At 46.4% G+C, this 71,683-nt stretch overlaps 1 protein-coding gene and 1 pseudogene across 1 annotated transcript; both read right to left on the reverse strand.

Annotated features, from left to right (window-relative positions):
• Positions 1–2,606: 2,606 nt before the first annotated feature.
• Positions 2,607–8,486, reverse strand: IL36B (interleukin 36 beta). Its single transcript, XM_019716501.2, has 5 exons — positions 8,375–8,486; positions 7,506–7,593; positions 6,405–6,512; positions 3,842–3,981; positions 2,607–3,212 (listed from the first exon to the last, which is right to left on the reverse strand). Exons 2-5 carry the CDS (start codon positions 7,519–7,521, stop codon positions 2,985–2,987), a joined length of 492 nt encoding a protein of 163 aa, XP_019572060.1. The 5' UTR covers positions 7,522–7,593; positions 8,375–8,486; the 3' UTR covers positions 2,607–2,984.
• Positions 8,487–36,638: 28,152 nt separating this feature from the next.
• LOC109437332 (mitotic spindle assembly checkpoint protein MAD2A) lies at positions 36,639–37,346 on the reverse strand (annotated as a pseudogene).
• Positions 37,347–71,683: the final 34,337 nt, after the last annotated feature.

The raw sequence follows: 71,683 nt of genomic DNA on the forward strand, positions 1-71,683 counted from the left end.
AAGAGTGGCACTCAGGTATGGAGAGACAAAACCACGCAGGTGGTGTCTACTCTTGGCCTGTTATCGCCTGGTGGGGACAGGCTATGTTCACTGTCACATCCAAGGGGAGTGTGGACAGGCATCATTGGGCTGGGATCTAGGAGTTGGCCAACTTTCTCTGTAAAGGGCCAAATAGTAAACATTTTAGGTTTTGTCAGCCATATGGTCTCTGTGACAACTATTCATGCTTTTTGTTTGATTTATTCTTTTCTTTGTTACATTGAATTTTCTTCTAATGTGTTAGAGCCATACAATCCTATTTTTATTGTTCTATTAGTTAACTTAAATTTTTGATACACATATTCAAACTCATTCTTTTCTCTGAAAATTCATGATTATTTGTTATTCAGCATGCTATATTCTATAAGACAACTATTAATTTTATGTGCTTTAAATAAATTAGATTTTTATTTCTTAGAAGAAGTGAGGGATTAAGATATCCAGATCAGGGCAGGGACCCAAGTCTCCCCTTGTCTCCTCTGCTTACATGGGAGCACCCCATCTTGGAGGAGTTTTGGGGACGAGGATTGCATGCTGTGACATTACAATAAGTGTTAACACCCACTGCAAAGGTGTTGATCTGGGGGTCATCCAAGTCAGGTCTCCTTCCTTACACTGAATAATCTAGGATTGCACAAATGTTACTTTCATTCGGTAGTATACCCAATGAAATAAAACGTCCATGTCCCAGCACTTCTCTCCTTAGCTGCACAACCACTCACCTTAAGCTGCAAAGTCGGATGGCCCTGAATTTCCGCACAGAAGAGGCAGAGGTCGACACCCTTGAGTCCCAGGTATATCAGGCTGCCCTTTTGTTCATCGTGGGACTCTGTGTCTGTGCACGGTACTGAGCAAATAGTGACTGGAACAGAGACAAGAACAGGTGTTCTGCTCCAAGCAACGGGACACCTGCCAGTCCTGCCTGACACATGGCTGCTCCTCCCACCGGGGTGCTGACCAGCTAGGCTCCCCAGTGAGCCACGGAGCACAAACCCTGTTTCATGAGCTGACACTAATCTCTTTTCCCTCCTTAGTTTAGACCTGGGGTCAGCACACTCTGCCTCATAGGCTTATTCTGACCCACCAACTGGTTCTGTACTGTCTTTGAGCTAAGAATGTTTTTTTACATTTTTAAATGGATGAAACAAATTTTAAAAAGGAATAATATTTCATAGAAGTGAAATGTATATGAAATTTAAATTTTAGTGTTTATGAGTAAGGTTTATTATAACACAGCTTGGCTCACTGACTTCTGTCACAGGAGAAGTAAAGTGTCACGGACCTCAAAGAAGACGAGGTGTGGCATCTGGTTGGGGAGATGATGAGAGGTCGCTACACACTTCAGACAGGTGTGGGGTGGTTGGCGACATGGGCAGGTGACATAGCAAGGGTGAGAATGTTTGACATGTTTGCAAAAGTACGAGAGCAGATGTGGAGGGAAGAAGCTCACTTTAATTGAGTCGTCTCAGCCTAGGTTTACACCAGAAAGCAGAGCCTGACACAAGGTTTAGCATGAAGGATGGTGAGACATGACCCCAGAGAACAGGAGTGGGGCCTGGGGAAACTGAGGCAGGGAGAAGAAGAAGGCCAATGCAAGAATGTGCTCTTGGGCTCAGTGCTGCCATGGGTGATGATGACTCAGTCTTGCTGGGACCATCTGACGGCCATGTAGATGGAACACACATCAGCATTGCCCATGGAATGCTGGAAGAGGTAGCACTGCCCCACCCACGGCCCTCTCCAACCAGTGAAGGGTTCCCCACAGAGCAGCCCCCTCCTTACTTCCAGGTTTGTGCATGTGTGACTGCAAGCATCCTTCCCCAGGTGTCCCAGGAGCCCCAGAGCAGGGAAAGGGAGATGGCTGGTGCAGAGGACACAGCGTGCTGTTGGGTTAAAGCTACTTGAAGCACCACAGTGAACAGAGGAAAGAAAAGGCAGACTAACAGGCTGTCAGGTGAGGTCCAAGTGTTACCCGTGGAGCAGCAGGAGGCAATGCCAGGAGAACAGGCCTTGGAACAGATTATGCTGGGACCCCTTACAACACCTGATACTCCTGCTTGTCATGTGCAAAGAAAGGCAAATTCTCCTGAAGGAAAAGCTCACGTGCTCACAGTCATGTCCAGGATGTCACAGTAAGTTGCAGCCAACCTGTGATAGGTGAAGTCAGTTTGTAGATTGTATCACAGGCTTCAACTAAAGTAACCTCACAAAATGGACAAGGGACTTAAAAGCATCCCAAGAAAGAAACTGTTGATTGGAGCTTCAAAAATCTCATAGTTGGTGTTTTAGATAGTAGAAATAAGGACAATACAAAAGTTCTGAGAAGTTGCCAGAAAAAATATCCAAACTGATATAAGTGATTCTTTGAAATAAGAATTGATTTGCTTTCACTATTGTTAACAAGCTTAAGCAAAGAATATATTATGGGTAAAATGATTAACGAATGATTTAAAAATCTGTCAGGATTACTGACGTGGAATTTTAATTTCACATTCCTCTGATTCCTCACACTTATCTCTGGGACACATATTACAATATTTATAATGCACATGCTTAGAATTAATAAATAACATTTTTATTGAAAGGGCTGCATGAACAAATGTTTGGCATTCATATCTCTAGGCGGTGGGTTGGCAAGAGGAATAGGACAAAAGGGTACGTACAAGGGAGCAGCACTTGGGATCCTGACGTCACTGGACTTGGCAGGTACGTGGATGGTGGGACAAGACCAGGAAAGAATAAAAAATGACTCTCAAGTTTCACATGGGGACAACATTCAAGGGGGGAGCATGGCGCACAAGTGCACATCTCGAGGAGGTGGTTAGGGCAGTAAGCACAAGATGGGCGGCGGACGGGCACTAGGGCTGTGTGGTCTCAAGATGACCTACTGTTTTCAGACAGAAGGTTCTCTGGCTGCTTGACACTTTTCCTGGAACCAGCACCCACTACCTGGGCCTGATTAACTCCTCAGGGCTGAAATAGAAATTGGTGTTGTAGGTTTTGCCCCTCTCGTTGGTGAGGATGACAGGCTGTCCCACCGTGGAGGAAGTGGCTATGAACCAGCCAGGGTAGGCCACTGACTGGAAGGTGGAAGTGGAGCCCTCGATGCCTCGTAGAAACAGAAAGGGCTTTTGTGCACTCTTTTCCTCATGCAGGTCTATGATCTTCTTCTCCTAGGAGCAGGAGAGAGGCCTGTTGCAGCAGGTTATTGAAAGGAGGGTGCTAAGCTAACTCAGCCCTCAAGTGACCACTCTCTCCAGGCAAGGGCCAGGCAGAGGGCAGGAGGACGAAGGTGTCAGAACAGCCTCCCTCTGGTTCCCAACAGCTTGCCACCCCCCAGAATCCCATGATACCAGGGGGTTCTGATCCTTCCAGGGGACACTTGATGCCCTGAGAACAGAGGGGTTCACTGCCTCACTGGAGCCCCTGCTGTGCATGTCTGCAGCTCAGGCCGGTGGGCTTGTCCTTTGCAGCTTCTGTCACAGCAGAAGGATGGGCTTCATGATGACAAAAGCTGCTGTCAAGGCAGGGACCCAGATTAAGTCTCCCCTTGTCTCCTCTGCTTACATGGGAGCACCCCATCTTGGAGGAGTTTTGGGGACGAGGATTGCATGCCGTGACATTACAATAAGTGTTAACACCCACTGCAAAGGTGTTGATCTGGGGGTCATCCAAGTCAGGTCTCCTTCCTTACACTGAATAATCTAGGATTGCACAAATGTTACTTTCATTCGGTAGTATACCCAATGAAATAAAATGTCCATGTCCCAGCACTTCTCTCCTTAGCTGCACAACCACTCACCTTAAGCTGCAAAGTCGGATGGCCCTGAATTTCCGCACAGAAGAGGCAGAGGTCGACACCCTTGAGTCCCAGGTATATCAGGCTGCCCTTTTGTTCATCGTGGGACTCTGTGTCTGTGCACGGTACTGAGCAAATAGTGACTGGAACAGAGACAAGAACAGGTGTTCTGCTCCAAGCAACGGGACACCTGCCAGTCCTGCCTGACACATGGCTGCTCCTCCCACCGGGGTGCTGACCAGCCAGGCTCCCCAGTGAGCCATGGAGCACAAACCCTGTGTCATGAGCTGACACCCATTCTCCTTTCCCTCCTAGTGTAGAAGCCAGATGTCACCAGGGCACATTGCTTCCCAAAAATAAAAACAGAATTGCCCACTACACTTACAGCTAATTTTGACCTCATGCTTAAGTTGTAGCCGATGGGCTGTCTGTGGAAGTACTGGGTGGGATTTCTAAGGAGCTCCTTCAAGGGGAGCTGACTCAGCTGGAAGGACCATCCCTGTGCCCATGTCTTCCTGCTGGACACCGGGCTGGGGTTGAGGTGACCTCGGGGTTGCTAAGGCATCAGGGCCGCAGCACACTGCCCTCAGTCCACTCTCAGGCTTCCTTCACATGAGAAAGAACAAAACTTTATCCTGTGGCAGTTCCAGTTACGCAGCTGTCTGTCGCCATCAGCTGAAGTTAATTCCCACTAAGTGAGCCCAGGAACCCAGGCGGGGTGGGCAGCAGGGAACTCATACACCCCGCATTGAGGATGAGGCTCTGTGTAGGCGTGGATGGTCAGCTGAGGACATGGGAGATGCTGTCAGTGCCCCACAGAAAATGAGGAGAAAGAAGTAAGCAGAGAAACAGCAGAGCCACAGTCAATTACAACGCCTTCTTTGGGGGAAGTGATCAGAGCCTGGGACAGTGGGACAGAGACCAAATTTAGGTAGAAAAATCCAGAAAGACCTTTCTGTTCAGGTGAAGTCCACCCAGAGTCTTAAAGCTAAGAGGAAGCTAATAAATGAGGAGATGGGAGCAGGGGACTGGAGCGGGTTAGGGGGAGAGTGTTAGAGGTAAAGGCCGAGGTGGGAAAGAGCATGTTAAGTTCAAGGCTGCAAAGACTGGCGAGCCTGAGACCATCTCCTACCCCCAATTCACCAGCACATGGGAATGACACTCATTAACACATTAAGGTCACTTGTGATACTCTGCCTGCGGACGACGGAAGGCTGCACAAATGGGGGTGTCAGTGAGGACATGGTGGCTGTGGTCCAGGTCATCTTAGAAATGAGGCCTACTTTGCACAGACTCATCAGTCTTTGTGATGGCCTGGATGGAGACTGAGGAGAAGGAGGAATCGAGTCTGTGCCTGCATTTCTGGCTCAGGCACAGGGTGACGGTAATGCCAGTCCCTGGGGCAGGGAAGAGTGGGTCCAGCAGCAGTTCTGAGAAGTCAGATCCACAGTCCTACTTGGGACAAAATTAGAGGTGCCTGAGAGGACATGAAAGGGACATGGCTAAAATGTTTGGAGGAGACATCAGGCTGGCAGAGGTCACAGAGGTGGTGCATCAATCCTGGAAACTGGCTCGTAGTCCCTCAGGGGGTTATAGTGTGATTGCAGACGGAGCTCTGAGGGTCCCCAGCACTGAGGCATTTTACAGAGAAAGTGGAGTCAGAAAGGAGGGTGCGGGGGAGGACCAGCGAGCCACAGACAATGTTCTTACAGAGAGAAAATGGGGAGTGTTCAGAACAGAAAGTGTTGTCAACCGTGCTGACTGCCCATGAGGAAGCACATATGAGTACACAGGGCGTGTGTGCTGACCTTGGAAAGCTCAGCTTGAGGGTGTAGCCAAAAACCAGTTCAGAAGCTGAATGGTTTCGTGCAAGCATAAAGAGGGGCAAATGGGAGGCGGAGAATGTGGCCCGCTCCTCTGTGGACCTTGGCTGTGGCTGGTACGCAGAACGGTATTCAGGTCAGTGTGTAGGAACACACAGTGACAATAGGCATCAATCATGGGCATCGAGACAAGCTTTTTAGCATTGAGCTTGGACATGTCACATCAGAGCATGTCTGCCAGTGAGAGAAAGGAACAAGTGGACAGACAAAGGTGGGGTAATGCAGGGACCAGAGAAATGGGATCAAACACTGAAGTCCCAGGAAGGGAGAGGGCTCAGTTGGACTGACTTTTCCCCAGCTCTATTGAGGCATAATTGACATGAGATAGATTGACTTTTGATGGATGAAAGAATATGCTCTTATTACTAGAAGAGAGGACCCCAGGCAAGACAGTGTGTAGGTAGCAAAGGTTGAAATTTAAGAGAGAAGCTCCAAGGACATGGTCAGCTGCTGATTGAATGGACGGTTCCTTTAGTTAATGACAGCTGTCTGTCCCTCACACCTCAATTCTAGGGTTCCCTTTGTGGGAGGGAACTACTGTGAGCTTTCTTGTACTTTCTGTGGACACTGAGCTGGTGCCCAAAAGTAGGAGAGGCCACAGCCAAGCCTGTGCAAGCTCAGCCCCAACCCCAGTGGAGCTGGCATCCCTTTCAGAGGCAACACTGGCTTTGATTGTAACTCACCAGGTTTGACATTGCTGCTAAAAGGAACTGAGAATAAAGCGTTTCCCTTCAGGACCCACACCATCTGTAGAGAATCACGAATTCTGTGGGATTCTGGAATTTCCACCTCTGCCAGGTGACAGACAAGCACAAAACATACATGAGGTTATTATAAACTTCAGGACTCTGGCTGCATCCTGGTAATACAGTGGTCACCCCCCCCAATCCATGGTTTTGCTTCCCACAGCTTCAGTTACCATTGGTCAACTGTGATCCGAAAATATTAAATGGAAAGTTACAGAAATAAAGAAGTCATAAGTTTTAAATTGCACACCATTCTAAGTAGTGTGATGAAATCTTGCACTATCCTGTTCCATCCCTCCTGGGATGTGACTCATCCCTTTACCCAGTGTCTCCACTCCTTGCCCCTTAGTCACTTGGTAGCTGCTCGGGTTATCAGCTGGACTGTAGCAGTATCATAGTGCTTGTGGGCAAGTCACCCTTCATAATGGCCCCAAAGTGCAAAAGCAGTGACACTGGCCATTCGGATATGCCAAAGAGAAGCCATAAAGTGCTTCCTTTCAGTGACAAGGTGACTATGTACAGAAAAAAATATAGTATATATAGGGTTTGGTATTATCTGCGGTCTCGGGCATCCCCCGCGGATAAAGCTTTTGAACTCCTGGGGTAGGTTTACTGCTCTAAGAAGGTCTATAATGGGAACGGCAAGGCTGGTTTCTGGACACAAGTGTCTGAAAGGATTTATACGCATTCATGGTCCTCAGAGATTTTTCAAAACTTGCCTTTTTTTCTAGGGTATCAGTGACCTGTCTTTTCTGGTTGATAGTTTCTGGGTACAAGCAAACCCAACAATATTTAAATTGGTCATCAAAATGTTTGTTTTTTTCCTTTACCCTCTTAATCAAAATAAAGAAACAATTCTAAATGCACATAGTAAGACAAGAGCTAAACACACTGAGATTTTCAAGTGCAGGCTTCATGATCTGAGTAGTTTAGCAAATACATCTGTAGCTGAGCACATGGCAGGGAGCTGTGTGCCCTATTGTCCTTAGTGAGGCAGGATGGAGACATTTCCAAGCTGCTTTGTTACTCATCACTTACTTTGTGGGGTGGCCATGCTGGCTTCAGGGCTCTCTGTAAAGAGGACAAGGTAGATCAAATGGTGGCAAGGAGGTTGTCAGCAGTGGGTCTTGTGAAGAAAAGAGGGAAGAAAAATATGTTATTCGTTGCTCCCCCCACCTCTGGGAATTTTATGCAAAAATTCTTTTGAGGGAGGTGCCAGATGCACACTTGAGACTAAGGATGGGACAGCATGTTCCAAAGTCCAGACAACCCCAAACAGGAGATGCCATTTCCTCCCTGGCTTCTGGTGGTACTGGCTGGGCAAGAGGTGATGACCTTGAAGTGCCCTCTAGCCATCACACCTGGGATTGCAGGAGGCTCTGCAGCACCCTCCCCAGGTACTTCCCCAGCACCCTCCTCTGCATTTAGACAGAGGAAGGGACAATTTGTGTCCATCTCCATTCAGCCTGCCACACAGCTGGTAAGCCACCAGTTACCCTGCCTTCAAGCTTGAGCACCTGAAATAACTGGCAGCAAACCTGCATATACCTTACCTCCCCCATTCCCCACCCAAAAAGGCATTTCTGAGGGTTCTGCCCATGGGCATCCATAGGCCCCATTAGGTATCTCACTGCCAGGGGACATCTGTCTCTGGGCTTCTGCTTACGGCACCAGGATAGTTCCCTGAGGAGACCACAGACCCCCATGTCAAGCACCAGTTGTTGACCTCCTTCCCTGCCTCAGGGCCTTTGGGGCCTGACTCTGTGGTCATCCCTAGTGAGACAGCCTGCAGACCCACACCGTGAAGCAACCCCAGCTGCTCTTATGCCCTGTGCCTTAGACGCCAGATCCTGGGCCCAGCGGCTCCTCAGGGCTGGACACCATGCAGTCAAAGAAGTGGAAGTTACCTTTGTCTAGAGAGGTTCTGATCCCTGGGCCAGCATTAGGCTCCACCTGCATGTAAGGGCTCTGGAAAGCTGTCCAGGACTTTGGGCCTTTTAATGAGCAAGGAAAGAGGAAGATTGTTTCCTGTTTCTGGGTGTGCCCACATTGTCAAGGAAGCTGTGTAGTACAGATTCCTGTGAGGTGTCAACAAGTGATTGGAGGCAACACAGGTGTGGTCAGTGTCAGGTCCTGGAGAAACCAGGGCAGATCAATTGTGAAGAAATACAGACGAGGTCAGATGCCTCCTTAGGGCGGTCTTCCTTCTGGACTGCCCTGGGACACAAGAGACTCCTGATGAAAGCAAACTTGCACTTTAGGGAAATTGACCTGGGAGCTGGGAGGTCTATGGCTGGAGCTGGGCTTCCTGTTACTCTCTAGTCCTGACTTCCTGTTAAACTTTATGGTTATAACTTCCTGCAGGGTGGGGACTGTGTGTGTGTGTGTGTGTGTGTGTGTGTGTGTGTGTGTGTGTGTGTGTAAGGAAGCCATTTTGAGAGATTGTTCTTTTTTGTTCTCTTCTGCATGTGGATGGCAGGCCAGAAGGTGTGTGTTCCCACACTGCTGTTGTGGTTTTGTTTTCTTTTCCCAAATAAACCCCCCTTTTCTTTTTTTTTTCTTTTTCTAAACAATTTAAAAGGTTATTTTTGTCCAATTAACATTTTTGGGGGCTTGTCGGAGATCCAGAAAGAACAAACTCTGGCGGCTTCTGAACTGTGAGCAAACCAACTTTGAGGCCTCAGTGATCCATTTGGGCTCAATGCTTTGTTCCCTGGCTTAGAAACCTTGGATGAGTTCTCTCCTGGAGTTGGGCCAATGTTTTACATCTGACACTCCCCAGGCTTTATTTGGGAATTGTTTTTTTTTTTGTTTTGCTGTGTGTGTGTGTGTGTGTTTGTGTGTGTGAATGCGTTAGAGACCCATTTGTTTGTCTATGTTGTCTGAGTACTTGTGGCATATCAGCTTGAATTCTTCAGAAAAGAAGCTGTCCTTTCAGACAAAGACTGGTCTTTGTCTAACATCCATTTGGGGATAGAGGTTATTTCTATTGAAATTGGTCAGTCTTGGCCAATGTTAGACTGTGCCATCTCATTGAGAAAGTGAAAAGAATGCCACCCAGCTCAGCCTATAGCTTAACTCCTTGAGATTTGGTTATTTTCCTGGAACTGGCTTTTAGCCTTCGACTTAATGCTTGGTGATCAGACTGTTCCAGAGTGAGGCAAGCTGAAGACCTATGGGTTCCTTGAGTTGTGACTTTGGCCCAGTGCCAGCTCAGCCTGTAACTTGACTCCCTAAGAGTTGTTATTTCCCTGGAACTGGCTTTCAGCCTTAGGTCTGGTTCTCAGTGATCAGACTGTTCCAGAGTGAGGTGAGCTGAAGACCTGCAGGTTGCTCGAGTTGTGAGCTGTTTCAGGCCCAGTATTAAAAATGGGATCCCTGCTGTCTAAGCCTTCTGAAACTGTCCCTCCAATGGGACACCAGCCGAGTATATGTTTAAAAGCCACAGGGATTATTCATGCACATATTTAACTAAATGGACAGATCCGACTAAGAGTAACTTAGAAAACCAGTGGCCACTTTGGGGAACTTCTAAGATTATGAAACTTGATTTTCTTAAAACTAAATTGGATAATAACAGCACTGTAATTAATAAAAAGGAATGGAATGCCTATTTTGAGTATTATACTGAGGCTTCCAAACAAGACCATGAATTTGAAATTGCCCATTTATAAAATAAAATCTCAAAGTTAACAAGGGTTGCTAAAAATTCAAAAAGAGACAAAATGGCCCCTGAAACCTTGTGCTCTTCCTCCACAGCATGGCCTTGCCCTCCCCCCACTCCTCCTTTGTCTCAAGCTCCGCCCTCAACACCATCTTGTCTTTCTCTGCTGCCTCCTCCATCTTCAGCTCTGTCCCCAGCGTCCCCAGCGGCACATTGTCTTGAATCTTTTTTTTCTCCTTCCTCAGAACTTATCAGTACTTTCCCATTTAAGATTAACCCCCCTGGAGATCCTAATAAACCCTAACATCTCTTATGTCCCCTGACTAAAGCTGAGTTACGAGCCATTGTAAAGGAATTCCCTAAAGTAACCAAGGACCTATCACCCTGGGTTTTCTGATTCATATCAGCTAATTAATATGTTAGTTGGTGAAGACCAAACTAGAAATTGGATGAAGATTGCCAGAGGAGAGCATCCTTCCAATTATTGGGAGGAAGCCAGGGAACTTGCTTGACAACCACATCAAGCAATTCCTAAGGCCTTCCCAAGGTCTACTGAGCACAGCAAGTCACACTTGCTCACAAAGGCCTAACAAATCTGTTCATGACTACTATAATAGGTTTCAGGTATTTTTTTAAGGAAAATTCTGATCTTCCTCCAGATGTTGACATCACACAGGTATTCTTTAATTCTTTGCTTGTCAAGGGGCTAAATAAAGACCTTTCCCTCCTGATTAGGAGATCCAGGATGGGATGAAGAACTATGGCTACCCTAAACTTGGTAAATTTGGCCAATGAGCTTGCCAGTACCCTAGATGAGCCACCTAAAAGTAAGATTGCCAAGACTTTTGACTTTCAGCCATGGTAGATGAGAGGCCCCAAGGGAAAGCAAAAAAACCTCCAATTTTTTGCCACTTCTGCAAGTAGAAAAGACACTGGAAAAGGGATTTCCATCTGTTCCTTATGCCCACCAATCCTGGACACCAGCTGTTCTTGATCCATGCACTCCCCCCCTTGATGTAAGAGATGACACCCAGAGAAAGTCCTTCCTGACATTGAGGGACAAAAAGACTGAGGACTGGAAAACCTGAGACCTGAAGACCTGACTGTTGATCAATGATGCTTTTGGAGAAAAGATATTGATCGAAAGGGGGGGATGATAGAAGCAAACTGGCATTTTAAGGAAATTGACCAGGGAGCTGGGAGATCTATGGCTGGAGCTGGGCTTCCTATTACTCTCTAGACCTGACTTCCTGTTAAACTTTATGATTCTAACTTTCTGGGACAGGGTGTGTCGGGGGAGCTGTTATATAAGGGAGCCATCTTCAGAGGGAGCTCTCTTTTGCATGTGGACAGCCAGCTGGAAGGTACATGTTCCTACACTGCTATTGTGGTTTTGTTTTGTTTTCCCGAATAAACCCTTTTATTATGAACTATTTAAAAGGTTATTTTTGTCCAAATAACACACCTGAATCACTGATGACAGGGGCCACACCTTGTTCACATCTGATACGGGACCGTTCCCCACACCCTTTACATAACCAACATTGAGAGCTTATTGTGTGTCGATAAAGTTGTAAGAGATGGACTGATTAGTCTTTTCATCCTCATGACAATCCTTTAGGGCCCACCAATCTTTATTTCTTATGTAGGAAAATAGAGGTCCTGAGAGATGACAAATCTTACCCACAGTCACATCCCGAGTTACAGGCCAGCTCTCTCTGTTCTTGAGAGAACTGTTGTGTGTGGTGTGTCCTCGGAGACATGGTTCCCCATGTCCCACTCCAGCTGAGACCCACAGGTGGGTGCTGCAACCTGCAGTGTGTCTAGCACAGAAAGCTCATGGGATGGGACGGACCTTGGAGACCTTGTGGCTTCCTAGTACTGAACTAGGCATCAGACTTTGCCTCAGTGTTGGCTTGAAAAGCAGTCCTTATCCTTGAAGCCCAATAGTGTCAGTGAGTCCTAAATGTTAGAAATTCCTCCTAATTCTATGCCAAAGTCTGCTCAGAGCCCCTACCCAGAATGGGATGATCCCACCTTCCCAACAATGCTACTGGATCCTTCTTAGAAATGACAGCCTTTATGAGAACCTGCTTCACATATTCTGAGATTCCTTTTAAATCCAAAGAATCAGTGTTATGGCCATGACTCTCCATTTCCATCATCCTGTCTATCACAGAGCAATGGAGATGGTGAAGTGTGTATCGCACAGGCTTCCCTCTTTGTGAGGCTCAGGGAGATGACTGCAGGTGCTTCATTCAAACCAGTGGAACTGGCAGCTTCATGGACATGAGCTGAACCCATAAGGGGTCAGCTTTCTGTCTGTTCTCTTCTTGCTGATGGGATTATCTGCTTCTTCCTGTTGTGAGCCACAAGGTCCTGACACAACACCATGGAGCAACAAGTCTAAAAACAGCAGACCTGGGTGGCAAACGACAGAATCACCACACTTGTCTCTTATTTCAGGCACTTTTAGAAAGTATGTTTAGAGTTTTTGTAAAGGTGCCATATTGTAGCCATGTGGCCCCTGGGAGAGGACACATAGGTTGGCCAACACCTAGGTCTCCACGTGGATATATTGGGTAGGGGGTGCAGCTAGATGGCCTTGTGTGCAAAGCCCGACCACAGATCCTACCTTCCTATTGCAGGCTAGGATTTGCCTGCTTACCCCAGTTAGCCTGGCTCTCTCTTCTGAAAAATGACATAACCGTGGCCACTCGTCTCCCTTGCTGAACAGGCTGGTATGACAATGTTCACTTTACAAGCACTTCACAGCCAGAATGGAGGCTGCTGGCTCAGAGCACAATCTCCAAATGCACAGTGACGATAAGTCATCCCTCGTATCCTGGGGGACTGTTCCAAGACCCCCGCAGGCACCAAAATATGCAGGTGTTCAAGTCCCTTCCATGAAATGGTGTGGAACTTGTATTTGCACACAGGCAACAGTAGTGTGTGCCTGCACATCCCCTTACACACGTAGATTCAGGGTTCGGCGTGTGGCAAGTTCAAGCTTTGCTTTTTGGAACTTTCTGGGATTTTTTTCAAATTTTGTCTATCTGGTTGACTCTATGGATGTGAATCTCTCAGTTACAGAGGACTGAAGGCTGAGTAAACCCAAAGCCCGTGGTGTGGTTCTCCCCAGTTCCTGGGTAATAATGAGGGGACACTCTTCTTTGGAGCAGGTGGTTGTAATGGAACAGAAAGGGCTGCACAGCTTGGTTTGGTGGCACAGACCGATGTGTCCCATCCTGAAAGACGAGAAGGAGGCCTGGGATTAAATATAACTGCCTGACAGCCCACATTCTTTACAACCTGGCAGAGCTGCTGTCCAAGACAGCCACCCCACTCCTGAGCACAGGCCCTAAGACCTCTATTTCCTATGGGATTAAACATTAGAGCCCAAGATACTTTGTATGTTCAGGTCAGGCTTGGAACCTCAGGCTACAAAATTCAATGGTTCTTAACATAAGGCTTTGAAAGAAGGTGTTGTTGACATAAATGCTTCTGAGAACACTGGTGTAGTCATGACCTGTGGCCTGGAAATGGAGAAACCCAAAGAATATTTACATAACAGTTGCCATGAATTTTCATTAAAACATAGTTGTTTTATGTCAGGTCTCTTCAGCTGAAGGCCTACCAGCATCTAGGTATGATGACCCTCTGGCATAGGGGCCGTCCTGTGTATGGTGGGATGTTGAGCAGCTCCCCTGACCTCTACCCACTAGATGCCAGTGGCACAGCCCTGCCCCTCATTGTGACAACCAAAAATATCTCCAGACCCTGACAAAGGTCTGGGGATCAGAACTGCACCTGGTTTTATATCTTGTCATCAAATTGAGTATCTACATTACTCTTGTTGGATTTAGGTGAAGAGATTTTCTCTAACACACAAGACTTGGTTTCTGATCCTCCTATAACTTCAAACATTTCTTAAACATTGAGAGCAGCCATTATGAAAATGTTCATTATGTTTTATCCACATAGGGAAGGAAGGAGATTCTGCCTCATGGGGGCCAGGCTGCTCGACATGCTGGTGGCAGAGGTTTTCACGTGAATATAGGTGACTGCAGCATGGGTGTGACATGTCTGGGCACCCGGAGAAAAGAGGAAACACCTAGCCTTTGGGAACACCCAGAAAATTAGTCATCAGCCTTGAGTTTGAAGAAAGAAATATTATGGGACTGCCCCAGGGCTGATGACTAGATCCTGATGCTGCAAAAATGTTGTCCCAGAGAGTGGAAACCTTCACTAGGCACAAGGTGGACTGAGGAAGGGATGGGCCTCCTGAGACCTGTGTGGCTTCTGCCACTCCTGATACAGAGTTGCTGTATTCTCTGCCAATCTCACCGAAAACAAACACCCCAGTGTACAGTCATCCAGCTCCTCAGCACCAGTGGGCGAGCTGCTTGTCCACTCAGGGGCACCTCACCTGGGCAAGGCCAGCTCCTGGCACCCTGTCCTTCATGGACCCTTAATCAATACTCTGGACTAGTGGGGAAGGGAGCCCAGCTCCCAGATCTCCAGTGTCTGAGTTAGCAAATGTGCACAGGTCCTCCATACAGGAAGTTGAGGTGATGCTGTCAGTGCTCCAGCCATCCCTTTTGCCCACCTGATATCACCTGTCAGCCTCACACCTCCAGGGCTCACATCTCATGGGCAAACATTGGACACAAGGTTCAGGCCCAATCCAAAGGTTATTTTGCTGTTTTACATTCCAAAGTTTTAAGACATAAGATGTGCAAAGTGGTCCTCTGACATGGCACCTCCTACTCCATTTTAAAATGGTACTGTTTATATTATTGTTTACATTACCATAAAAATGTACAACACTGTTAAAGGTAAGTATATAGTGAATTTCAGAATACTCTAATACTGTAATTTGGGGGTGTGTTAATTCCTTAACTTGAGTATAAGGGTTAAAGGACAAAAGTACTAAATATAACTATAACCACAATAACTTGTTAATGTATACACAATTTAAATACAGGCAAATTGCGAGATCAAAAATATAAAATATTGGGGGGATATTAAAAGGGTTGAGTTTTTGTACGTGATCAAATTTAAGCTGTTATCAACTTAAAATAGATTGTTATAGCTTTAAGATATTTTATGTAAGCCTCATTGTTACCACAAAACAAAAACCTACAATAGAAACACAAAAAAGTAAAGAGAACGGAATCAAAGCATACCACTATGGAAAATCAATAATTCACAAAGAAAGACAGCAAGAGAGGATGAAAAGAACAAGGGAACTAAAAAACAGACAGAAATAATTAATGAGATGGCATTAGTAAGTTCTCACTTATCAATAATTACTTTAAATGTAAATGCATTAAATTTTCCAATCAAGACAGATGTGCATTGAAAACTGAACTGTAGAGTTCCGGTCATAAAAATGGCGGCGTGAGGCGAGCCTCTGGAAGTCTCTCCTGGAATTTACAATACATTAAACAACTGTAACTCCAAAAGGACTCCCTGCACAGCAGACAGGCAAGATGAAGAGGCTCACTACTGAGTTCACCTAAAGGTGGGCAAATCACGTGAGCAGGGGAGGAGAGAAGGGAGAAGTGTGGAGATGGAGCCACGAGGGAGCAGGAGGCAGAACTAGCTCGATGCTCTGAGCTTGCTGCATCTGGAGCTACCACAGCTGCGGGAGAGGGAAGAACTTGGACTCCTAGGGCTCCGCTTATGGCCCACAGGGCTGAGGGGGCAGCATATAACACGGCTGAACCCAACGCTCACAGCACAGACCTTGGAGCAAAGACTGAGGGAAAAAGGCTGAAAATGGTGGTTTAAGCCCTAAACTGCCAGCAGAGAATGGAAGCCTTAGGCACTGAGACTAGCCGCCCCCTCCCTATCCTCCTGGAGCTCGCTCCACCCCTATCTGCCCAGTGCTACAAGCGGAACAGTAGAAGTGTCTGATCAAAAGAACAGAATATTTGCCGTTCTGAGAACTGTGGTCCGCAGACACAGATTTGCAGCCCAACTAGTTCTGGCAAAGGGGAGGGAGCTGTGGAAGCAGGATAGGCTATGGTAGTGGTCGCAGCCATTACTCTGGGCCACCTCTCACAACCAATCCCACCCTTTCCCCACCTATCTAGGTGGATCCCTGCAGGAACAAGCAGAGCTGCTGAAGTACACAGGCTCTGAATCTGAGGCAGGAAGAGCTTTGAAACCTCAGAAGCTCTCCAAATACCCACACGGAGGTGGTGCTATATGACCAAGGCCAATGTTCACAGAGGAGAAGCCCGCCTTCCAGGGATGCACCATATTTGTTTACTCATTCAACAGTTGATGGTAATTTGGGTTTCTACATTTTGGCCCATGTGAATAGTGCTGTTATGACGTTTTGCGTAAAAGTATTTGAATACCTGTTTTGAATTCTTTTGGGTATATATCTATGGTCATATGGTATTTCTGGTTTAACTTAATGGAGAAATGCCAAACCATTTTCCACAGTGGCCGTACCATTTCACATTACCACCAGCAATGCATGAGTGTTCCAGTTTCTCCGTATCACAACCTCATCAACACTTGACATTTTCTGTTTTGTTGATCACAGCCTCTTTGTGTCTGTGTTGTAGTATCTCATTGTGGCTTTGATTTGCATTTCCCTGACTACTAATGTGTTAGTCTATTTGTAATAAAATGTTATAGCCTGGGTGGCTTAAATAACAGACATGTATTTCTCCACAGTTCTGGAAGTCCAAATGAAGGTGCCATTAGAGATTATATTTAATGAGGGGCAGGTAAGAGGAACCTGTTCAGCATGGTCTGTTGCTGCAGGCGTCAATGGGTAGGCCCAGCCTGAACAGAACCAAGGAGCCAACTCTCTGCACAGACTAACCATCTGGTGTCTGGCCAGGACAGGTGCTTTTATCCTCATCCATGGCCCACCTGACTAATCCCAGCTAAGGCAATGCATGTCACAATGGGACATCTGTACATGGTCAGTCCCCACTCCACATGGCAGCATCCACAGAAGTGCCTTGTCCCAAATCCTGCCCCAGAGCCATATCCCACAACAGTCCTTCCCCTTCCAGCTCTGGTCTCCATTGGCACCATACTCTGCTATGTAGAATCAGATGCCCCACTCTACAGAGGTGCCATTGGGGCCCAGGGACAACAAAAAGCCTAGGGACACCATGCCACTTAGAAGAGCAGGAAGTTCCCAAGCATCTGTCTTTTGGAGATGCTGTGTACAAGACCTGCTGTGTGCTAAAGGGTTCAGGGATGAACGTGATTACCAAACCAAGCAGAAGGGGGCTTGGGGTCTTTGTTGGTGCCTTAAAACAGTACTCACTTGTTATACCTCACACATTTGGAGGTTAGGAATCTGGTCAGTTGATCCTAACATATTGAGAAAGTTCAAGGGGATATTGGCAAATAGAGAGGATGGTCACTTATATGTCTGTCTGTCTGCCAGCTCAGGTGGGCAGGCTGGTCTCAGTGGATGGCTAACCAGATACTCCTATGCGTGTCCTCTCAGCAGGGTGATTTGGCTTTTCTGAAGTAGATGTCAGGGATTCTAGACTGTATAAGTGTTAGTAAAGGGAAGTGTCACTTTCCCTAATATTTGGCTCTAATCTGGTAGTTTTTTCTATGGTCTAGTTATTCTACTGGTAAAAGCAGATTTCCCAATGCTGAGGGGAAGGTCTCACTACCACCTCTTAATGGGAGATGCATCAAAGACTTTGAAGCAACAATACATTCAGTGGCCACAAATTATATTTTCGAATGCAAAATATATAGTCCCTATACAAAAAGTGTGAACAAGGGTATGGTTCTTGAAATCTTACAATGAGAATTAAAGAAGCAACCCCACCCCCACCCCCGACACACACACACATGCACAAAATAGGTAGGATTGCTGCAGGCAACACTAAATTTTAAAGGGGAGAGAATGGGAGAAGCACAGCTAGTCCACTGCAATCTAAGTGTCAGACTAGTCCAGACTGAAAGTCCTTTAATATAGTCCACAACTGCTCCTGTAGCTCTTGGCTCTGCCCTATGACCAATCCTTCTGATCCAGAAGAAAAGTCCATGCTTGCAACTAAGTAACCCGAGAAAAGTTTGGGGTCTAGACATCTCTTTCCAATTTGTACTATCTCTGCCCCTTTCACTTCCAATTGAATGAAATCTGTTAAAATTCCTTCCAAAGTTTGTGGTATCTCTCTAAAACTATAATCTACTCTGTGAGACATAATACACCACCACATACCTTTCTAACATGAGTTCTTCTCCCATTTAGGCCAAAGCTTCAAGTGTGGAGGTTAATGCCTTTAAAACTGGAAGTGTTTTCTCATGTATTTGGAAGGCAGGGCCTTCAGAATATTAGAGGACTTATTGTCGATCAGAGAGTGTCTACTAGGAACAATGCTAACATTCTTTGATAAAATGCACATAGCCAAATTTTCCATTTCAGCCATAACAAAGAACAATTCACTGACATTTTATATTCCAACAATGTTGTGCAATCACCTCTATATAATAAACTATCAAATTCCAAACCATCAAAAGGAAACCTCACATAATTGAGGAATCACTTCCCATTCTTCCCTTCCCCTAGGCGCTGGGAAACACCTGCCTTCTGCCTATATGGATTTGCCCACTCTAATGTAAAGAGTCACACAATGTATCTTTTGGTGGCTAGCTTTTTTCATTTACCACATTTTCCAGACACATCCACATTGTAGTCAGCATCAGTATTTCATTATTTTTAACATTGAATAATATTTCACTTTAGGGATATACCATATTGGTTTATTAATTCATCAGTTGATGGGAATTTCAGTTTCTACATTTGGCTATTGTGAAAGTGCTCTTATTAACTTTTGCGTACACGTTTTTGAACACCGCCTTTCAGTTCTTTTGGGTACATATCTATGGTCATATGGTACTTCTAGATTCAACTTATTGGAGAAACACCAAACAATTTTCACAGTATCCATACCATTTTACATTTGCACCAGTAATGTATTAATCTATTCAGACTTTCATAACAAAATGTGACAGACTCGGTGGCTTCAATAACAGAAATGTATTTCTCCACTGTCCTGAAAGTCCAAGATGAAGATGCCATCAGAGTTGCTTTCTAATGAGGGTCAGGTGAGAGGGTCCTGCTCAACAGGGCCTGACGCTGAGGGTGTCAGTAGGAAGGCCGGGCCTGAGCAGGACCACAGAGACCACTTGCTGTACAGACTCTCACTCTGGTGTCTGCCCGGCACTAGGGCTTCTTTCCGTGCCCAGTGGGCACCTGGGCAATTCCAACTGAGGATCCACATGTGTCACAATGGTATAGCTGTGACATAATCAGTCCCCTACCCAGGTGGCTGCGTCCACAGAAGTGCCTTGTCCCACTTCCTGGCCCAGAGCCTTATTACACGACAGTCCTTCCCTTTCCAGCTCAGGCCTCCACTTGCACCATAGTCTGTGCTCTGTAGAACCAGCTTACTCTCACTAGAGAGGCATTTGGTCCCAGGGGTAATGACTTGCCTAGGGTCACCTTGCAAGTTGGAAGACAAGAAATGTCCCAAAACACGCTGTCTGTGTGAGCTGCTGTGTCCAATAGGTGGAACCAAGCAGAATGGTGCTTGGAGTATTTGTTGGTGAATTAAAACAGTACCTACTTATTATATCTAAAAAATGTCAGCATCAAAAATCTGGCCAATTGATCCACATATGTTGAGAAGTTTCAAGCGGATATTGGTGGACAGAGAGGCAGGTCGCTCATATATCTGGTCCTCTGCCAAATCTGATAGGCAGGCTGGTATCAGTGGGCTGCCAACCATATACCCATGTGCATGTCCTCTCAGCAGGGTGATTTCAGAGAGTTGGACTTAATACAGTATAGATCAGGGGTTCCCGACAATACCAAAAGTAAGATAGAGAAGTACCACTTTCTTTAGGTCTTGGCTCAGAGCTGGCACACTTTATTCTGTGGTTCTCCTTATTCTACTGGTCAAAACAAAATCTGAAGTGCTCAGGGGAAGACTCTAACTGCTACCACTTAACGGGAAATGTAGCAATGAATTTGCAGCCACACTACATCCTCTGGCCACAAATAAATTCCCACATGCAAAATGTACAGACTCTCTCACAAAATAATGAAAATTGAAATGGTCTTTGAAAAATAAAAATCTGAGATTGAAGAAATGCATCCAATGTGCACCAAATGTAATGGAAGAAGCACAGCATGCCCACAGCCACCTGAGTTTTAGCCTAGTACAGAAGGAAAGTGCTTCAGTATAGCCCAGACCTGCTCCCTGGAAAAGACCACAGCCCTTGGCTCTGCCCTCTGAACAATCCTTGTTTTCCACAATGAAAAGTCCATGATTGCACGTGAGTAGGCCCAGACAAATTTGGTTGCAGAGGCCTCTTTCCCATTTGTAACGTCCATGTCCCTTTCAATTCAAATTGAATAAAATCTGTTAAATATCCTTTCCAAAATTTGTGGTCTCTACAAAATTATAATCTACTCTATTAGACAAAAGTCAACACCATATTTCTTTCTAAGATGCACCCATATCCACTTCGGACCAACGTTTGAGGTACAGTGGTTAATGCCTTTGTAACTGAAGAAGCTTTCTCATGTAGCCATAAGGGTCTAGGGGGCAGGGCCTTCACAGGAAGAGGACTTATTGACAATCACAGGGGCCCTACTAGGAACAATTCTTACATTCTTTTGGTAAAATGCACATAAACAGATATGCCATCTGAGCCATTATAAAGTACATTCAGTGACATTAATATACTCACAGCATTTTGCAATCATCAATCAACTCTACCTAATACCATCTATCTGATTCAAAACCATCAAAAGAAACCCCATGCCATTGAGCTATCACTTCTACTTTTTTTTTTAATTAAATTTATTGGGGTGACAATTGTTGGTAAAGTTACATAGATTTTGGGTGTACAATTCCGTAATACATCATGTATACATACCATATCGTGTGTTAAACACCCAGAGTCAGTTCTCTTTTCTTTTTCTTTTTTTTTAATTCATTGGGGTGACAATTGTTAGTAAAATTACATAGATTTCAGGTGTAAAATTCTGTATTACATCACCTATAAATCCCATTGTGTGTTCATCACCCAGAGTCAGTTCTCCTTCCATCACCATATATTTGATCCCCCTTACCCTCATCTCCCACCCCCCCCACCCCCCTCCCCCCTTACCCTCTGGCAACCACTAAACTATTGTCTGTGTCTATGAGTTTTTGTTTCTCATTTGTTTGTCTTGTTCTTCTGTTGTTTTTGGTTTATATACCACATATCAGTGAAATCACATGGTTCTCTGCTTTTTCTGTCTGACTTATCTCACTTAGCATTATACTCTCAAGATCCATCCATGTTGTCACAAATGTTCCTATATTATCTTTTCTTCCTGCCGAATAGTATTCCATTGTGTATATATACCACAACTTCTTTATCCATTCATCTATCGAAGGACATTTTTGTTGTTTCCATGTCTTGGCCACTGTAAACAAAGCTGCAATGAACATTGGAGCACACGTGTCTTTATCTATAAATGTTTTCAGATTTTTTGGGTAGATACCCAGGAGAGGGATTGCTGGGTCATATGGTAATTCTATTCATAATTTTTTGAGGAACCTCCACACTGCCTTCCAAAGTAGCTGCACCAGTCTGCATTCCCACCAACAGTGTATGAGGGTTCCTTTTTCTCCACAGCCTCTCCAACACTTGTTACTATTTGTCTTGTTGATGATAGCCATTCTGACTGGGGTGAGGAGCTATCTCATTGTGGTTTTTATTTGTATTTCTCTGATGATTAATGATGTTGAGCATTTTTTCATACGTCTATTTGCAATTTGTATGTCCTCTTTGGAGAAATGTCTCTTCAGGTCATTAGCCCATTTTTCAATTGGGTTGTTTGTTTTTTGTTGTTGAGTTGCATGAGTTCCTTGTATATTTTGGATATTAGCCCCTTATCGGAGGCACTGTTTGCAAAAATCTTCTCCCATTCAGTTGGTTGCCTCTTTATTTTGTCGATGGTTTCTTTTGCTGTGCAGAAGCTTTTAAGTTTCATATAGTCCCATTCGTTTATTTTAGCTTTTACTTCCATTGCCTTTGGAGTCAAATTCATAAAATGCTCTTTGAACCCAAGGTCCATAAGTTTAGTACCTATGTTTTCTTCTATGCAGTTTATTGTGTCAGGTCTTATGCTTAAGTCTTTGATCCATTTTGAATTAATTTTGGTACATGGTGACAGATAGCAGTCCAGTTTCATTCTTTTGCACGTGGCTATCCAATTCTCCCAGCACCATTTATTGAAGAGGCTGTCTTTGCTCCATTGTATGTTTTTAGCTTCTTTGTCAAAAATTATCTGTCCATATTTATGTGGTTTTATTTCTGGGTTCTCAATTCTATTCCATTGGTCTATGTGTCTGTTTTTCTGCCAATACCATGCAGTTTGATTATTGTAGCCCTGTAGTACAAGCCAAAGTCAGGATTGTGATACCTCCATTATTGTTCTTTTTCCTTAAGATTGCTTTGGCTATTTGGGGTCTTTTGTGGTTCCAAACAAATCTGATGATTTTTTGTTCTATTTCTTTAAAATATGCCATTGGGATTTTGATGGGGATTGCATTGAATCTGTATATTGCTTTGGGTAATATGGCCATTTTAACTATGTTGATTCTTCCAATCCATGAGCATGGAATGTCTTTCCATTTCTTTGTGTCTTCTTCAATTTCTTTTAAAAATGTCTTATAGTTTTCAGTATACAGGTCTTTCACATCCTTGGTTAAGTTTATTCCTAGGTATTTTATTCTATTTGCTGCAATTGCAAAATGAATTGTTATTTTTATTCCTTTTTTTTTTTTTTTTTTTGAAGATTTCAGTGTTAGTATATAGGAATACAATGGACTTTTGTACGTTGGTTTTGTAGCCAGCAACTTTACTGTATTCGTTGATTGTTTCTAATAGCTTTTTGGTGGAGTCTTTAGGGTTTTCTATATATAGCATCATGTCATCTGCAAAGAGTGACAATTTAACTTCTTCATTCCCAATTTGGATGCCTTTTATTTCTTTCTCTCGCCTGATTGCTCTGGCAAGGATTTCAAACACTATGTTGAAAAGCAAAGGTGATAGTGGACAGCCCTGTCGTGTTCCTAAACGTAGAGCAAAGGGCTTCAGTTTTTCACCGTTAATTATGAGATTATCTGAGAGTTTGTCATATATGGCTTTTATCATGTTAAGGTATTTTCCTTCTATACCTATTTATTAAGTGTTTTAATCATAAATGGATGTTGTATATTGTCAAATGCTATTGATATAATCATATGATTTTTGTCCTTTATTTTGTTTATGTGATGTATCACATTGATGGATTTGCGGATGTTGAATCATCCTTGTGCCCCGGGGATGAATCCCACTTGGTCGTGATGAATAATCTTTTTAATGCATTGTTGTATTCGATTTGCTAGGTATTCATCAGAGATACTGGTCTGTAGTTTTCTTTGTTTGTGCTGTCCTTACCAGGGTTTGGTATCAGGATAATGTTGGCCTCATAAAATGAGTTTGGGAGTACTGTCTCTTCTTCAATTTTTTGGAAGAGTTTGAGCAGGATTGGTATTAGATCCTCTTTGAAGGTTTGGTAGAATTCACTAGTGAAGCCATCTGGTCCCGGACTTTTGCTTTTGGGAAGGTTTTGGATGACTGATTCAATTTCGTTACTGGTGATCGGTCTGTTTAGATTTTCCAGTTCTTCATGGTTCAGCCTTGGAAGGCTATATGTTTCTAAGAACTTGTCCATTTCTTCTAGGTTATTGAATTTGGTGGCATATAGTCCTTCATAGTATTCTTGGATGATCCTTTGTATTTCTGTGGTGTCCATGATAACTTCCCCTTTTTCGTTTCTGATTTTGTTAATTAGTGTCTTCTCTCTTTTTATCTTAGTGAGTCTAGCCAAGGGTTTGTCAATTTTGTTAATCTTTTCAAAGAACCAGCTCTTTGTCACATTAATTTTTTTCTATTGTCTTTGTTCTCTATTTCATTTAGTTCTGCTCGAATGTTTGTTATTTCCTTTCTTCTGCTGACCTTAGGTTTCACTTGTTCTTCTTTTTCTAGTTCTTTAAGGTGTAACATGAGGTTATTTATTTGGGAGTTTTCTTGTTTCTTGAGATAGGCCTGTAATGAGATAAATTTCCCTCTTAAAACTGCTTTCGCTGCATCCCAAAAATTTTGGTAGGATGTATTTTCATTGTCATTTGTTTCTATGTATCTTTTGATCTCTCCTCTAACTTCTTCTTTGACCCAGTCGTTCTTTAAAAGTATGTTGTTTAATCTCCATGTATTTGTGTTTTTTCCTGCTTTCTTTTTGCAGTTGATATCCAATTTCAAAGCCTTGTGATCAGAGAATATGCATGGTATGATTTCAATCTTCTTAAATTTGCTGAGGCTGATTTTATGTCCCAATATATGGTCTATCCTTGAGAATGTTCCATGTACACTAGAAAAGAATGTATAGTCTGATGTTTTAGGATGAAGTGCTCTATAAATGTCAATTATGTCCATTTCATCTAATGTGTCATTTAGGGCTGCTATTTCGTTATTTATTTTCTGTTTGGATGATCTATCCATAGCTGTCAATGATGTATTTAAGTCCCCTAGTATAATTGTGTTTTGGTCAATTTCTCCCTTTAGTTCTGTTAGTAGTTGCTTGGTGTATTTCGGTACTCCCTGATTGGGGGCATAAATATTGATGACTGTTATCTCTTCTTGTTGTATAGTCCCTTTACCATTATGAAATGTCCATCTTTGTCTCTTGTTATCTTTTTCACCTTGAAGTCTGTTTCATCTGATATCATTATGGCTACACCTGATTTTCTCTGGGTACCATTTGCTTGGAATGTCAATTTCCACCCTTTCACTTTGAGTCTATGCTTGTCCTTGTAGCTGAGATGTGTCTCTTGGAGACAGCATATGGTTGGGTTTAGTTTTTTGATCCAATCTGCTACTCTGTGCCTTTTTATTGGTGAGTTCAGTCCATTTACATTTAGGGTGATTATTGATATGTGAGGATTTCCTGTCATTCTATCTTTAGTTTTCTGGTAAGGCTGTGTCTCCATTGTTTCTTTGCCTTTTTGTTGTTGTCTATTATTTCTGTGTGGTGGCATTCTACGATGTTTCCCTCTGTTTCTTCTTTTATTTCAGTATATATTTCAGTTCTGAATTTTTTTGAGTGGTTACCCTTAAGTTTATGTAAAAGAAAGTTTGATATTTAGAGTATTTCGTTTTCTTCAGCACGCTTACTTTCTCCATTCCCGTATTCCAGTTCAGGCCTTTACTCTCCCCTTTTTTATGTTTTGGTTGACACGAATTGTCCCTGTTGATGGTGGTCGAATTGCTTCCTTTAGTATTTCTTGTAGTGCAGGTCATGTATTAGAAAATTCCCTCAGCTTCTGTATGTCTGGAAAGGTCTTTATTCCTCCTTCATATCTAAAGGATGTCTTTGCTGGATATATTATTCTTGGCTCATAATTTCTCTCTTTCAATAGTTTGAATATTTGGTTCCACTCCCTCCTGGCTTGTAGAGTTTCTGCTGAAAAATCTGATGATAATCTAATGGGCTTTCCTTTGTAAGTTACCGTCTTCTTTTCCCTGGCTGCTCTGAGGATTCTTTCTTTGTTGTTGGTTTTAGACAGCTTCAATACAATGTGCCTTGGAGAAGGCCTGTTGGGATTGAGATAATTAGGTGTTCTATTTGCTTCTTGGATTCGAGGGTACAGTTCTGTCCACAAGTTTGGGAAGTTCTCATTGATGATTTGTTTGAATATATTCTCTGTCCCCTTCTCTCTTTCTTCTCCTTCTGGTATGCCCATTATTCTTATATTGCTGTTTCTGATGGAGTCAGAAAGTTCTTGTAGAGTTCTTTCATTTCTTTGAAGTCGCACGTCTCTTTCTTCTTCCATCTGTGTAATTTCCAGGTTTCTATCTTTGATGTCACTGATTCTTTCCTCCATCTGGTCAACTCTACTACCTAAGCTGGTTATTTCGTTCTTTATTTCTTCTATTGAGTTCTTAATCTCCAGAAATTCTATTTGGTTCTTTTTTAAAATTTCAATTTCTTTCGTAAAATGCTCATGCCGTTCTTTGATTGTGTTTCTGAGTTCATTTAACTGCCTATCTGTGTTTTCTTGTATCTCGTTGAGTTTTTTCAGAACTGCAATCTTGAATTCTCTGTCATTTAAGTCACATATTTATGTATCTTTAAGTGCCTTTTCTGGAGATTTTTCACTTTCTTTCTGAGCTATCTTGTTGCCTTGGTTATTCATGGCAGTTACTGATTTACTATTTCTCTTCCTAGACATCTACAGTAGTGGCTTCTGCAACAGGTTGATATGAAGCGGTCTTTCTTTTGTTTTCCAGTACTTGTTGGTAGAATGTTTTATTTTTTCTCCATCTGCAGCTTATTTTTCTTCTCCCACATGGTAGTGCTATGTTTTCTCTGCACTATTCCAGCTTCTCACACAATGGGGGGTTCCCTGGGAGACGGGCTTCTCCTCTGTTAATAGTTCGTCTAGGTCACAGGGCACAGTGTCCCGGTGGGTATGCGGAGAGCTTTTGATGTTCCAAAGCTCTTCCAGCTTCAGATTCAGAGCCCGTAGGTTTCAGCAGTTCTGTTTACTCCTGCAGGGATCCGCCCAGCTAGGTGGGGTCAGGGGCGGGGTGAGTTGTTAGAAGTGGCCCAGAGCAATGGCGGCGACCACCACCACAGCCGGTCCTGCTTCCACAGCTCCCTCCCCTTTGCCAGAACTAGTTGGGCTGTGAATCTGTGTCTGGGATCCACAGTTCTCAGAACAGCAAATATTCTATTCTTTTGATCTGACACTGCTACTGTTCTGTTTCTAGCACCGGGCAGGTGGGGGCGTGGTGAGGTCTGGGAGGGTAGGGAGGGGGAGGCTAGTCTCAGTGCCTAAGGCTTCCGTTCTCTGCGGCAGTGAGGGCTTAAACCATTTTCAGCCTTCTTTCCTCAGTCTTTTCTCAGAGGTCTCTGCCATGAGCGTTGGGTTCAGCCATGTTATATTTTGTCCCCTCAGCCCTGTGGGCCATAAGTGGAGCCCTAGCAGTCCGAGTTATTCCCTCTTCCACAGTTGTGGTAGTTCCGGGATGCAGGGAGCTCGGAGCACTGAGCTAGGTCTGCATCCTGCGCCCGCGTGGCTCCGTCTCTGCACTTCTCACTTCCCTCCTTCCCCACTCATGTGATTCACCCACCTTTAGGTGAATTCAGTAGTGTGCCTCTTCGTCTTTCCTGTCTGCTGTGCAGGGAGTCCTTTGTGGAATTATAGTTGTTCGATTAGTTGTATATTCCAGGGGAGATTTACAGAGTCTCACCTCACGCTGCCATTTTTGATGATGTCCATAATTCAATTTTTCAAGGGCAACATTTTATACTTCTCACTGTACAGACCATCCTCATTTCGTTACATTTATCTAAGTGTCTCACGTTTTTGTATCACCCAGAAATCCAGCTCATGGTGGAAGTAAGGTTCGGTGGATTAGCAAAAGGCCTGGCCTAAAGGCCAGAATGACTGCTGCTTTTACTGTAACCAAAGCAACTGGGAAACTAGGGGCTCACAAGTGGGTGGATCAGCCCAGGAATGTTAACAGTGTAAGGGGAGGTGTTTCCAAAAGCCACACATGACTTGTGCTAAGTAAGGCCAACTCTGAGACATGCTGACCTCCCAAAGTTGGGTCTCACTGCTACTCCTGTGAACCCAACACAGCAGCCTAGGCGGGCCCAGCAGGAGGCTGCCTTAAGTCTGGGTCAGATTTTGCTTCCAGAAAAGCATCTTGGGTGCCAGTGGGCCCAAAGGGGCTGGTGGTGAGTCTGCACAAGTGGCGGCTGAATGAACTCAACCAAGGTTTGGCACACACACCACCCACCACCAAACACTGATGACCACAGAATAGCAGCAGGGTTGTACTAAATGGGTCTTGAGACCTTAGTCTCTGTGAATTAAATCCCATACTCAGGGAGAGAAGTACAAGAATCCAGGCCTTCTGAGAACCAGACTAGCCAGTAGTCTCATTGGAACTTGTGGGAACACATATATGTTACATATGAGAGAGAACAAGCTCCTGGGTTGACCTGATTGTTTCCCATGAGAGGATACTAGTGTGTGTGTGGGGGGTGGGGATTGGTTGGGCCAAGTCCAACCTTTCCTTTGATCACCAGCCTACTCTCTTGTCATTCAAAGGGGGGGGGATCTTTTATGTTACTTAGCCCAGAGTGGCTCCTTTTCTAATTGTCACTTCTTCATGTGAGACTGCAGGAGTTCTGAGAGAGGGAACTCCAGCATTAGGCCTCTGGAATAGGTGTCATTCATTGTTCTGATGATGACACTTAGAACTCACATGAGTGAACATATTAAAAATAATGGTGAAACTTCTTTAAATAAAGTTGTACTTGAGACTTACTGATATTAGACAAAATTAACATTTATGCTCATATTTTTCCATCTATTGAGCAGATAGTTTACTGGATAGTGGAATTGGAATAGAAAGATACTGACAAAATTATCTGCATACATTGTTCTCATCGCTTGACTGGTGACTTAAACTTTGAGCCTAAGCTCTTTCCTGGCATCCTCTCAGAAAAATGTGGTCAGCGCAGGAAACAATGCTCACAGACCCAGTTATACAGAAACTCTACAGCTGGGAGTTTATCCTGAGGAACTCATATTACATGTGTGGACAGTATGAGGATATTCATTGCAGAAAAATAATTACAATCAACCTAGATTTAACAGAATGAGGGCTAGATACATACAACATATGTGAGATGGCATATACGCAACCATTTACAATCATGTTTACACAGAATATTTACACAGTGGGAAATAATCTTGATGTATGTGGAATTTCTTAAAAACCACAAATGTAGTAATGGTTTTGGATAAATTTCAAGGAACACAACACCTACTAACACTAAATCACAAACAAATAGAAAATCTGAATAGACCTGTAACAAATAAGGAGATTGAATCCATAATCAAAAATCAAATAGAGTAGTATATACTCTACTATAGAAAGGGCTTTGGGAAATGGGGAGAGGCCTACAAACATAAGCTTTTATTGCAGAACACTTAGCAGAATTGTGTGTATAAGTTTACTCAAATTACTTAATGTTTGAATGACTAAACAAGTCTTTTCAACATATGATTGGTAGAAAAGGGAATGGTAAGGATGCTGAGGAGTCGCCCTCCCAATGTCACAGGGGCTCCTGGGCCAGTTCATGCTCTTCTAACTAAGCTTGCTGCACTTCAGTGTGTGAGCAATTTGGGGAAATATGAATTTACTTATTATGGCATTTTGTTTTCTGTTATGCTGAATTATAGGGTGTCTCTGACTTATCAACCCCTACTTTGAAAATCATCAGCTCATTCTATTCTAAGAATAAGTGGAGAGAACAGGGACAGCATAACCTCTCCACTGTAGAGAAACGTCTGCACAGACACATTACTTGAAATCACACTATTTCACAATAGTTCCAGTGTTACTAATATACAGCATCAAGCAGAAAGGCTTTGGACGGGAACTGGTGCATTATCTCCTCTTGGGTCTCCAGTTTGCCAACTCACCCTGAAGAGTCTGGACTTCTCAGACTACGTAGTCTCATAAGCCAATCCTTAAAATAAATCTTTCTCCATATCTTCCTATCTTATTTCTTCTGTTTCTCTGCAAAACCATGATAGATTGATATGGCTAAGTCTGCAGAGGCTGGCAATGATTAGGTTGTGGAAGGAAGGAAGGAAGGGAGGGAGGGAGGGAGGGAGGGAGGGAGGGAGGAAGGAAGGAAGGAAGGAAAGAAAAGGAAGGAAGGAAGGAAGGAAAGGGGAAATGAACTTTGTAAGTTCTATTCTGAGTGACTGGGAGAATGGAACTGCCTCTAATTAGAAAGTCAACATGAAGTGGTAGATATTTAGGGAGAGGAGAATTAAGTCAGTTTGGGACATTTTAGTTTAGGTTGTAATGGTCCATGTAAATGAAAACAGCAAAGAACCAGAGATAATTATGGAGATAAAGTTTAATGAAGATGTCTGAGAAGGTGATAGAGTACGGAAGCCAGTGGAATAGAAGTAACGTCTGAAACCATGGCAAAGGAAGACAGATCAAGCAGCCAAAACAAAGTTTCTTAAAAAGGAGAGTTAGATAGTCAAATCAAGACCTGCTGTGTGTGTTGGTGTTGAGCAGGCGGTGCCTGGAACCAGAAGAAGCAGCCTAGGGAAGGGGACAGATCAGGTGGATTTAGCTGGTGCGGCATCCAGGAAGGAGAGAATTTCAGGGAGAAGCAGGACTCAACCTCGAGGACCACTACAGATATGAGGACAAGTAGCTGCTGCAGATTCCACCTCGGTGTGGTTTTCATTTGAGTGACAGGTATAGACGATGGCTGACACTGAACTAATAAGAAAATAGCTATTAAACAAGTGAAAGATTGTAAGAGTAGGGTCATTTCACAAGACGGAAATTGGGTGGTTGGAAAAAATTGCAGGCCAATAAGTTGGACAGAGAGCCAAAACAAGACGCTACATTGGTTAGTGAGAGGGGAGCATACTGTAGCACAATGGAAAGAACCAGAACTGAATATACATGTGAGGAGAAGATGACTCGTGGGCTGAAGTACTTATGGAGGGAAAGACAGTAACAGCCTGGCCTGCAACCCGATCGTTCATTCCAAGCAGAAAGTAGTGGAATAAAGTATAAATTTGGTTTATCTTCTTACAAAAGAAAACAAACCATAAAACAATCCTGTCCCCCACCAGCATGCAGTCCTTTCTATCAGGTACTGTTAACAGACTCCAAAGGAACAAATTCAGGGTATGGTGCTTAAAAAGAAGAAAAAGACACTCAATTCCCATTCAGAAGAAAAATACCTGATAATACTCTAGATAAAAACATTTAATTAAGTTCAGAGTAAAGTACATTTTGCTGCATAAGATTGAATCCTGTTGTGTTATAAATGTAGTAGTTAAATCAATGCAGCATAAAAAAGATAAATCCTCAAAAACTTAGTTGAAATCCAACTACTGAAACCTCACTAGTGTAAGTTACAACAAACCCACAGACAACATCGGGTGCATTTGACTTACCCTTTAATTTTATAACAATAGTTCTGGCCAGTGATTTAGGAAATTCTTACAGGCAAACAATCAAATTTCCAGGAGGTATCCTTGTCTTTCTTATTCTTTCTTTCTCTGTAATTTAAGAAGAATGAAGCTTGACTTTAACACATTTGAGTGTCACTTACAAAGTTTTTGTCCCTTTTTAATTGAAGTTGATATTGGTGATGATATGGGCACTTCAGGTGTCTAAAGAAATAAGCTGGCGTGTAACTGTTGTAAAGCTGCCCACAAAGTGGGAGCAAATAATAGCACGTACGGGTGACACACAAAGGGGTGTCATTCCTACATTGCACACGAGATGGCAGCAGAGAGCGTGTCCCCGCCCACCCTCCTTCAATTGCGAATCCAGGCCCCTGGAACTGAGCTCACTCTGAGATAAATACTGCTTCAGGCCCTTCACAGGCCTCAAGGCACCTACTGCTCCCATTTTCCAGAAAAGGCAGAAACAATTATTATCTCCATGCACAGGTAGTTAAACGGGAGAGTGATTGTAAAAAAGTTCTGAGTCCAGAACCGGGACCGACATGGGCTCACATGGGCCAACAGCGCTTGCACACACTGGATACAAACAGTCCTGGCAGTGTTGGGGTGCATCATGGTCATTCCATTTGAAGAAAATCTGCACATGACCTAATGGTCCAGCTTGCCTTGCACTCAACCAAGCAGGTTGTGGGGTGGGACCAGGGCAGGCAGTGGGGAGTGAGGTGGTGGCCTGGCCCTTCCCAGGAACACAAGCCGCACCAGATCTTATGACAACGACTCCCTCTCAACTATGCGATGGGGGAGTCCTGTGCTCGGGCCTTTGAAAATCTCTTCCTCCTCAGCCCCGAGCACGGGTCTGCTTCTCCCCATCTTTCCTTCCTCTGAGGTCACAACTGACAAGAGCTTCCTGGCTGCTCAGAATGGAGCCTGGGGTGACACTTTCCTTATGGAGGGGTGCCTGAGCCTCAGACAGGCGCAGAGCTGGCTTCTTTCTCCTCCAAGTACTAGCTGTGTGACTTCAGACAAAGACATGGAAAGTCCATCTCCTCACCTATCAGGTGGGGATAACCGCTCCGTCTCAGGTGGCTGTGAGATCAGTGAGGTGAGGCAGGTCAGCTCCTGCCCCACAGGTGATGGGCCCTCACCCCCCTCCCTCTTCTCTTCCCAGTCCTTTCCCTACCTCCATGGGCTGGAAGGATCAAGCGTTTAGCAAATAATCTCCTGGTGGCAGAAGGAGCTCTCCTGTTGGTGTCCACACAGCCACAGTCCCCTGAGTGCTGACTCTGGCATCTGTGTCAGCTTCATCCACAGGGCAGGGCTCACCACAGCCCCTCCCTGGTCTTCAAACCCCGCTCATCTCCAAATTCAAGGCCCTTGTCTCAGCTCAGGACAGAGCGCTTCTCACCGCTCTTCTCACTGGTCTCTCTGTTCCCGTCCTTCTCTCGTCCAATGCAACCTCCACACTGTGACCAGCTAGATCTTTCTAAATAAGTTAGGGATCTAATCTTGTCACTTGCTGTGCCTACAACTACCAACAGCTTCACTTGGGCTAGAGAGTAAAGCCTCTATCGTCAGCACAGTGTTGAGACTTTATCAGGACTCATGTTCTTCTCCTGGTCTCATTTCCTATCATAACACCCCGATTCACTCACCAGGTACCCCAGCTATCAGCATTAACCTGTCTGGTGTGGGCTTTAACAGATAGAGGTGCCAGCACTGAGACTGAGACTGAATGCAGGAATCTAAATAAAATACAGATTTTAGTGAATAGTAATACATCAATATGTACATTGAGTATAACAATCCTGGAAAGAGAGGAGAAAGTAAAACTAAAGATATACCTATTGCGTTGAAATGGGTGATTTCCATTAACAAAATGGACCCTAAAATAAGGAAAATACTAACCAATGAGCCATCCAGGACCTCTTCCTCCCGCTTATTCTCGTCACATTGCTCTGGAGTTCCCTCTCCTGGGACAGGGAAGGAAAGGGGACAAAGCAGTTCGGAAGTTCCCCTGAGATCGGTCCCCACCCAGTGTCCTCATCTCCCGCACCCAGGAAGTCTCGATTCTGATATGTCAGGTAGGACCGGAAGCAACTGAGAGGAGTTCCCTGGAAGCTGAGGTGCTGGACTGGGGCCAGAGAACAGATGCTGGGTCAGGAAAGCAACAGATTCCACATCACTGAGCCCTAACCCTAACCCCAAACCTAAAACCTAACCTTTAAAACCTAAACACTAAACCCTTAGCCCTAAGCCTAAATCTAACCTTAACATAAACTGTAAAACCTTACAACCATAAACCATAACCAACAGTATAAACCATAACTTAAACCCTCAATGTAATACTAAATTATCTCCATATTGTGTCCAGCACAACATGGGCAGTGAGGGTGCGAGAAGGGGTAGCTTGGGTTACGTTTTTAAGAAAGAAACAAACAGAGACTTAATGCAGTTAAATCTCTCAGAAGGCCAGGGGTCGCTCAGTCTCAGAGGACTGGAGCCCAGAATAAGGCCAACTAAAGGTTTTTATTGATAGGTAGACAAATACAAGAAAGTAACATTGCTTCTTACACGGTTTGTGAGACTCATACATCATAGCAGAAAAATGTTTATTCCAATCACCCTTTGTCTGTCAACAGCCGAAGGACAAGGTCCCATGATGTCTTACCAAAGGTATGTACCTTCTCAGGGTCAAGTCTCTCATATTTTAACAGCTCCATTGAGATAAGTGGAGAGAACTGATCTTTATTGTTTTTGTAACTTCTCTCATAAACAGGTGCCAGGGAAAAGGCAGAGCCGGCAACAGCTTTTCCCAGGCAGGGGGAAGGGGAGGCAAGGCCCCTTCCCATATTTTTCTAAGACAGCTCATTGGGGGTCCCCACTCGGTTCCGCCTGGCTTAGGTTGTATCTCACGTGAGATATCTTACCCGTCTTTGGCTGCAAACCATCTTTTGGGGACCAGACAGAGAGACATAAGGTGTAAACATAAGGATGGAACAGAGTCCCAAAAAGGCACAGTCTCACAGACTCTTCTTTCCTTAAGGAAAGACATGGGGGGACAGCTGGCTAGGGTGTTGTATGACTACCTCACCAGAAACCACAAACTATGAACCATATCCGTAAACCATAACTGTAACCATAAACTATAACCAAAAACACATAGCCATAAACCATAAACATAATCCATAATCAGTCCCATAAACCATATAACACACATGTAGCCATAAACAATACACATAAACCATAACCAACTGTAACCCATAATCTTAACCTTCACCCCTAACTCAGCACCACACTCCACCTCAGCCCCAACCCTAGCCCCGTAGGGCACTAATAACCCCTCACCAGTCAAATCAGAAGTAGGTCACAAAAACAGAATATACAGGTCTATATCCCTTATAAAGATGTAATAATGTTCCATAAAATAGGACTATGAAACCAACTTCACATTAAAATAATCATGCACCATAAGCAACTGTTTACACCAGAAATTCAAAGGTTGTTCAATGAACTGAAATCAACCATGGAATACCCAGCAACAGTATGAAGGAAAAACACACAATCACAAAAAGCTTTTCACAAAACCCAACCCTATTTCACGATTGAAACACTCAAGAAAGTAGGGATAAAAGGAAGTTTCTTCAATGTGATCAAGAACATCAGGCAATACTTAAGCAAGCTTCATGGCTTATTTTTTAAGATGACAGGTCTATTCCTGAAATCAGGAACAAGGCCAGGATGCTGGCTTTCACCACTGTCATTCAATAATGTACCAGAAGCTCGATCCAGAGCAATTAGGAAACAAATGAGAGGCATCCCTGTGAAAGGAAAAACTGAAACTGTCTATTCACAGATGACACGTCACATCTTATGTACATAACTTCAAAAAAGAATCAACGAAAGATTATTATTACTAGTAAAGTAACTCAAAGTTAAATGACAAGTCTCTTTTTTTTTCTGTTGAGCTGCTTGAGCCTTGCCTTCGCTTGGGGGCCTGCTCCTATTTCTTTGACGTGTACTATCTCTTCCAATAAACTACTTTTTCACCACTTAAAAAAAAAAAAAGTTAAATGACAAAATATCAATACACAGACATCTGTTTTATTTGTATACACTAGCAAGGAATAATCTAAAAAAGAATTTAAGAAACCAATTCCATTTTAAATAAAATCAATGTTGATAAAATACTTAGGAACAGTTTTAATAAAAGTGCAAGGCTTCTACACTGAAAATGACAAAACATAATGTCTTTCTTTGCTGAAAGAAATTAAAGAAACCTACCTAAATAAATGTGAGGCCATCCCATGGTGATGGAAATTGTTAGGATGGCAACAAAACAGACGCGATGTAAGGATTCAGGGTCATTCCTGTGAAAAGGCCCCAAGGCCTTTGTGGAAAAATGCACAAGCTGATCCTAATATTCACAGCAAATTTCCAGGGAAGAAAAGAGCCATAAGGATCTTCAAAAACCAAATCAAGTTGGAGGCTCACCCTTCCCAAATGTAATTCTTAGTACACAGCCACAGTAAGGAAAACATGGAGACACTGGCATAGAGATGTACATAGAGATCAATGGAATTGCATTGAGGGCCCAGAAATAAACCTGTCTGTTTAAGTCAGTAGAGTTTTTTTTTTTAAACATACACATTTAACTTATTTATCATTGTCAGTTACAGCTTTATTTTATAAAACACAGAAAGACACTTTTTTTTCTATTTTTTCTTTTCCTTTTCCTTTTTTTTTTTTTTTTTTTTTTTTTTTTGGTAAGGAGGGCGCAGCTCACAGTGGCCCATGTGGGGATTGAACCGGCAACCTCGGTGTTAGCAGCACCACGCTCTAACCAAGTGAGCTAACAGGTCACCCCCAGAAAGACATTTCTAAAAGTGCTCTATCACCAGGATTTAAACATTAGAAATATTAGTTTTGTAAGTGTAACTGATATAAATTACAATCCAATAATTGGAGACTTTTTTCAGTACGGTTACTATACAAATGAAATAAATGTCAAAAGGACTTAATAGCAATATTTTGTTACCTATATATTATCAGATACTTTAGGACCTAAACAAAGATTCTGAGTATTCAGACTTCTTTTGTTGTGTTTCATATATAAATAACTCCCTACCTGTATTCTGAGTCAAGTCACTTGACCAAAAGTTGTTATTTGGGATGGCATTTCGTTTCATACCAAAAGTTTTCCTATCTACAGTTACCACCTCCAAGGAATTGACATTACAAGGCCGAAGTAATCTGCAGGGTCTCTATTTCAAACACTGAGCAAAAAATTATAGCAACACCCTGGAAAGTCAAACAGATACCCCCAAAATGGGACAATCATGCACGGTCCTGTAAAGTATGTTAAGTTTTCCCCCATCTAAAAGTTAAGCAATAAAATATATGAACTACAGTTGACTTGGTTTCAGGAGAAGCACATCTGAGGATTTACGTTAGTGTTCTCATCTTCAGTCATTTCCAGGGATTCTGTGGGCCACCATGCTGTTTACTCTGTGGTAGTGGTAGTGAGGCAGGAAGGCAGACTTGCTCACAATTGGTAATCAACTGTAGTCCTGACTCTTCCCATTTTTCAGGCACAACCTAACCTTTTTATAAATAAGTAGATCAAATAAACAAGAAACTTCCAACAGAGGCAGAAATGTCATTGTAGCTGTGATCTGTCTGAGCACAGAACGAATTTCATTCTGGAGAGATTTCTGATTCTTTTCTCTGAGTGTACTGTCATTTTTGGCAGTCTTGTCACAATCAATATCAAATTATCATCTTTTAAGGACCTCACCCCTTTCAATATTTGAGAGGACTGCCACCAGTTTCTGAACTGAACTCTTCTATAATGAAATTTTTAGTTGTTCCACCACATTATTTAGGTATTTCATGAGTTCAGGATGAGTAGTCACAGGCAAGGGTGAGCCCACATTTCTGCATTGGAGTAAAGGTTTCAGGTGGACACATGCCACGCATGTTATATTCTAACATGTTGTTGATGTCAAATAAGAACTCAGCCACAGTTTTACGGCTCCCATGCAGGATGGTGGCTTACTGTGGGGAGAGCTGCAGGGCCATGTCCAGACCCACAGACGGGGCATGCCCACTCACAGAGGGTGAACGCAGGGCTCACAGCAGCTCCCTGCCATGTATGCCCATTGATTTTTGATAAAGGGCAGACAATGTGACATTGGGCAAAGAAGGGTTTTCCAACAAATGGTGCTGGGCAAATGACCATCCAAATGAAGAGAAATGAAATTGGACCCCAACCTCATACCACACACAAAACTTAAAATACATGAAGGGCTTAAATATAGGCAGTAAAAGTATAAACTCTCAGACAAAACGTGGAGAGACATTTTCACAACCTTGGATTAGCGATGGTTTCTTAGATATGACACCACATACAAGCTACAACAACAAAAGATACATTGGAGTTCCTCAAAATTAAAAACATGCATGCATCAAAATAAGCAATCCAGAAAGTGAAAAGACACGCCATAAAATGGAACCAAATAGGTATACATTATATATCTAATAACAGTCTGTTATCCAGGAGACAAAGAACTTTTACAACTCATGAACAAAAAAAAGGACAAATGACTAAAATTGTAAAATAGACCTGAATAGAACCTTCTACAGATGAGACATGCAAATAGTCAACAGGCACAGTAAGATGTTCCACATCCTCAGTCCTGATGCAAATGCAAATTAAAACCACAGTGTGATCCCCCCTCACATGTACCAGAATGGCTGTAATCCAGAAACTAAAACTAACAAACAGCAGCAACAATGTAGAGAAATTAGAACCCTTAAACATTGAACGTGAAAAAGTACAATGGTGTGGCCTCTGCATACAACACTTTGAAATTTCCACCCCACAAAAAAGTGCCCAGGTGGCTCAACAGATCCACTTCTAGAAATATACCCCCAAAATTGAAAACAGGGGGTGAAAGTCTGTTACGTGAATCCACAGAAGCGCCGTTCACAATAGCAGAGACATAAACAATTCAAATGTCCATCTGAATCAGCAGTGAAAACTAAGTGACCAATCATGCAGCTACACCAGGATTCTTTAGCTTGATGCAATTATGAACATATTCCATCATTTCTAGAAATTCGTTTCCTCTTAGCACAAAAATTTTAATGTGGCAGAAGGCATGTTTACTAATATTTCAAAGTCAGTAATTACCTAAGCTATTTTCTTGACATATTTTTAACAGAGAACTAATTTTTATAAACCCAGTTAGAAAAAAATGTATTTTATGTTCAAAATTTTCAAACGCATGACTTTGTAATCAAATCAAACTAAAACCAGCTTTACTATCAAATATTTCACCAGATCATAAAGTATTTGGGTTAGCTTTTATTTTATTTCTCACTTTATATAAGCATTTAACTTGTTCAAGCCAATCAAATATCACAAGCTGGTAACACCCTCCACAGATACGAAACATCTTACCACACACACACAAACTGGTTTCACCCAGGGATCACAAATTGACAGAATTAGTAACAACTATAGAGAACACACAAGATGTTTTACCAAAAAACAGTTGGTTGCCACAAGAGCTCTATAACACAACGTAAATTTATAAGTTTTCCCCATTCCAAGGACCCATCATCTGCACATGGACACTGAGGTCTAAATAGTGAGACACCAACCAGCCTCTTTACAGCTCAGGCCAGGAAGCCAGAGGCCCCTTCATACAGAGTGCAGAGGAAGCAGCCCTCCCAGAGCCAAAGGGTCACCCCCAAAGACAGTCAGAGAAAGCACAGAACTTCGTCACACAGGCAGTAGGGACAATGGGGTGGACAGGGTGTCTCAGGTCTCCCACAAAATGGGAGGCACCTCCAGCCCCAAACCCACTAATCTGTGGCCCCAGCAGATGCTACTGAACCGGGATCTGTCCAGCACTAAAGGGTAAGGAAGGCTGGGGGGACAGATGCCCCTTATAGGCAGAGGCCCGTCAGCACACACTCCCCTGGAAGCTGGCACAGCCAGGCAGAGGCACACTGGGAACCCCAGCTTCTCCCACTGGCCACCAGGCCCAATGGAGTAAGTGCACCTGGCCGATGGTGGGGACCGGAGAGGATTAGCTTCCTCGGTCACAAAGCCAAGCTCCTGGGACACAGAACGAAAAGGAAAGAAAAACCTACAGAGATTTTTACAGAGGGACCCACAGCAAAGTTTGTCTCCGCAGACGCCGGTCTGGAGAGAATCGCTTAACTCCCCAGCCAGTGGGGCCGGCTCTGACGACAGGCTTACGGGGCCCTGCGCCTGTGTTCTGTCCCCGTGGGAGTTCCTTCTTAGGGCAAAGACACGCAAGACACAGACACAAGAAACAAAGAACATCTCTGGGAGGAATGAATAAAGAAAACCCTAGAGTCTCCAGGTGCAGGAAGTTGCTGCACAGATATTTTTTCTGCCGATCTAAATTCAGAAAGCAGACAAAGGCCTCGCACCCCTGCTAACTTCTGCCCAACTGCTGACAGAGCCCAGGAATTGTAATACATGAGCACCTAGAATTCACACACACACACACACACACACACACACACACACACACACACACACAAATTCCCAAAGACAGTGAGGAGAAATCAGGTAAATATGACATTTTAGACACGGTGGCAGTGGGCTCTTAGGCTTTAGAGGTAAAAATGGGAGATTTACAGGTAATTCAGGAAAAGCTGAACACACACACATGGCAGGTAAAGTTTTGTGAGGCTCCTGCATGGACTCTTCCTGTCTACTGCTAAGGGGATTGTGCTCAGGTTTTATTTGTGCTTCACAGCCTTTAAGGAGGCAGGACAAGGGGAGCCGGGCAGGATGAGGGAGGCTTGTATTGTGAAAACTGCCCCTTTTGAAATTTTTATTTTATTTACCTTAGCGGGTCTGGGGCAGTTGTGGGCTCTGTATCCATTTCAGATCTACTTGGCAGAGGGCCCTGGGGTGATGCTGAGACTTTTTCACTTCTATCGGACTGAAAAAGCAGCTTCCATTTTACTCAAGTTTCTGATTGGTTATTAAATCCTTTAAAGCCGGTTTCAATATACCAGTTCTCAAAATCTTAAATCTCTATAAAGATTTTTAACATTTTACACATCTCTTGATTTTCTCTTCTGCCTTTTTTAAATCTAATGTTGATATTAGCGTCTATTAAGACCCAAGAAGCTGAAGAACTAATTCAAAAGCTTAAGAATAGTTAAATTTCCTTGTACCCATTTGTATTAAACATGTGGTCTTTCTCTAGGTTCCAAAAAACCAGCTTTGTTATGAGAGTTCTCTAACACATTTTCCAATTTAGAAGTTTTTCCAGTTCAAAGGATCCATACTCTGGCCACTGATGGTAGGATTTTAATAGCTGCTCAAACCAAAAAGCCTTTTTACAGCGTAACCAAGGAAGCCAAAGGCTTTCTGTCCCTGTGGTATTTCCTTGTCAGGACAAATGACACAAGAGACACAGAGACACAAAAAATGACCATCTCTGGGAGGGAAGGTTCAATGAAGAAAACCTGTGAGTCACTACTCTTGAGAAGCTAGATTCACAAATATATTTTCTTGCCAGTCTACATGTAGAGGAGGGGAAAAGGACATGCAGCACTTCTAAATTCTCTCAAACCCTGCAGAAATACACCAGAAAGGCTCACAGGGTGAACAAAAACACCGCTTACCTCTGCCAGGAGACGTCCTTGCCAGCTGCAGTGGCTGCCAGGAGCTAGCAGTGCCCAGGCCAGTAATTCTCCTCGCAGGCTCCCTCAATACTGTGGGGGCTTACCAATTATTTCTTTTGCTCTAACCTAGTAAGTGTGTTATTGGAGAGCAGGTCAGAGTCATCACAGGAAGGCATTCCAGGATGTAGGAACAACTCGTTGTGAACAAAGGCAAGCAGGCCGAGGATTTATTTTTAAAAAGAAAATATGTTCCCAAAATGCAGGAGTGCACAGGCTCAGGAGGAGAGCGACTGTGCTGGAACAAAGAAAATTTAGGATTATATTTGAATGAGAGTGCAAAACATTCAGGAGTGGAGTCACAGGTGAGCCCAAGGCATTTCCAGGGCGTTCCCAGGATGCGTCTCTGCTGACCACTCCCTCCCATCAGGAAGAGGGATTTCCTTGTAGGAATTGTCCTGAGGACGCAGGGGTGGAGATTTTTCCCCACCTGCAATGCTAATAGTGTTATAACCCATTACAATTGGCTGTAGCTGTAGCATTTCTGAGGAGTGATCTCATCTCTCTTTTCTTTGTTTCACCTGCATCTTCCTTCCTTTCCTCCGGTCTCTCCCTGAGGCACTGTTCTCTCTGCCTATAAGAACACCTTCTTCTAGCTGAGCTAATCATGAAATTAAGAATCAGATTAGTATAGTAAGATAAAATCAAATTTTAACCTACACGCATGGGGAATTCACACATGCCAGTCGTCTAAAAGTACAACAGCTGCAATTACATACAGTTCATAATATTTGATAGGAATAAACGATCAGGTTCATGGTTAATGTATTGATTTCAACTTATCCTTATTTTTATGCTAGTTGGGCCTTTATGCACCTTACTTTAGTAAACGTGTACTTGTTTGAAAGGTCCTATAAATTGAATGAACGCCCACTAATGTGAGATATAAGTCATCCCACTCAGCAGGGTAATATTTTTAGGGGATATTGTTACAGAAATCTTTTTCATCGCACTGTAGTTCCATGAATATCAGATGTAATGACACGTACAACCTAAATAAGACAGGAGAACTGAGAATGTACATGTTGTAAAAATACGCATATTTCCAAAGTTAGCCATGTGGACAGATAGGTGTCGTGGCGTGGCATTTACAAAAGGTGAAAGCATTCACAGACTCCACAAAGCAAGTTTTTACAACAGTTAGGGCAGAGAGAGAATGCCCAGGGCAGTGTCCAACAATGACGGCTGCCTCTGGTAGGAAGGAGAGAAACACGGGAGAGGGGTGTTGGTTGGGGTGAGGGCTAGTCGCCGGGGCAGAGTCCAGTGTCTGAGGGTGGACAGCTGCACCTAACTTCAGGTTAGCTTTTTCTTATGTAGGAAAGGAGGAGTGGGTCAGGCAGGTTTTGAGGGCTGACATCCTTCCTGGGGTCTGGTCTGTTTGAAGATGATGTTATGTCCGGACTCCAAACTAGGACTTAGCCATAGTGGCCTGGGACTCAAATGCATTACCAGTAAAAAACTGCAAGAAGTTGTAAATTGCATTCCAGTATCCGGGTGCCTGATGATTAAGAAATTGCTCTTTCCCAGGTTAGGATGTTAGTTAATGAGGTATGGATTTACTTGAGAAAGGGAACAAACAGTTAATCATTGAGGGGAGAAACAAAGAGAAAACAGCTGAGTATCAGGATGGATCAGTAACTAGGTTTAATTACAGGTGGCTAGATAGCGACCTGTGCTGTGAATCACACTGCAAAGTAGCTAGGTCTACCTGTGGTATTGATTCCCTGAGTCTCACCCTTACAACAGAGGCATGCAGTGGGAGGAGTGGGTGATGGGATGTCTGCAGACCCGGGCCCCATATGCAGTAACACTGCCTCGTCCTTTCATTATAGTAAATAAGTTCCAGTCACTGCTGCCAGTATCCCACACACAACTCAGTGCACAGGGGGCGAATAGGACCCAATGCATGTTCATTGTAAAATGCTCTGTGGTCTTTCTGTGACTCCCATGGAAACTGTCACTGATGAACCCCATGCAGGGAGCAGGGAGCATGGGTCGTTTATTCTTTTTGGACTTGGAAAATGTTAAACTTTTAATGTTAATATCTGTGAACACAATGTCTGCTTTTCCTATGTTTCTTGGCAACTGATGTGTACTTAGTGTGGCCATTGAAATGATGGTTTCACCTCTCAGTGATAACTGAGATACTCTTAAGAAAGGGGAAAGTTTTTAAAAACATTTTAGTTACACACTTAATATAAAACATGGCTCATCTACAGCTTTAATTCTAAAGGTAGAGAAAGGGCATCTGAATTTTAATGCTTTTAGTTTCAGGATTCTGCAGTTTCAACTGCTGTCCTACAGCATAAAAGTGACACAACTGCTTGTGTATTTCACAGAGAAGACACCAGTGTGAGTTCTCAGCTCATAGAATATCCAGACCAGAAGAAACATCACTCGTTTTCTCTGGGCCTTTGGAGAACCTAGATCAAAATGACAACTCATTCAAGGGACAACAAGGGACCACATTCAGCCATGTGGTAACCCCCGCCAGAATTTCCTTAGATATTAAGGCTGAATACTAGTCCCCTCGTATATACCACATTTTGTCCATTCGTTCATCTATAAACACTTGGGTGGCTTCCACCTTTCGGCTAGTGTGAATCCACTATGAATACGGGTGTACACATAATCTGTTTGCGTCCCTAATTTCAAAACTTTGGGGTATATGCCCTGAAGTGGAATTGCTGGGTCATACATTAATTCTATCTTTAAGTTTTGAGGAACTGCCATACCATTTCCACAGTGGCTGTACCATTTAATTTGTTCCTTTATCTGGCCAAATAATATTGCAATTTATGGATTTACCACATTTTCTTTCTCCTTTCATTGATGCACATTTGAATTGTTTGTACCTTTGGGCTATTGTGAAGATGCTGCTATGGATATTTGTGTACAAGTTTCTGTTTGAATACCTATTTTCAGTTCCTTGGAATATGTATCTAGGAGTAGTTGTTGAGCCATGTGGTAATTTTTTTTTCTTTTTGAAGAAATACTGAACTGTTATATAGCTAGGCTGAATCATTTGACATTTCCACAAGTGATGTTTAAGCATTCCGGTTTCTCTACATTGTTGCCGATGCTTGTTATTTTTATTTATTTATTTTTGTACTATAGCCTTTCTAGTGTGTGTGAAGGATTATCGCGTTGTGATGCCTCAGAGATATTGCAGTTTGGCTCCAGACCACTGCAATACACTGAATAAAGCAAGTCACATTAATTTTTTGGTTTCCCAGTGCATTAAGTTATATTTATACTATACTGTAGTCTATTAAGTGTGCGATAGCAGTATGTCAAAAAATGCACAACCTTCATTAAAGAATACTTTATTGCTAAAAAATGCAAATCGTCACCTGAGCCTGTTGTAAAGCTGGCACAGGAGTGCCACAAACCTTCAGTTTGTAAAGACATGATGTCTGTGAAGCTCAGCAAAACGAGGTGTGCCTGTATTGGACTGTCCAGCCCTTTGTGGCAGGAGGAGGTAGGGTAGGGGGACGCCTGGGGTCGCTTCAGTACCGCGGACAGCTTCCACTCCCGTGACACACACCTAAGCCACTGTGCTCTGCAGGAGGGATCCCCTTAGAGATCATGTCTGGGTTCAGATGCCAAGCTCTTTATTCCAGCTCCATGCCAGGAGCCCATCTGTGTGTGCTGAAAACACCCGCAGGTCATGGATGTGAGGCCAGCCTGGGGTCGATCACCACGTGGCAAGAGATGTGACACGAGCCATGGGAGGGGAGTTTACAAGAGGGTCTCAGCTATAAGCCATCAGGCTTTGAGTAGCTGCTCCGTAGCTATGGCTCATTTTCTGAAAATTTATTTGTGGGGGCAGCCTTCAATGTTAACTCAGATTTTCAAAAATGCCTAATTTGATTTGATGTCATCTCATGTCATCTGATCAAATCTAATTTGATCTTATGCATGCTGATGAGGCTGAATTAGCCAACATCATGCCCTGTTTCCAGAATGAACAAATGTTGCCCGTGAGGAGGCACTGTTAAGTCAGATAGTGACACAAGTTAGTGAGTATGATTGTTAAGTAGATAGGTAGGTCCCTGGTAAGATAAAGAAAACATAGCCATATCCTAAAACTCCAGGTTTTGAAATCACTCCTTTGCTCCAGGACATAATGTAACAAGGCCTTGAGGTAAATCATAAAATTCCTTTTGGCCTGACAAATGGAGCAGATCTGATAGATAAGAGTGGGTTCCTTTGCTAATTCCTTTAGGATGGGCAAGCAAAACCAACCTGGTGGACGAATTTCTTTAGAAGGCGCCAGTTTCCTTCTTCAAACAGTTCCCTTCTCCAAACAGCTCCCCTTCCCCAAGCAGGCAAGGGAAGGTATAAAAGTAAGAGCTTTTGCCTCAGTCATGGGGCACCCCACATTCGGGACCCCTTCCCACTCGGGAGCTGAAACCTCTTCTCCGGCCTGTAATAAACTATCCTATTTTTAAAACTTTTTGCCTCTCCCTGGTCCATGTTTCCATTCTTCGGCCTCACGAGACACGATCCCGGCCCACACTCAGAAACTGCCAGCAGATCCAACATCACCTACATCAATAGGACCATGTTAGAAGGCCTGGTTGCCAGTGTCACCCCCTCGCAAACTGTGAGGAGCTGGTGTGTAGATTTCAAGGACTGCCTGTGGCCTCGTTCCTGGGAGGGTGACAAGGGCACCAGCTGAGTCGTGGCTGCCAAGCACATGGACAAGAGACCTGGGAAGTCCCTGGTCCCACTGGGGCCGTGGGCTGCATGTCCATTTTCTGTGTTCCAGCCATCCTGCAGCAGAACTTTTCAGAGCAGTGCAGAAGAGAACAGGTAGCAATGAACCCGTGCCTGGTGCGTGCACCGGTGTGCAAAGCTGTACCCACACTCTGGTGGTCTGGACGTGGTCTGGCTCCTTAGGCTTCCTGGGTGTCTGGTTGAGTTGCATGGGTGTCACCTGGTCATGCGTACATACCTGAGTGCCTGGATGTGCCTAACTCGTGTTAGCCAAAATGTTTGACTTCAGGGATGCCGCAACCCTACGCACCAGGTGACATTTAATCTCCAGAGGTCAGTGCCCAAGAGGGGCAGGTCCTCTCTTGGCCTAGAAGATCTTGTGTCTGAGTCAGAGGGAGGAGAATGCCTGTTTGCTGGAGCCAGGTGCCTCAAGAATTACACCTTCCCTGAAAGGCCGGCAGGAGGGCTCTCTTCCACGTCTGGAACGTGTGTACTTTCAGAATGAGAACAGCCCAACAACCGACCCTCTGTTTAGAAAAGAGAAACAAAATCAGGAGAAGGAATTTGATATCTACTAAGATGGCATCTTCCTCCTGAACACTCCTGAGTGTGTTTTTAGGAATGTTACTGTTATTTGGAATAGCTTTACAGACTGAGTATCCAGCAGCATGGCACTGACCACAGAAATAATGGAACACCCTGTAACCTTTCCAAGCCACGTGTCAGCACCCAGACATGGTTATGTGAGGATGTTTACTGAAATGAGAATGACAATCCACTGAGCACTTTTTTTTTTTTTATTAAATTTATTGGGGTGACAATTGTTAGTAAAATTACATAGATTTCAGATGTACAATTCTGTATTACATCATCTATATATCCCATTGTGTGTTCATCACCCAGAGTCAGTTCTCCTTCCATCACCATATATTCGATCCCCCTTACCCTCATCTCCCACCCCCCCACCCCCCGCCCCCGTTACTCTCTGGCAACCACTAAACTATTGTCTGTGTCTATGAGTTTCTGTTTCTCATTTGTTTGTCTTGTTCTTTTGTTGTTTTTGGTTTATATACCACATATCAGTGAAATCACATGGTTCTCTGCTTTTTCTGTCTGACTTGTTTCGCTCAGCATTACTCTCTCAAGATCCATCCATGTTGTCACAAATGTTCCTATATCATCTTTTCTTACCGCCGAATAGTATTCCATTGTGTATATATACCACAACTTCTTTATCCAATCATCTATCGAAGGACATTTTGGTTGTTTCCATGTCTTGGCCACCGTAAACAAAGCTGCAATGAACATTGGAGCACACGTGTCTTTATCTCTAAATGTTTTCAGATTTTTTGGGTAGATACCCAGGAGAGGGATTGCTGGGTCATATGGCAATTCTATTCGTAATTCTTTGAGAAACCTCCACACTGCCTTCCATAACGGCTGCACCAGTCTGCATTCCCACCAACAGTGTATGAGGGTTCCTTTTTCTCCACAGCCTTTCCAACACTTGTTACTATCTGTCTTGTTGATGATAGCCATTCTGACTGGGGTGAGGTGATATCTCATTGTGGTTTTGATTTGCATTTCTCTGATGATTAGTGATGTTAAGCATTTTTTCATATGTCTATTTGCCATTTGTATGTCCTCTTTGGAGAAATGTCTCTTCAAGTCCTCTGCCCATTTTTCAATTGGGTTGTTTATTTTTTTGTTCTTGAGTTGCATGAGTTCTTTGTATATTCTGGATACTAGCCCCTTATCGGAGGCACTGTTTGCAAAAATCTTCTCCCATTCAGTTGGTGGCCTCTTTATTTTGTCAATGGTTTCTTTTGCTGTGCAGAAGCTTTTAAGTTTCATATAGTCCCATTCATTTATTTTAGCTTTTACTTCCATTGCCTTTGGAGTCAAGTTCATAAAATGCTCTTTGAACCCAAGGTCCATAAGTTTAGTACCTATGTTTTCTTCTATGCAGTTTATTGTGTCAGGTCTTATGCTTAAGTCTTTGATCCATTTTGAATTAACTTTGGTACATGGTGACAAATAGCAGTCCAGTTTCATTCTTTTGCACGTGGCTATCCAATTCTCCCAGCACCATTTATTGAAGAGGCTGTCTTTGCTCCATTGTATGTTTTTAGCTTCTTTGTCAACAATTATCTGTCCATATTTATGTGGTTTTATTTCTGGGTTCTCAATTCTATTCCATTGGTCTATGTGTCTGTTTTTCTGCCAATACCATGCTGTTTTGATTATTGTAGCCCTGTAGTACAAGCCAAAGTCAGGAAGTGTGATACCTCCATTATTGTTCTTTTTCCTTAAGATTGCTTTGGCTATTCGGGGTCTTTTGTGGTTCCAAACAAATCTGATGATTTTTGTTCTATTTCTTTAAAATATGCCATTGGGATTTTGATGGGGATTGCATTGAATCTGTATATTGCTTTGGGTAATATGGCCATTTTAACTATGTTGATTCTTCCAATCCATGAGCACGGAATGTCTTTCCATTTCTTTGTGTCTTCTTCAATTTCTTTCAAAAATGTCTTATACTTTTCAGCATATAGGTCTTTCACATCCTTGGTTAAGTTTATTCCTAGGTATTTTATTCTTTTTGCTGCAATTGCAAAAGGAATTGTTTTTTGTATTTCTTTTTCTGAGATTTCATTGTTAGTATATAGGAAGGCAATGGACTTTTGTGCGTTGATTTTGTAGCCGGCAACTTTACTGTATTCGTTGATTGTTTCTAATAGCTTTTTGGTGGAGTCTTTAGGGTTTTCTATATATAGCATCATGTCATCTGCAAAGAGTGATAATTTAACTTCTTCATTCCCAATTTGAATGCCTTTTATTTCTTTCTCTTGCCTGATTGCTCTGGCAAGGACTTCCAACACTATGTTGAAAAGCAGAGGTGATAGGGGACATCCCTGTCGTGTTCCTGAACGTAGAGCAAAGGGCTTGACGTTTTCTCCATTAATTATGAGATTAGCAGAGGGTTTGTCATATATGGCCTTTATTATGTTAAGGTATTTTCCTTCTATACCCATTTTATTAAGTGTTTTAATCATAAATGGATGTTGTATCTTGTCAAATGCTTTTTCTGCATCAATTGATATAATCATATGATTTTTGTCCTTTATTTTGTTTATGTGATGTATCACATTGATGAATTTGTGGATGTTGAACCATCCTTGTGACCCTGGGATGAACCCCACTTGGTCGTGATGAATAATCTTTTAATGCATTGTTTTATTCAATTTGCTAGAATTTTATTTAGGATTTTTGCATCGGTATTCATTAGAGATATTGGTCTGTAGTTTTCTTTTTTGTGCTGTCCTTACCAGGTTTTGGTATCAGGGTAATGTTGGCCTCATAAAATGAGTTAGGGAGTACTGTCTCTTCTTCAATTTTTGGAAGAGTTTGTGCAGAATTGGTATTAGATCCTCTTTGAAGGTTTGGTAGAATTCACTAGTGAAGCCATCTGGTCCCGGACTTTTGCTTTTGGGAAGGTTTTGGATGACTGATTCAATTTCGTTACTGGTGATCGGTCTGTTTAGATTTTCCAGTTCTTCATGGTTCAGCCTTGGAAGGCTATATGTTTCTAAGAACTTGTCCATTTCTTCTAGGTTGTTGAATTTGGTGGCATATAGTCCTTCATAGTATTCTTGGATGATCCTTTGTATTTCTGTGGTGTCCGTGATAACTTCCCCTTTTAGGTTTCTGATTTTGTTAATCAGTGTCTTCTCTCTTTTTATCTTAGTAAGTCTAGCCAAGGGTTTGTCAATTTTGTTAATCTTTTCAAAGAACCAGCTTTTTGTCATATTAATTTTTCTATTGTCTTTTTGTTCTCTATTTCATTTATTTCTGCTCTAATTTTTGTTATTTCCTTTCTTCTGCTGACCTTGGATTTTACTTGTTCTTCTTTTTCTAGTTCTTTAAGGTGTAACATGAGGTTATTTATTTGGGAGTTTTCTTGTTTCTTGAGATAGGCCTGTAATGAGATAAATTTCCCTCTTAAAACTGCTTTCGCTGCATCCCAAAAATTTTGGTAGGATGTATTTTCATTGTCATTTGTTTCTATGTATCTTTTGATCTCTCCTCTAATTTCTTCTTTGACCCAGTCCTTCTTTAAAAGTATGTTATTTAATCTCCATGTATTTGTGTTTTTCCGCTTTCTTTTTACAGTTGATATCCAATTTCAAAGCCTTGTGATCAGAGAATATGCATGGTATGATTTCAATCTTCTTAAATTTGTTGAGACTGATTTTATGTCCCAATATATGGTCTATCCTTGAGAATGTTCCATGTACACTAGAAAAGAATGTATAGTCTGATGTTTTAGGATGAAGTGCTCTATAAATGTCAATTATGTCCATTTCATCTAATGTGTCATTTAGGGCTACTATTTCGTTATTTATTTTCTGTTTGGATGATCTATCCATAGCTGTCAATGATGTATTTAAGTCCCTTATTATAATTGTGTTGGTCAATTTCTCCCTTTAGTTCTGTTAGTAGTTGCTTGGTGTATTTCGGTGCTCCCTGATTGGGGGCATAAATATTGATGACTGTTATGTCTTCTTGTTGTACAGTCCCCTTAACCAGTATGAAATGTCCATCTTTCTCTCTTGTTACCATTTTCACCCTGAAGTCTGTTTCATCTGATATCATTATGGCTACACCTGATTATCTCTGGGTACCATTTGCTTGGAGTGTCAATTTCCACCCTTTCACTTTGAGTCTATGCTTGTCCTTGTAGCTGAGATGTGTCTCTTGGAGACAGCATATGGTTGGGTTTAGTTTTTTGATCCAATCTGCTACTCTGTGCCTTCTTATTGGTGAGTTCAGTCCATTTCCATGTAGGGTGATTATTGATATGTGAGGATTTCCTGTCATTCTATCTTTAGTTTTCTGGTAAGGTTGTGACTCCATTGTTTCTGTGCCTTTTTGTTGTTGTCTATTATTTCTGTGTGGTGGTATTCTATGATGTTTCCTCTGTTTCTTCTTTTATTTCAGTATATATTTCAATTCTGGATTTATTTTGAGTGGTTACCGTTAAGTTTATTTACAAGAAAGTTTGATATTTAGAGTATTCCATTTTCTTCAGCACGCTTACTTTCTCCATTCCCATATTCCGGTTCAGGCCTTTACTCTCCCCCTTTTTTGAGTTGTGGTTGCCACAAATTGTCCCTGTTGATGGTGGTCGAATAGCCTCCTTTAGTACTTCTTGTAGTGCAGGTCGTGTATTAGAAAATTTCCTCCGCTTCTGTATGTCTGGAAAGGTCTTTATTCCTCCTTCATATCTAAAGGATACCTTTGCTGGATATATTATTCTTGGCTCATGGTTTCTCTGTTTCAATAGTTTGAATATTTGCTTCCACTCCCTCCTGGCTTGTAGAGTTTCTGCTGAAAAATCTGATGATAATCTAATGGGCTTTCCTTTGTAAGTTACCGTCTTCTTTTCCCTGGCTGCCTTGAGGATTCTTTCTTTGTCGTTGATTTTAGACAGCTTCAATACAATGTGCCTTGGAGAAGGTCTGTTGGGATTGAGGTAACTAGGTGTTCTATTTGCTTCTTGGATTCGAGGGTCCAGTTCTGTCCACAAATTTGGGAAGTTCTCATCGACAATTTGTTTGAATATATTCTCTGTTCCCTTCTCTCTTTCTTCTCCTTCTGGTATGCCCATTATTCTTATATTGTTGTTTCTGATGGAGTCAGAAAGTTCTTGTAGAGTTCTTTCATTTCTTTGAAGTCTCAAGTCTCTTTCTTCTTCAATTTGTGTCATTTCCAGGTTTCTATCTTCGATGTCACTGATTCTTTGCTCCATCTGGTCAACTCTACTACCTAAGCTGGTTATTTCATTCTTAATTTCTTTTATTGAGTTCTTAATCTCCAGAAATTCTATTTGGTTCTTTTTTAAGATTTCAATCTCTTTTGTAAAATGCTCATGCTGTTCTTTGATTGAGTTTCTGAGTTCCTTTAACTGCCTATCTGTGTTTTCTTGTATCTCGTTGAGTTTTTTCAGAACTGCAATCTTGAATTCTCTGTCATTTAAGTCACATATTTCTGTATCTTTAAGTGCCTTCTCTGGAGATTTTCACTTTCTTTCTGAGCTATCTTGTTGCCTTGGTTATTCATGGCGATTACTGGTTTACTATTTCTCTTCCTAGACATCTACAGGAGTGACTTCTGCAACAGGTTGATAGAAAGCGGTCTTTCTTTTGTTTGCCAGTACTTGTTGGTAGAATGTTTTATTATTTCTCCAACTGCAACTTATTTTTCTTCTCCCACACAGTAGTGCTATGTTTTCTCTGCACTATTCCAACTTCTCACACAATGGGGGGATTCCCTGGGAGACGGGCTTCTCCTCTGTTAATAGTTCGTCTAGGTCACAGGGCGCAGTGTCCTGGTGGGTATGCGGAGAGCTTTTGATGTTCCAAAGCTCTTCCAGCTCCTGATTCAGAGCCCGTATATTTCAGCAGTTCTATTTACTCCTGCAGGGATCCGCCCAGATAGGTGGGGTCAGGGGCGGGGTGAGTTGTGAGAGGTGGCCCAGAGCAATGGCGGCGACCACCACCACAGCTGGTCCTGCTTCCACAGCTCTCTCCCCTTTGCTGGAACTAGTTGGGCTGTGAATTTGTGTTTGCGGCCCACAGTTCTCAAAACAGCAAATTTTCTGTTGTTTTGATCTGACACTGCTACTGTTTCACTTCTAGCACCGGGCAGGTGGGGGCGGGGCGAGCTCTGGGAGGGAGGGGGCGGCTAGTCTCAGTGCCTAAGGCTCCGTTCTCTGCTCGGCAGTGCGGGCTTAAACCACCGTTTTCAGCCTTTTTCCCTCAGTCTTTTCTCCGAGGTCTCTGCCGTGAGCGTTGGGTTCAGCCGTGTTATATGCTGTCCCCTCAGCCCTGTGGAGCCCTGGCGGAGCCCTAGCAGTCCGATCTCCCGCAGCTGCGGTGGTTCCGGGAAGCAGCGAGCTCGGCGCACTGAGCTAGGTCTGCGTCCTGCGCCCGCGCGGCTCCATCTCCGCACTTCTCCCTTTCCTCCTCCCTCCACTCGTGCGAATCTCCCACCTGTAGGTGATTTCAGTCGGTAGTGGGCCTCTTCGTGTTGCCTGTCTGCTGTGCAGGGAGTCCTTTGTGGAGTTTTTGTTGTTCGATTCTTTGTAAATTCCAGGGGAGCTTTACAGAGGCTGACCTCACTCCGCCATTTTTCCGGAAGTCAAAATCCACTGAGCACTTTTCTGTCAGTATATGATACTTCGGTGGAAAGTTTTCACAGCACTAAAAATGTTCTGTTCGTCTGCGTTCACCCCTCCCCCTCCCACCCTACAACCCCAGATCTTGTACTGTCCACTCAGTTTTGCCTTTTCCAGAACGTGACGTACTTGGATTCACACAGTATGTAGCCTTCTCAGATGGGCTTGTTTCACTTAGTAATATGCATTTAAGTTTCCTCTGTGTCTTTTCACTGAATTTCTCTTTATCACTTATAATATTCCATCGTCTAGCTGGACCAGTTTGCTTATCCGTCACCCATTGAAAACATCTCAGTAGTTTCCAAGTTTTGGCAGTTACGAAAAAAAGCTGCTGTAAACATCAGTGAGCGGGTTTTGTGTGGACATGTGTTTTCAGCTCCTTTGGGCAAATTATGATTGAGCGTGACTGCTGGGTCATATGATAAGAGTGTTTCAGTTTTGGAAGAAACTGCTAGACTGTCACCCAAAGTGGCTGTGCCATTTGTGTCCCCACCAGCAGTGACTGAGAGTCCCTGCTGCCACACGTCCTGCCGGCAGTTGGTGACGTCAGTGTGCTGGGGTGAGGCCGGGCTGGGAGGCGTGTGGAGGTGTCATTTCAGTTTGCATCTCCCTGGTGATGTGCCGTGGGGCACCTTCTCGTGTGCTTACTACCATCTGTGTGTGTTCTTTGGTCTCTTCAGGTCTTTGCTCATTTGCTTACGGGTGTACTGTCTGTCTCGACTGGAGTGCAAGCTCCTGAGGGCAGGGGTTTGTCCTCGGGCCACTGTGTCCCCAGGGCCTAGAACAGTGTCTGGCTTGGAGTAGGTGCTCATAGACAACCAGGAGACAAATGAGTGAGCTCAGCAGTGCACAGCAGCCGTGTGGCTCTGCTGGGGGTCACCCAGCTCTGCAGCTACGTGTCCACTCACCTGAAGGATGTCGAGATCCACCGACACCATGTGTTCAATCCCAGAGGAAAGTTCTGGAAGTCAGAATTAGGCCCTGGCTAGGACTCAGAACGGGACATCTCTCAGTTGCTTTGTCTGTCCTTGGTGAGACCGTGCACAGCTCGGCACCGGGTAAGTGCCTGCTAGATGCACAAACAATTGGGCGAGCCCTGGATGATCTCTGCTGGGGGGGGGAAGCCCCACTCCCCAGGGATGGATGCCTCTGCCTCATAGCAGCCTCAGGGTAAATGCCTGCTAGATGCACAAACAATTGGGTGAAACCTGGATGATCTCTGCTGGGGGGGGAAGCCCCACTCCCCAGGGATGGATGCCTCTGCCTCATAGCAGCCTTGGGGACACTTCGTGACCTCGCTTTCCTTGCTTCCTGTCTCACTTCCCTGCTTTCTCCTTCCTGCTTCCTGGGATCACCTCTCAAATGATTACTGCACAAAAAACCTTGAGTCCATATCTGTTTTTAGGGCAATTGAAAATGAGCATCACCCCTTAACATAAATGTGGGGAAACTGAGGCCTGCCCAAGACCACAGAGAGCATCAGCCAAACCCTTGGCTTTTCCAGGATGGCCCGACTCTGGAGCTGAGCCTTGGGCCATGGCCCACAAGCCGCTGTGTGACATGTGAAGCGTGGGGACAGATCGGGTGAGCCAGGCCTGGCACACGGCTGCACGGAGAAGCCCAGTGAAGCTGAAGCATGGCTCTTCCGTGAGGATCAGTGCCGGGTGCCATTCCCATGGTTCCTGGTCTTCCCAGCCCAGACACCGGCCGGCCCAGGGAGCCTGCAGCCAGCCAGGGCCTGCCAGGCCCTGAGATGCTACTGGGGGTCAGGCCAGGTACCTGCCCCCAGACCGTGCTGCTGGGAGAAGCCAGACATTTGGAGAATCACGTACACTCTGGGAAAGGCCACAGGGCTTTCCAGGCATTTTCTCCTTTTTAAAATATTTTTCCTCCCTCGCTTCCCTGGAGGGGTGTGAAATGGTGAAGTAGGGTTTTCTCTCCATAAGAGCTGCTGGGGAGAGCTGCCTACTAGGTTTTGGCAAAACAACAACATAGTTTGTGGCAGTGAGTTGTGTTTTGAGCGCCTCCAGAAAGGTACCTGTTCTGAGAGTGACCCGGCTGGAACACGTAAGTCCTCAGCTGTCCACAAGGGGGCAGTCTTGGCTTCCCAGTCTCCTTGGGCAGCTGGAGACACTGTGCTTGCTTGTCTCCCGGCACAGTGAGGGGAGGGCCGGCTGTGCAGGGGCAGGGCCTGAGAGCTGGTCAGGACAGGGCAGACGGACACTGTGTGTCTGTCCCGGTGAGGTGACAGAGCTGCAGCACAGCAAGCGGTGCCTTCTTTGCCCCTCTGTCCCTGCCGACCCCCACGGTCCCTGATGGAGAGCCTGAGGGCTGCTTGGACCCTGTCTCCTGGGGACAGTGAGTAGGGGAACCCAGGGTCATCCCCGCTGGGGTCTGAAACAGGCAGTTTCCCAGGGTTCTGATAGTTAGGACCTTGGCCTTAGATGGCCCACATTAAAGCGTGCCGGTGACTTTTCGTGCCTCTGTGAGCCACGTGCACACGCGTGTTTCTGAGCTCACAAGTACAGAGCCGGCTCAGCTCCCGCAGTGTGTGCTGCAGCCCCTGAGGGGCAGGTCTGGGCCCCGGGCTCCTCGGGGCTCCAAGCCAGGCGTGATGATGCTCCTCGTGTGAAAAGCAGCAGATGGAGCCCCTTTAAAATGCAGCCAGGGGGCCGCCTGGCACGTCTGACACCTGGTGCCTTTGGGTGTTAAAACAGGACAAAGTGACCTTTGAACAGGGCCTGGGCAGCCTCGTCTCCCATGGAATGTTCGGCCATAAAGAGGAAGGAAACCCTGCCATTCACTGCAAGGTGGACGGACCCAGCGGTGCTGCTGGGCTCCGAGGCGTAAGTCAGACAGAGAAGGGCAGATGCTGCATGGTGTCGCTTACGTGTGCCATCTTAAAACACTCGAATACATAGAGGCAGAGAGATGGTGGCTGGGGGCGGCCTGAGGCCTTGTTGTATTGTTGCAGAATATCGGCGAGGACCGAGAGACACAAACGGCACCCAGAGGGCAAGGAGAACTCAGCTTTATTACACTAGTGGGCCCAGTGGGATATTTCCCAAAGAACTGAGCACTGAATGGGGTCAGGGGTTTTACTTTTATATGCTTAGGCCTCCGGGTTGAGGGGGGGAAGTCTGGCCGGGGTGCCAGGGAGAGCCGTCCCTAGCAGCTGTGATCCCTCAACTTTGTTTTGACAGGGAGGCCTCTAACTATGGTGCCTGTAGGAGTCATCTCTGATAAGGTATGGGAGGAGGAGGGGGCAGAGCTCTTAGGGGGAGCTTGCCGGGACATCTCCAATAAGGGGGAGATTGAGCTCTTAGGGGGGGCCTGCAGGAAAAACCTCAACAGCATGAAGGCTACAACATCGCAGTCTTGTGGGCCCAGAAGTCTCACAGCTAATATGCAGCGTCCTGCCTGCAGTGAACAGCTCTGCTGCGTCCTGGGAAGTGCCTCAGAGTGAATGTCAGGTGTTCTCATCATAGAAAATGGTGTCAGCGCGTGAGGAGGTGATGTGTCGCTTAGCGGGACTGCCTCCTCCTCTCACGTGTGTGCATCCACCCTCATGTGCACCTTAAACACATACAGTTTTCACTGAAAAGTGTGTAAAGCCCAGTCCCAGGGGAGCTTGCGGAACACACAGACTCTCGGCTGAGCCCTGGAGACCGCGACTTGACGGGCTGTTTAAAACTACCTTCCTTCTGAGTCTTCCTATGACAACTCTGTGCGTGAAGAATCCAGACCCTTGTTAAGTCTGGCTGTTCAGGAGAGCTGGCTGAGGTGCCTAACTTTTCAACAAGAAAAGTGCCCGCAGCCATGCGAGGGGCAGGGCTCATTCTGCATTTCCATCACACATGGCACTGCTCCAGCTCCCTGCTGCCTGGTGGGGGGCAGTCGGCCTGTCCCTCAGGTGACTAGCTAAATGCCCCGGGACGGCTCCTTTGTGGCTCATCATGTGTAGCAGGGCAGAACTTTCAAGTGCCAGCTCCCTGATCACAGAGGGTCAAACCTGTCCCAAAGTTGGGCAGTGACACGGCAGTCTCCCTGGTAGGAATGGGCAACAAGCAGGTGCCCCGACCAGCGGGGCATTCAACAGGGACCGAAGAGAGACACCCTGAAAAGAGAAAATAGGAGGCGCAAAGAAATGGAGGCAAGACAAAGTTCTGATCAAGCCTCAAATTTTTATTGCAGCTACAAGATTATATGGGTTAGGGTAAACTGGGCGGGGAGTGAATGAGGAAGGAGAGAGCGGAATGAGGAAGGGGCTTTACTTATCAGAGACGTGACCTTCTAAGGGCAAACTGACGGTTCCAGGAATTAGGTCATGTGCTGCCAGATAGCATAGTTTCTCTGAGTCAGGCTCCTACATCTCCTCTCTCTTTATCTTTTAAGAGAGTGAGCCTTAACCAAGACGGGAACTCAGGGTCTCAGACGGGAATAACGCGCAAGGCGTAGCTTCTGGTGTCTTTTTTGGACCAGGGGTGAGGCAATTGTTTTGACTTAGGCACCAACCCCTATGTAGTCTGGACATGAGTTCAGGGAGAGCTGAAATTGGGTCAATCGGGACCCTCCCTTGCAGTACCCAGTCGCTGCAGCCGTCTGGTGCTCAAGCCCTTTAGATCGGGCCGACACGTTTTCAGCCACCGTGTCTGCTATATGTTTATATAGCTGGAGCCTGTTTGTAACTGGTTGTAATTACCTTCTGGATGGTCCATCGTGGCCAGGCGTTGATAATGAATATGGATAGGTTTGGCCAGAATGTTATCTATTTGTTGTTTGATGAATCCTGTCAGTTTATTAAATGCCCAAGGTCCGAGGGAGACAAGTAGGAGTAATCCTAGAATGGGGCCAAGGATGGGGAGGAGGACAGGCAAGAGACCATGAAAACTGGTTAGAAAGGGGTTGTCAAGAAGTTGTTTTTTGCGTTGAAGAAGATCTTCTTGGAGTCTCTTGACCTTGTCTCGCACTATGCCGGATTTGTTGGCATAGAAGCAGCATCGTTCCTGTAAAGCTAAACAGATCCCCCCTTGTTCCGCTGTTAGAAGATCAAGCCCTCGTCTGTTTTGGAGTACTACTTCTGCTAAGGAATCGACCTGGTCTTGAAGGTCATTAATAGTATCTGATAGTGTGGTAACATCATCAATAAGCTGGAGAGAGAGTTGATGATAAGTATTTACGAACACTCCTACCCCGGCAGCGCCTGTGGCCATAGCGGCGGTTATACCTAGTCCCTATAAGGGGAATGAACGCGAGGGCTCGTTTCTGTCGTCCAGGTAAAAGATCAAGGGCTGGTATGGCAACAGGGGAGGGGAGGCCAGGTTGAAGGGCCCCCATGGCAAACATAGTTTTATTAATTTCACGGAGGTCTTGGAGAAGTCTCCAGGCTCCACTCTTTTTTTTAATAACAAATATAGGAGTGTTCCACGGGGAGGTGGTAGGCTCAAGATGGCCGGCCGCCAGTTGTTCCTGCACTAACTGTGTGGCGGCTGTGAGTTTTTCTGAATTAAGTGGCCATTGGTCTACCCATACAGGCTCATCCGATTTCCATCTAATTTTGTCTGCATGGGGTACAGGGAAGTCAATGGCCGCTAGGAGAAATTTTGGTCGGGATGTCCCAGACCTGTCCGATTATTGTTGGTTATAACAGTTATGGGATGTTTGATGCCTTGTCCCGACTTTCCAAGCCCCTGTCCTGGGACAAAGCCTTGGTGGAGCATTTGTTGTGTGACTACTTCATTGGGGCTACACATGATAAGCTTTAACTGGGAAAGTATATCGCGTCCCCAGAGGTTAACGGGCAGCCCTGGGATGATATAAGGTTGGACGTGGCCGGTATTACCTTCACTGTCTGTCCAAGTGAGAAGTTTTGTACTCTGTCTAGGGTTAGTAGACTGACCGATGCCCTTTAGATGGGTGGAGGCAACAGTGGTAGGCCACGAGGCAGGCCAGAAGTGAGAGGCGATGACCGTAGCGTCAGCCCCAGTGTCAATGAGTCCTTCAAAGGGTTTATTGTCTAATTTTAGAGTGAGTAGGGGTCTGTCAGGGGTAATTTGTTGTATCCAGTAGGTATCTGAGGCCCCAAAGGCAGAGTGTAGTCTGGGGTGAGGGAGGTTAGACTTAGTGGAGGAATCTAAGGGAAGTAAAATAAGTTGAGCTATTCTCTGGCCTTGTTGAATAGTAAGCCCGTTCGGCGCTGAGGCCAGGAGAGTAATGATCCCCGTGTAATCTTGGTCAATTACTCCCGGGATAATATTAATCCCCGCTAGAGCTGAACTACCGCGCCCAAGGACTAGCCCGAAGGTATTGGGTGGTAGAGGCCCATGGGCATTGGTAGGGAGGAGTTGTATGCCTTGATCAGGGGTTAATAATGTTGGGGTGGGGGACAAGAGGTCCAATCCTGCACTGCCTGGGGTGGCTCTGCAAAGGGAGGTAATGGAGACTGGGACTGAGGAACAAACCGTATTGCCCCTGGTTTGTTCTGGGGACTTGGGGCCAGGGGCTGGCCCCGTTGGGGGTTTCCCGACCTGGGGGGAATTGGGTTACCCATAGCATCTACCTTGGAATGACAGTCTCTAGCCCAATGTTTGCCGCGTTTACAGCGAGGACAGATAGTGGAAGGTGGCTTACGGGGCTGTTTGTCTATAGGGCATTCCCGGACAAAATGACCAGGCTGTTTACAATTGTAACAGGATTTTTGATTGTCCTGTGTGAAGCTTTTTAGTGCGGCTCCAATGGCTAGACCGATGGCGTGAGACGCCCCGACACCAGAACAAAGTTTAATATAGTCTGAGAGGGAGCCATTGCGATGGGGGCGGATGGCATTTTGGCATGTGGCATTGGCATTTTCAAATGCAAGATGTTTAATAAAGGCGCTATCTGACTCTTCTTTTCCAATTAAGCGCTCGGCAGCCTCAGTTAGGCGGCTGATGAAATCGCAATAGGATTCGTCAGGCCCTTGATGGATTTTGGCCAAGGAGGTGCTGGCGGGCCCTTTGGGTGGGAGTTTACGCCAGGCCTTGAGGCCGGCATTTTGGACTTGAGCTAATAAGCCTGGGGGGAAGGCGGCCTGAGTCTCATTGGTGTTATAGGGCGGTCGGCCGAGAAGGCGATCTCTAGTCCAGGAGCGGGAGGACTGGCTCTGAGTATTTCGTTCAGCCATTTTTCGTGCGTTTTCCGCATACTCTGTGCGCCATAAAACAAAATCACCGCCAGACAGGGCGGCGTAAGCTAAAGTGAACCAATCATTTGGCGTTAGCCAACGGTCGGTGAGGCTTTCCAGCAAGGCTACCGTGAAGGGAGCCACAGGGCCATATGTGTGGACCGCAGCCTTTAAGTCTTTTAAATATTTAATGTTTAAAGGGCGGTAGCGCTGTCTGTCTCTTGGGGGTTCCGTTTCTTCCTCTGAGGGGGGGTTATCCTGTTCCTCAGCCTCATTATCGGACTCCTCCGCGGTATCCTCCTCTTGGGGGTCCTCAGGGGTCTGAGTATCGGGACCTACCTCTGCAGCCTGTCTGCGAGTGACCGGAAAGGCGAGGACAGGTTTTTGTTTGGGAGCTCGTTTTAGGGGTAGACGGGGGGGTGGGGGGGTGGGTGGGGAAGGGCAGCCCAGAGAGTGCAGCGAGTTCAGCCTCGAGGGCACGGAGTTCTTTGAGAAGACTAATGTGTTGGCGTTTTTCCTGGAGGGCCTCTCGAAGAGAGGCAATCTGTTGTGTTAGGGAAGCGGCTGTTTGAGTAGGGGGATTGGAGTGAGGAATAGTAGAAGGAGGACCGTGGACGATGGGAGCGAGGAATGGAGGGTGTTGAGGGATGATATAAGGAGGTGGCCGGAAGGGTGGAGGAGACGATACAGAGGGGTCCTTCTGATGGTAATGAGCGGCCGCATCCTCAAGGGTAGCCTGGTCCTCGGGAGGGAGGGTTGTGTCTGAATCTTGGGGAAGGTTTTTAAGGCAGGGATAAAGTCTTAATGAGGGATGACCAGGGGGTTTAGCCGAATTTTGGGTAGGGCCTTCCTCGAGACAGGGCTTGGGCTTAGGGTCAGTAATAGGGATATCTATAGACACGGAGTCATTTTCTGACGGGGGACGGGACGATTCCTTTAAGAGGCTCTCCCCCTTTTTTATAACTTCTCTAACATCCGGGTCATGGGAGTGAACCCTGAGGACGTCATTTATGAGATTCCAGTAAGTAAAAGTAGAAACGGGGACCTTTTCAGGCCCAAAGGCTTTATAAAAATCTTGGAACGCATCGCCGACGCGCTTTCAAATCCTAATATCAATCGTTCCTTCTTGGGGGAACCAGGGACAAATATCTGTCAGAAACTCGAAAAATTCACGGAGATCCTTTTTTCTAGCCTTAATTCCACGCACCTTGAGGGAACTCTTTAACCCAGCAATGAACAGTTCATGAGAACTTAATGTCTGACCCATGGTCCCCTTCTCGGCCCTTCAATCAACAAGCAAAACAATCAGATGCCCATCTGGCCGTGACCCTCGCGGGGCTAAATCTGTCTTAGCTAAGGCGCTTCGGTCCAGTCGCCGTTATGCCGTATGACAGAACCGGAACCGCAGATTAGGGCCCAAGCAAGCTCCGTGACGAGAAGTCGTGGAACTATCACTCATTCACACATTCATTCGACCGAGGGGTAATATTAAATCTAAATTCATCCCAAAACATCTATTTTCGTCTGTCTGCTTACCTCTATCAGATCAGGCTCACGGATCGGCTTTTATCCGCGGAGATCAGGAAACGAGTCAGGCTCGCGCGGTAAAATCGCGCGGAGACTCAGCGACGCGTCCGGCCGGACTTAAGGCAGACAGTTTTTCAAGGGGTCTGGGATCTTCGGGCCCCACGTTGGGCCAGAAATGCCCGACCAGCGGGGCATTCAACAGGGACCGAAGGAGACACCCTGAAAAGAGAAAATAGGAGGCGAAGAAATGGAGGCAAGACAAAGTTCTGATCAAGCCTCAAATTTTTTATTGCAGCTACAAGATTATATGGGTTAGGGTAAACTGGGCGGGGAGTGAATGAGGAAGGAGAGAGCGGAATGAGGAAGGGGCTTTACTTATCAGAGACGTGACCTTCTAAGGGCAAACTGACGGTTCCAGGAATTAGGTCATGTGCTGCCGGATAGCATAGTTTCTCTGAGTCAGGCTCCTACAAGCAGGGTCTTGGGCGACAGCTATAGAAAGCCTCTTGCTTCCTGACTCCTTGGGGTCAGGGGTGCGCTGCAGCCACACTGGCCACTGCGTAAATACACTCATGGAAAGGTCTGTCTCAAGAGTGGGAGCCAGTCTCTTTTGGGGACATCGGGAGAGGGGCTGTTGCAGGCTCTGTGACATTGCTACTTGTGTCCATGGAGGAAGAAGTACTCCTCAGGTGGGCTCTCACCAGGATGTGGGTGTACGGGCTGAATCGGGCCCCCAAAGATGCCCATGTTCTGAACCCCAAGAACCTGTGATTGTAACTTTACATGAAGAGGCATTTGAAGATGTGATGACGCCAGGTACCTGGGCATGGGGACACTCCCTGGTTATCTGGGTGGGTCCTTGTAAGATTGCAGCGAGGTTGGGACAGAAGAGAAGGTGATGATGTGGCAGCAGAGGCAGGGAGCAGGCCGCCCAGTGGCTTTGAAGGGGGGGCATGAGCAGCCCTCAGAGGCAGGAAGAGGCTCTCCTACCCTCTACAGGGACGTGCTGGCACCTGGACCTGAGCCTGGGGAGACTTGCTCGCTAGGGACTGGCTGGCTGGCCCTACAGGAGCATAACTGGTATTGTTTTCCGGCCCTGGGTTTGTGGTGACTTGTTGGAGCCTCAGTGAGGATGGACACAGAGGGGGGTGCTCGGCCCCATGTGCGGCCCTCAGAAGGTGAGAACGAACAAGAGTCTGTCTGGAGCTGATGAGCATGTGACCCAATGGCACATACTAGACAGGGCGGCCGTGCTCAGCAGAGGCCGTGGCCAGAGCTGTCCTCTCCGGTTCTGTGAGAGGACCAAGGCAGGCGTGCTGTAACAGCCACAGCCCAAGACAAGTAGGTGACGGGCACTCCCCAAGACAAGTAGGTGACAGTCACACCCCAAGACAAGTAGGTGACAGGCACTCCCCAAGACAAGTAGGTGACAGGCACTCCCCAAGATGAGTAGGTGACAGGCACTCCCCAAGACAAGTAGGTGACAGGCACTCCCCAAGACAAGTAGGTGACAGCCACACCCCAAGACAAGTAGGTGACAGCCACTAAGCACTCGGATGGCATCAGTGCCCCTCCCAGGACCCTGCCTTCCCTGACGGGCGTCCAAGTGCTGCTTGCTCTGTTAGGCATTGTTTGGGAGCAGGGATTACAATATTCAGCGCCTGTTGTCAGCATTCTTTGTATGGGTTGCAGCTTCCCGTCTGAGGGAGGGGGGTCCCCTGAATTCCACACTGCTCCGGGCCCCACTCCAGGTGAGGCCAGGGGTGCTCCCGGCACCTGCACACACCTGCTCAGGGAAGGGGCTCTGGGCAGTGCACGTTCTCCTGTGTGCCCCCACCACAGTGACGTCTCGTGCACATTGCCAGAGCTTGGCCACGTGCTGTGGAGAGGCTATTTTTCTCCAGGGAAGGACGTGTGGAGATCCCGATTTCAAGCATTGCAATTCTGAATGCACTGCGTGGGTGCATCTGGCAGCGGGCGCTGTCTCAGCACGTTGGACCTTTGGGCTGCGCGCTCACCGTGCAAACGAGTGCCCACAGCAATACCGCTCTTTAAAGGCCCGCTCATCGCTCATCGCTTGGCTCAGTGGGACTCCAAGTGACAGCTGGTACAATTCTACTGCCCCTGGATTTCTCAGGGAGGGAGAGATGGCAGCACGTTCCTCAGCAGGGGAGAGCCAGACTTTTCTGGAGAGTGCAGACGGTGGGTTCTGCCCAGGTTTGGGGGGCAGGCCCTCCTGGAGCTGCATCTCTGAGTTTAAGATGACGCTTGTACAGGAGAAAGCAGGCTTTCACCTGGGTGTCGCGTTTTGGGTAGCACCACAGGGCCTTCACTGAGACTCGGAAAGGTACCCTGCAGGTACCTGAACCCACACCACAGAGGACAGAGCTGACACTAAATGTGCAAGGACAGGCGACCAGGGGTGTTCCTGAGGAAGACACAGCCGTGATGTGAAGATAATAACAATTGGTTCCTTCACTCAGCCGGCCCAGCATTTGTTTACTGAGCACCTGCCGTGTTCTTAGCGCTGCTCCAGAAACAGAGACTCAGTGGTGGCCTTCCTGCCACGCGCGTTATAGTGGGGGGCAGATGTGTTATAGCGGGGAGCAGTTGTGTTATAGTGGGAGCAGACGTGTTATAGAGGGAGCAGATGTGTTATAGTGGGGGTCAGACGTGTTATAGTGGGGGCAGACATAAGTGAATTAACTTAAGGTGATAAACGTGGCAAAGATTGTAAAGCAGGTGAGGGTGGTGAGAGGGCCTATTGGGAGGTGGGGTACAGGAGGGGCTTCCGCCATCTACTTGGGGTGGTCAGGCTCAGGCTGTTTGAGGAAGGTTCATGTGATTGATGGGAAGGAGCCAGCTGTGTGCAGATCTGGGGAAAGAGCAGTCAGCCAAAGGGACAGCACCTGCAAAGGCCCTGAGGTAGGAAGTGGCTGCTGAGCTTCAGGAGCAGCAGGGAGGGCAGTGTGGCTGGATCACATGACTGAGGGGCAAAGGGAGGGATGGCGGTCAAGGACTTCGGGGTGGGGGGGGCATGCCGAAGCCCGTGGTCTGGTGTCAGCATCTCGGGAGGAGTGTCTGCCCTCAGCGGCGCCGTAGCACTGATGACAATTATGCAGCGTTGAGAACAAGGGCAGTGACTTCCCAGGGAGGGTAGGTGGGGAGCTTACCATGAGCTGGTTCTGCCCTGGGCACTGAGTAAAGGCCTCTCATAACCCTGTGACTTCCCTGCAGGGAGATTAAACAGCGACCCCCGCAAACAAAGGAGGACAGTGAGGGTGGGTTTCTCATGGTTCCGCAGCTGAGTGGTCAGCTGGGGTATGAACCCAGGTTTCTGTCACTGTCCACCATGCTGTTCCCCGTAGCACAGACCTCCCACCTCTTGGCTGGAACACTGCCAGTGACAAGGAGCTCATCCCCTCGCCCTCAGCCACCGCAACAGGGACAAGCAGAGTGTCTGATTTGTGGGCGAACTGTCCCTCCAGGAGCTCAGGTGTGGTGTTCCTTACACCGTGGGGACTGGCCCTGCATGTGTGGCCAGAGGGGCGGGGTGACGGTCCAGGGCTAGCACGCTGCCCAGCCAGAGGTCAAGGGTACTGTGGATGGACAGACACTTTGGAACAGCTGCCTCCCTGTACTTACAAGAGGGCGCAGGAAGCCCTCTCCTCTCACCCTGCCTGTCCCCACTCGGGAGGCCGTGTGTCAGGCAGCAATTCTGGGAAGACTGCACATACCCAGGCCAAGCTGGTGGAGCTGGACAGCTGAGCACAGCTCAGCCCCTCACCTCCCAACGTCCTGCCATTCTTCTTGTCACTACTCATACCAGCAGCAATCTGACGTAGTCACTGGCACCTCAAGCTTTCCAAACTACTAAGGGCTGGTTTTTAAGCAAAATATGGCCAGAAACAGGACTGAAATGGAGACTCAGAGGCAGCAGCGGGGAGAAAGGCTTCTGCTGGGAAGCTTAGTGTTACGTATAACCATCGTACATCCATCGGAAAGGATGGTTTGAGAGGCTGCCAGGTTTTGTTCCAGGCCCTGGGGGGTGCAGCTAACGGTCAAAACGGCAGCCCAGGACACTGTCCCCCACCTCAGTGGGGATAGCAGGCCCCAAGGAATGTTTGTGTGCTTGCACACCCTGCACTTATGCTCACACACACAGTTTCTATACACACCCATCTCTGTACAGGCAAACAAGTGCATAAATGCCTATCACAGATCCTAGGAGGTCCATGTCACCTGTGGCCTGTTGGGAGCAGAGGTTCCTTAAGCCAGTGAGATCACGTAGTAGAGACGACCTTCCTAAGATGTCATGTTTCCCACAGCCTGAGGACAGGTGTGTTGTCCTGCCTGCAACGTGCACAGCTGGAGCTGCCAGTGGCGCCCTCACCAGGCTGCTCCTGCCCCCATGGGCCTGCCTGCTGACAGCCTCCAGGGGAGGAAGGCAGGGCTGCAGTTGGCTTGTCCTGGGCTTCCTTCTCCTCCTGTGCAGGCTGCTGGCTCACCTCTGAAGCACCCTGAGGCTCACAGACAGCGTGCATGGTGGGCACACTGGCACAGAACACAGAGCAAGGACCTGCCCACGTCGAGGCTTTGTTCAAGAACTCAAATCGATAACACTTATTTGGCACCATCTTTTGAGTACTCACTATGACTCTTTGCTCCATATACTTTCTATCCATTAATACAAGATAACCTGCCCACCCCCAGCCTCATGAGGCGGTGCCATCACCCCCTTGAGCAGACAAAAAGCACAGGATTCTGCAGCTGACAGGACTCACCAGGCCTGACCCACCTCTGATGTGGACTCTGGGACCCAGCCTCGCAGGGCCCACCGTGGGTGTGGCTCAGGTCGCTGCATGAATATGAACAGACGTGCCGTGCCCTCCAGGACTCGCACAGTGGGACCCACCAGTACTGAACATGATGAAGGGATCGGGGTTAATATCCAAGTGGGGACACTGGGTCTCTGTCCCAAGGGGATTAAAATGTAGACGAAGAGAGAAGTAATCTAAGGTGGCGCCAGAAAAGAATCAGAAGAGAAAAGGACACGTGTCAGGAGAGTCAGGCACGACGGTGCTACCTGAGCACTCCCGAGACCGGGTGGCCACGGCCCGGGAAGATGGGTCCTCCCCACATCACACACCCTGGCGATGGGCCTTCCGAATCCACCAGGACATGTTGGTGGGGGTGGCATGGCGTGGGGGGTGCCTTACTCCAGCCAGGCTCTGCAGGCCACTGGTGGGGTGGCTGGGCTGGAATCAGCCCGTCTCTGTCCAAGCTGGTCACCACCTGAAACAGCATCCTCTCTCTGATAAAGGACGACAGAACAGTCTTCCTCCTTTATATCACAAGAGCGGTGAACATATAAGCCAGAGTTTCCCAGAGAGCCTTACGGAAGGAAACGCAAGGAGCAGATGTGTGCAGGTAGAGAGACTCCCAGGGTGAGCTGGTGAAGTTCTCTCCAAAGAATGCGAGGAACCTGTTTCAGGTGGTCTTCCTGGGGCACCTGTCCTGCTGGGACTACATGTCACTGAAGGAGATGGCAGCAGGTAGATTCCCAGAGCAGGCGAGCTAGACGGAGAAGCTGGATGTGCTGGTCTGAGGCCTACATGGAGAGGCCCCACCAGCTCACACAACGACCCGTCTCTGGGGTCCTGGGCCTCGTGGCTATGCCCCGTCCCCGTGCCCCCTCCCACCCGCACGTCCCTCTCCACCACACCTTTATCTCACTTCCTCAGCTCCATCCTCCAACCAGCTGCCCAGGAAGCCTTCCTGGCAGCCTCCTGGCTGAGCATTTGCACAGACACAGGCCCCGAGTCTGCCCCTGGGACTCTCATGGGCCCTCCCTGGGCATGTGTCCCGTCAGCTCTCCCACTGTGCTGTGACAGGGTCTCCTGACAGCTCCACCTGAACAGGCTGCAGGAGAAGGCTACATGTCATGTGCTTATCCCTCTTGTTTCAAACTGCATCTGGGGCTCTAATGTCAACAGTGAGTACCAGACAGAGATGACCATGGAGAGGAGACGGAGGGTTTCGGGAAGCCGGGCAAGAGAGGCACGTCACAGTGGAAGAAACAAATGCCAGCTTTCATTGAAGAGCTCAGTGGGGCACTGAGGTGTGGCCTGCACTTCCTGTTGGAAACAGTGGACTGGCAGGAAGTGGCTGGAATCCTGTGGCACCCAGCTCTCCCTGAACAGCTCTTTGTCCCCATCGATGCGTCACTGACGAGGTGGCCCCTGCCCCCCATCCTTCACGTCAGACAGCACCTTGTTTCCCACCGTGGTAATTTATATTTCTAATTTTGGTCCTGATCACTAAAGGCCACAGTGGAGATTTACATGTTCAATTTAACAAAAGGGGTGGGAACAAGCAGGGGTCTGTGCAGACTTCATTTGGAGCTGCATAAAGGGAAGCCAACCCATCAGAGGAAACACTTGCACGGGGCAGCAGATCAGCAGTTTCCTTTTCCCGGTGGGATGTGTGTTAGCAAGTTTGCAAATGGTAAATGCATTAGGAACCGCCAGGGTCCTGGGAAGTGGGATGTTAATCCAGTCACTATTTTAAATCTTGTCTCAGTGTTGGGAGTAACTGGAACCGTTTTGGACTTAATTATGCATGAGCATGTAGCAAAGCGTGACAGGAGGAGAAAGAGAAAATGCTGGCCAGGAGAAGTGGGCACCTGAGCCCAATGGGGACATGAGGGTGAAGACAGGAGGTGCAGAGGTGGCGGCCACGCGAGGCTGGGGTGTGGGTGCAGCAGACTCTGGCTCTCAAGCCCTGGGGTGCTGTGCAGTCCAGAGAGTCAGCCGCTGGGTGGGCCCTGGGGGCTGTATAGCTGACCAGAGGAAGGCTGGAGGAGTGACAGGAGGTGCAGGCCCGCGGTGTCAGCCCCTGGCGCCACCTTCGACGTGACCTTGGGCAGGCTGCTCCGTGGCGGGTGATGTCTGTCCTGGCATGACGGTAAGGCCTCGGCGGGGACGTGTGGCTTTGCATACAGTGGGCACCCCTCCTCCCCGGGGCCTAGGAGAACCAAGGTAGCGGTCGCCCTCCCCGCGGCGTAGATGACCACTGGGTAATGAGGCTGCGTGGTCAGCCTGGCATCAGAAGCCCGACGCCAACACTACGGTTTCCCACAGCACACGTGAGCGGCACACTCACACACAGCCATACATGCCATGCCACCCACTCACAGTCCTGCACACACCTAGGGACACGTGTTCTTGCTCACACAGGTGGGTGTGCCCGGCTCAGGGCTCACAGAGCCTCCTGGTGGGGAGGGCGGGGCTGGCCATCGAGGCCACCTGGTCTGTCCTGACACTGCCCAGGCTGCCACCACAAAGGCCCAGCTCTGCCCAGATGACCTGCCTGCTCCCAGCAGGAGCTCATGACCTTGTTTTGCCACCAGTATTGTGTGTCCCTGGTCACCCAGACATGGGGCTGGGCACTGCCCAGGGCAAATAGGCCACATTGACAAGGCTGAGAGAGGAGCAGTGGACAGTGGTCCTCCTGCTGGTCAGCAGCCGTCACTTCCTGTTACCCCAGAGTGTCCGAGGGGACTGCTGTGGGCGACGCCCGGGGGAGCCACCTGACACCACAGGACGTCCCAGCTGAACTGAAGCCAGACCAGGTAGCAAGGACTTCATGCTCACGGGAGGGGAGGAGGCTGCAGGACGGGCCACCGAGCCTGGTCCAGCTGAGACGTGCAGGTGCCCTGCTGTCCAGCCTCGTGCAGGAAATGAGGTCTTTAAAATTGAGCTCGTTATTTCTGTGCTTCTGTAAAAGGCCTGTAATTGAGTGAATCAGAGTGGACGTGCAGCTGCCCCTCCCCTGCCCGGCCCCTCGGCACCGTGAGGCTCCCGACAGGAACTGGTTCTGACTGCCGGGTCCACACTGGGGTCTTGCTGCTCAGCACTGCAGTGGGGTTCCCCCTAGATGGTGTTAGTGACCATTCATGGCTGCTCCCAATACCCTGGGGACACTGCCTGGCTGAGGGTGAGTGTCTAGGCCTGCGCAGGTACCTGGAGCAGGTGATGGTGGGGACGAGGTCTGTGCAGACTTCAGGTGCTGGCCAGTGTTGGGGAAGCCTTGGGCCTGGAGCCACCACCTGGCTGAGGGTGAGTGCCCAAGGCCTGTGAGACAGACAAGAGGCTGGTGGGGGTGGGGACAAGGTTTGTGCAGCCTTCAGGTGCATGCCAGTGCTGCGGCTGCCATGGGACTTTGGTCACCGCCTGGCTGAGGGAGAGTGCCCAAGGCCTGTGCGGGTACCTGGAACTGGTGATGGTGGGGACAAGGTCTGTGCAGCCTTCAGGTACTGGCCAGTGTTGTGGAAGCCTTGCGCCTGGAGTAACCGCCTGGCTGAGGGTGAGTGCCCAAGGCCTGCGAGGGGGACCAGGAGCAGGTTGGGATGGGGACGAGGTTTGTGCGACCTTCAGTTGCTGGCCAGTACTGGAGGAGCTGAGGGCCTGGGGCCTCCGCCTTGCTTAGGGTGAAGGCCCAAGTCCTGCGCTGGGCACCAGGAAGGGGTGGGGGTGGGACGAGGTTTGTGTAGCCTTCGGGTGCTGGCCAGTGCTGTGGCAGCCTTGGGCTTGGGGCAACCGCCTAGCTGAGGGTGAATGCCCAAGGCTTGCTCAGGGGACATGGGGCGGGTGGGGATGGGGACTAGGTTTGTGCAGCCTGCAGGTGCTGGCCAGGGCTGTGGCAACCTTGGGCTTGGGGCATCTGCCTAGCTGAGGGTGAATGCCCAAGACCTGCTCAGGGGACCAGGAGCGGGTGGGGGTGCGGGTGAAGTTTGTGCATTCTTCAGATGCTGGCCAGTGCTGGAACAGCCGCGGGCCAGGGGCCACTGCCTGGCTGAGGGTGAGTGCCCAAGGCCGGCGTGGTGGGCCAGGAGGGGGTGAGGGTCGGGATGAGGTTTCTGAACCCTTTAGGTGGTGACCAGTGCTGTGACAGCAGTAGGCGTGGGGCTATCGCCTGGCTGAGGGTGAGCGCCCAAGGCCTGCTCGGTGGGCCAGGAGAGGGTGCGGGTCCGGATGAGGTTTCGGAGCCTTAAGGTTGGTGGCCAGTGCTGGAAGAGCCGTGGGCCAGGGGTAACCACCTGGCTGAGGGTGAATGAGCAAGGCCTGCAAGGGGAACCAAGCACAAGTGGGGGTGGGGACAAGGTTTGTGCAGCCTTCATGTGCTGGCCAGTGCTGTGGGAGCCTTGTGCCTGAGGAAAAGGCCTGGCTGAGGGTGAGTGACCAAGGCCTGAGAGGGGGACCAGACGCAGGTGGGGGTGGGGACAAGGTATGTGGATCCATAAGGTGCTTGCCAGTGGTGTGGAAGCCTTGGGCCAGGGGCAACGGCCTGGCTGAGGGTGAATGCCAAGGCCTATAAGGGGGACCAGGAATGGGTGGGGCGGACGAGGTTTGTGCCGCCTTTAGGTGCAGGCAAGTGCTGGAAGAGCCCTGGGCCTGGGGCAACCGCCTGGCTAAAGGTGAATGAGCAAGGCCTAAAAGGGGGATCAGGAACAGGTGGGGGTGCGGACAAGATTTGTGCAGCCCTCAGGTGCAGGCCATTGCTGGGTGAGTCCTGCGCCGGGGCAATGGCCTGGCTGATGGTGAGTGCCCAATGCCTGCTTGAGGGACCAGGAGCCAGTGGGTTGGGGACAAAGTTTGTGCAGCCTTCATGTGCTGGCCAAGGCTGTGGGAGCCTTGGGCCTGGGGCAAAGGCCTGGCTGAGGGTGAGTGCCCAATGCATGCAAGGGGGACAGGAGCACGTGGGGATGGGGACGAAGTTTGTGCAGCCTTTAGGTGCTGTCCAGTGCTGTGGGAGCCATGGGCCTCGGGCAAAGGCCTGACTGAAGGTGAGTGGCCAAGCCTGCACGGGGACCAGGAACAGGTGGGGGTGGGGACAAGGTTTGTGCAGCCCTCAGGTACAGGCCATTGCTGGGAGAGCCCTGCACCTGGGACAACTGCCTGGCTGAGGGTGAGTGCCCAAGGCCTGCCTGGGGTACCAGGAGCAAGTAGGGGTGGGGACAAAGTTTGT

The sequence above is a fragment of the Rhinolophus sinicus genome, linkage group LG05 (genome assembly GCF_036562045.2).
Source record: "Rhinolophus sinicus isolate RSC01 linkage group LG05, ASM3656204v1, whole genome shotgun sequence".
NCBI lineage: Eukaryota > Metazoa > Chordata > Mammalia > Chiroptera > Rhinolophidae > Rhinolophus > Rhinolophus sinicus.

Excerpts from the sequence above, each read along its gene's own strand:
- IL36B (XM_019716501.2), bottom strand. Across the intron at positions 3,982-6,404 it reads TAGCAGCAATGTCAAACCTG|TCACTATTTGCTCAGTACCG; the intron begins GTGAGTTACAAT and ends TCTCTGTTCCAG. Across the intron at positions 3,213-3,841 it reads ATCCGACTTTGCAGCTTAAG|GAGAAGAAGATCATAGACCT; the intron begins GTGAGTGGTTGT and ends TCCTGCTCCTAG.